Source organism: Nelumbo lutea, chromosome 2 (assembly GCF_056320005.1).
Source record: "Nelumbo lutea isolate HS-2025 chromosome 2, American lotus-T2T, whole genome shotgun sequence".
In the NCBI taxonomy this organism is placed as follows: Eukaryota; Viridiplantae; Streptophyta; class Magnoliopsida; order Proteales; family Nelumbonaceae; genus Nelumbo; species Nelumbo lutea.
Genome location: NC_142685.1, coordinates 14,591,422 through 14,652,369, shown reverse-complemented (window position 1 = coordinate 14,652,369; position 60,948 = coordinate 14,591,422). Strand labels below are relative to the sequence as shown.

Sequence of the window (60,948 nt, the reverse complement as noted above, 5' to 3'; positions counted from 1 at the left end):
GAAAACCGACCAACTCGGGTCGAGTTAATTGGGTTGGTTGGTTTCATCAGTTTGATAAATAAACCTAACTGAAATTAGTTAATATCATTTTTGTATTATAAAACATTTATTAAAAGTAGTATATAAAATATGAATAATTATTAATTATTTAAAAAGTTAAAAATATAAAACAATTATATACTCTTGTGTGTTTCTATTAGGGTCATTTATTAGAACACACTTTTAGGGATGACAATTTCCCCATCCCCGACGGGGACCTGACTTCCCTGACCCAATGGGGTAGGGGATGGGGATTGTTTTGGCAGGGCAGGGGCGGGGGCGGGGACGAGGATTAATAGGAATCCTCGATCGAGGTCAGGGTCGGGGATGGGGATTCAGGTCTGACTGAATGAAAATTTATTAAATATTTCAATCAACAATAATAGAAATTTACCATGTGATTGATACTCAATATATCATTTTGATCATTTCTATCATCAAATTGAATATTGGGTTGACGGGGACAATATTTTCAAAACTAGATCAAACCAGATGATTAGACCAAAAAAATTGGGTCGGACACCGTTTCACCTCAAAACCGCTTTTTGTCCAAAAATTGTTTACTTGGTTAGTGAACTGTTGACCTGGGCAGTCAAACCATCAACCTGGACAACAATTTTTGTCCTTGTTTTGTTTTTCTAATTTTTTTGTCAAAGCAAGTCATCCGTTCGGACCAAACAGTCGGACCATTCGACCCTAGAATGGATCCCTATCTAGTCCAATTTTAAATACCGTGGACGGGGAGTGGGTGCCTTGCCTTGAGCTTGGCTTGGTGTGCGGCATGGCTTAGCACAAGGCCCAAGGCCCAATTCATGGACCAGCCCAAACCACGGCACGACACGGGCTGTAGGCCGTGCCAAACCGACCCTCCAAATTATCCTAGAGGAGGGAGGCATGGCCCGGGATGCCTCGTGGGCCAGCATGGCACGACTAGCACTTTGAGCGGGCCACATGCGGTTCGTGTCGTGCCGACCCAGCACAACCCAATTTACACCTCAACTTGAACCCACCCAATACTGGGGACGGGATAGGGAAATTCGAGGATTCTCCATCTTTGATGAGAAGTGGGGTGCCTTGCCCCTAAACTCGCCCGACATTGAGTGGTTATCTTGCCCTGAACCCACGTGACACTGGGGACGGGACGGGGATGGAGTAAAGTGTCTTGACTATGGGGCAGGGAAATGGATGGGGTGCCCTGCCCTGAACCCACCCCGTTGTCATTCCTATATAATTGTTAATTACTAGTGGAATTAATAAAAATGTTAGATTTTATAATTATTATTATTTATTTAAAGTTAATCAAAATTTCATTTAAAAATAATAAAAAGAAAAAAAATTATTAAAATTACTATAAATTATTAATAAAACTAAATTTATTAAAAAATATTTGTTTATATTCAATTAACAAAAATTAATTTTATAAATCAACATTAAATAAAAAATAAAATTATTAAATCTTTTAGATTTTTCCGTGCATCCCTGCTAATTTAATTTATAAGTGGGGCACACACACCCAAACCATCATACTGAATCTAATGGGTGGGCTGCATTCAGTTGTTCGTGCTCGTTAAGCCCGACTAAGGTGTAATATTTACCTTATTCACAATCTTTTGAGTTGTGCATTTATGTAAATTAAAATTTTAGGTGTAGGGAATGGCCATTTCAAGGGAGGTGTAGGGAATGGCCATTTCCTCAAATGGGAATTAGAATAAAAAAGAATAAGATTTTTTATTTCATTCCAAGGGAGGGGTAGGGAATGGCCATTTCCTCAAATGGGGGAATGCCAGTTGGCCCATTCTGATTTTGAGAATATCTTCCCATGAAAAATATATTCAAGTACGGATATATTTCTAATACACGGCTGTAAAATACTGTAAACACAATGTAAATATGGTATTGTGGGGACTGAATCCGATCATTTGTAAAACATTTCAGGTAAACAATGCACTTGGAACTTTGGAGACCTAATAACTAGAGCCGAATGTGGGTAAATGGTTCAATTATTCGGTTGGCCAATTCACCCGAGAAACCGTGAAACCAACTAATTTTAGGCTGCATTTATTTGTTGTTTAAATGCTCAATCGGTACATGAATGCAAGGTTTTTAAAACTTATCCAGAGAACTAACCTGATGATGGCAGATTTGGCCCTCCAATGACATTGTGATACGTGGCATATCGGAACAACTAGGTGACATCCAGAATCATTTAGGCAACAACTTGTCTTAGCCAAGATGATGGTGTCCCAACTGGCGACCTGGCACAGGCGTCGACCTAGCGACCTGTGAGATGTACTCATCGAAAAATTCAGCATGCATATCCCAACACTCCCACGATCCTTGGAAGTTGGCTCACGTACCGAACGATCCGGAGGGTGGTCAACGTTCATGGCGGTTGCCTCCGAGAATCTCGGAACACTTAGGAAACCTCTCGAAAATTTCGGATATGGTGCGTTACGCCCACGCCAAACAATGCCTATATAAAGGCACCAACCCCAATGACATGATGGGGGCAAATAAGCATATTCCAACTCTCATACTTTTGTGATTTTTAGCTTGCAATCTACTATGAGAGTACTAATTTAATCATTGGAGCGAACTCGCCGGGTTAGCCACCTCGGGTCCTCTGACATTGATTCCTTGTAGGTCTCTAAAGAACTACGAACCTCAACAATCAATATAGTTCGCCACCAGTTAGCTCGACACTCTAATCAACTTGGCCCTCTGGTCGGCTCGTCACCTAATATGCAGCTTGGCCCAGTCAGTTTGGCACCTAACCTGCCCAGTTTGGCTCAGTCAGCATGGCACCTAATTTGTCCTTAGCTCGGCATCCAGGTCCTCATCCAGCAAAAGTTCTTCACTTCGGCCTCTAAGTCATCGACCACTTGGAAGTAGACCAAACGACGAGGTACTTAGCCCAAAAAATTGATTCATTAGAACTGGTCAGGGGTCCGGTTTCTGGGTTGAATAGTCTGATCGCTCAAACCGAATAATCGGTTCATTCTGACAAAAAATTAAAAAAAAAAACAAAAAAATATCAAAATCATTCAAATGGTTCGAACGACTACCCAGATCAGTGGTTTGCTGACCAAAATCAATAATTTTTGACAAAAATCCGATTTTGGGGAAAAACAGAACCGATCACCTAATCGGTCCCGGGTTTTTCGGTCCAGTTTTGAAAACCATGCATGAATGTACTCTAATTTAATTTTACAAGTGTTTGATGAATACACGTCTGTAATGGCACTATTACAACTTTTAAGACATGCTTATACTAATCATTGATACAAAATTTGTATCAATATTTTGGATATAAGTTTTGGATTCATAGTTGGTTAATGCAAAAAGGTGGATTTCGATCTTGGTAGGACTATTTGTAGTTTTGTACTAATTTGATTGGAATACAAAAGTTATTAGTAAAAAATTAAACCAGTTTGTATTTATGAACCAGTCACACGGAATGTTTGAACCGTACATATTTGTTTTTGCACGGAATCTTGGCCAGCCTGACCCACCCATCCACCCCACTCCACCCACTTTGTATCTTGTAGGTTGCTTGTTCAATCCAAAACTCACTTAAAAAACGAGTTGGGTATTTATTGTTAGGACATTGATTTGTCCCTTAATAAAATAAAGGAGTAATAGCATATAAGGGCAACTTTGAGGTTTAATATTAATAAAAGTAATATATTTAAAAAAATTTCAAGTTAAGTTTTTAAAAATAATATTAATAAAGGGCAAAAATATTATTCATTTTTTTCTTCTTGCCATTTGTTCTTTAGAGCCGCCGCCCGCTACTACCCGCCACCACCGTCCGCTATTGCCTGCCACCGCCTCCTCCCACCTTCGCTTTTGCCTCCGACAACATTGCTGGAGGTTTCCGGAGGCAAAGGTGGCGGCAGTGGCACTAGTGGTTTCTCTGTCCAATACCGCCACCTTTGCCTCTGACAACGTTGTCAAAGATGGGTGGAGACAGAGGTGGCGGTGACAGCGAGCAGAGGAATGACCACCAGTGCCACCGCCGCCACCTTTGCCTTTGGCCACCTTCGACAACATTGCCAGAGGCAGAGGAAGCAACGGGCGGCGGTGGTGGGTGGTGGCGGACGGAAGCTCTGGTGAACAAATGGTAAGAAGAAGAAGATGAACAATATTTTTGCCCTTTATTGATATTATTTTTAAAAGTTAACATATTTTTATTTTTTTAAATATATTACTTTTATTGATATTAAGCCCCAAAAGTTGACCTTATATGCTAGAAACCCTTAAATAAATCCTAGATGATGACTCAAAACCGTAGTTGACCTGGACGATCAGACTATTTGGATTGGGAATAGTCCAAACAATCGGTTCTGTTTCACATTTAATCCATTTTTTTTTCCAAAACTGTTTGACTTGATCAATGACCCATTATTCGTAACAGTTGAACTGCTGACCCATTTGACGTGGACAATAATTTTAGCCATTTTTTAATTAATATTTTAATTTTAAATTAAAACAGGCCATCCATTCAAACCGCTGACTCATAAACCGATGGTCAAGCACTTCTAATTCCACATTGATTTTTAAAACATTCTTATATAGAACTAACTCTATCCACCTTTATATTTATCTCCAGGTTCCAATATCTCCCAACCCGACCCAAAACATTTAAGGTCCTAATTTTATTTTACATGCAAATCAATCACACCTTATGGCTGTGTTTGGGTTGATAGAAAATAAATGAGAAATAAAAAGTTAAGAAAAATTTATTTAAGAGTTTTTATAATTTTTTAACTTTTTCTCAAATTTCTGTTACTTTTTTATTTTCTATCAAACCAAACAAAACATTAATCTGCAAAATTTATTAATTTCTGTTACTTTCTTATTTATGATCCTTTGCACTTTACCAACTACGTACTTCACAAGCCAAAAGTATCTCCACGGTAGAACTCGGAGGTTTAGTTAAATTAAACTGCCTTTGGAATGTTTTGTAGAAATCTTGTTATGATAAATTTTAAGATTTTAAGAATCACTTTTTAAATTTGAATTCATGAAAAGGGTTGGAATTAATTTATTTTGGCTCGTATTGAATCTTCAGAAAAGAATTTCATTCTTGAAGTAGTGGTTCTTTGGAATAGAGTTGTAACCAAACATAGCTAAGCTAGTCATAGAAGAGAAGTTTGTAGTGATTCTTTGGCGAAGAATTGTAGTGATTCATTAGAGATTAAATCCAATAGATTTGAGCTTCTCACATTGGAAAATTGCAAGTTTTGTTTTGGGTTTTTTATCAGGAGTTGACTTACACTCCTTAAATAAAGAGATGAGAGTATGGAGGCTTGTTACCCTGCAATGCACGTGTGTATGTGCAGGGCAATGAGGTGCTTTAAAGGCACACTTTGTTTGCACTTTACTCGCACCCGCGTGTGTGTGCAAATGTTTGATTTTCGCCCAAGGCTTTATTGTATCCTGTGAACGGATTTGCCTCTAACTCAATAGCAAATTCAATGAAACTGAGTGGGGAGCAAATAACATTATAAAAATAGCACACCTCAGAGCTTCTCCTTCAAGTTTTAGTGACCCCATTTCCTGACAGTTATGTCTTATTCAACTTCGTATTTTCACCACTTCTGGCAGAAAGTGAAAATCAGGTTGGACTTGGAATGACTTACGATTCTGCATGCACCTCTTCTTTTTGAAAGAAGTATATACTATATAATTCCTACTATTCAATTCATTATGCACTTGTAACACAAAGAACTATTCAATTCAGCACCAGTTGATTGATGGGCTTATGGGTGGTATTTATTATACAAGGAGAAGAGCGAGAGGGCTATCTTACGCCTAGACCAATTAAGTCATTTGTTATAATCCTATCCAGTTTTTGTTTGTTTAACTTGTTGATTTAGGGTCAATTTGGCAGATTTTTTTTTGGAGGATCTTCGGTTAGTTCTAATAGTCAAAAGACAAATTGAGCTTTTGCATGAAGATCTAAGCAGTCTGAAGCTAGTTTGACAGATACACATATTTTCATGCACCTTTCTATATCTTTCCGTGTGAGAATAAAATGCAAACTATGCAAAAAGCTTCATTTGGATTTTTCTCAAAATCAGCCCAAAATGGGCTTTTAGTGTCTTTTCGCGTTTCAACTTTTGGCAGTTAGATATTCCATGAATTAAATGGGAATAAACAAAAAATCAGTCTACCCTACTTGTAAACAGCCAAAAGACTGCCCGAAAAGACACATCAAATGGGCCCTTAATGACGCTAGATCATGGTTTCTGTTCCTTAATTATTACCTACCTACATATGGGTTTAAACTTCTAAGGCCATCCTTATAAAAAATCATATATTAGTATATTTGATGAACTGTAATTAGTAATTACTTCTACTTATTTTTCGCAGGAAAACTTTCAACTTTGTCTAGGACAACCTTGCATGAACTGAATGAAATATGCATTGGAGTGGGAGACAATCTTATGCTTACAAGGATGCATGACATAGTGGGACGCATATGATTGTATTCTTTAATTCATGATTTCTACCTTTTTCTCTTAGATGTTTAACCCACATGGCACATGCACTTTCTGTTGCATGAGCAGTTTCAAGAATTACTCTAAATTTCCTTGATTTCCCTTTTGATAAAATGAAGATGTTTTGTATGATGTGGTCACCATTTTTCATTCTTTCTTTTATTTTTCCCACCTAATTCCTTAGATTAACCGATAATCTCAAGACTTATCTCACTTCTCTCTATGTACAGTGATCACCTAGTGGCTAGAGCACCTTACCAGGAAAATTTCAGAGATTGGATTTTGCCCTGTCTCCAGATTTTTAAGCAACTGGGTTTAGCAGAGCAATTTTGGTATCCAAGGTCTCTATTATATGGTAAAACCCCAAATCCTTTTTTCTTAAATGATTTAATAATAATCTAGTTGATCACATGTATAAAGGGAAGGAACCTAACAACAGATGGTAAAAAGGTGCAGCATTGGCTTGTGATATCCCACCAGACAGGTTGAAATTTGCAGCCTAAAGCTAATATTAGTCTAATAAATGGAGGTCAATGAAAGTTTCCCCATAATAAATTAAGAAGATTGTTAACTGAAAGAAAGCCCCACCAATTAAAGCAAGGAATATATTCTTTTTGCAGTGTAAAAGTGAAGAGAGAGAGAGGAAAAGATGAAAAAGGAAAAATAATAAAATTAGGTAAATGAAAATAAAAGCACCGATTAGACCGGGAAGTGCTCCTCTTCTTCTCTTCATAAACCGTTCCACTTGCATTGCAAGTAACAATATTGCCATTGCGGTTGCCTAAACATTTCATGGTGGCGACTGGCGAAACGAAACAAAAGAGAACGCCGCTCTCTACCACTCTCTCCCCTCCTCTCTTTCATCTTTAATTTACTCGCATATATAGCCATAAATACTTGAACCAACTCCGCCACATTCAGATTTCAGAGAGAGAACTAAATGACTCCGACTCTCTCACGTCTCCTCTCCTTCCTTCTTTATCTTTCCATCTCCCTCTCCTTTGCAAGTACCGTCTCTCTTTCATTATCTCTCTCTCTGATCGATATTAAGTATTAGCAACAAACTGACATTGTTTTTATATTGGTGTTCGATTACAGATGGGATTCAACTCATAATTGTAAATAACTGCAATGAGAGCGTTTGGCCCGGGATCCTTGGTACTATAGGCCAGCCAACCCCCAACGACGGTGGCTTCCATCTCAACAGTGGCGAGGAGTCTGTAGTCGACGTACCTGATAAGTGGTCAGGGAGGATATGGGGTAGGCAGGGGTGTTGCTTTGACGAAAACGGCAAAGGGTCGTGCGAGACGGGAGACTGTGGAGGCCTTGTGAATTGCAGGGGAATAGGTGGAGTGCCTCCGGCAACAGTTGTGGAGATGACGCTCGGAACTTCCAGTTCGCCCCTACACTACTATGACGTGAGTTTGGTGGATGGATTCAACCTTCCAGTGTCAATGGTTCCAGTAGGGGGTGGGGGTGGTGGCATTGGGTGCGGCATTGCGGCGTGTGAGGCTGATTTGAATGTGTGCTGCCCGTCGGCGTTGGAAGTGAAGCGAGGAGACAGGATTGTGGGATGCAAGAGCGCTTGCGTGGCGATGAGATCGGCCAAGTACTGTTGCACTGGGGACTATGCCAATCCAAATGCTTGCAAGCCCACCATCTTCGCTCATGTCTTTAAGGCCATCTGCCCACGGGCCTACACCTTTGCCTTCGACGATTCAACCAGCCTTCACAAATGCAGGGCGCCTCGTTATCTTATTACCTTCTGCCCTCCCACTCCAAATCAGGCTTGACTTGACCACATCACATGTATGCATGAAATTAAGAAATTTATTTATTCTACTAGTTGTTTTTCTTTCAGGGCCGTTTCGTTTCTTTATTATGCCATCTCAAGTATGGGACGTTTTAGTTTATTAGCTTCTTATTGTTTGTCATTTGCGCGCTAAAGATGTTTTACACTTTGGGGTCTCCCTCGTCCCTCCCCCATTTTTACTAGAATTTATTTTTATCTTGTGCTGTAAAATTAAATTGGCCCAAGGGAATCTTTAATTCTGGTGTTAAAACTAAAACATCCGCTATTAACTCCTGTATAGACAGACCAATGGAGTATATACCAATACCGATACCATCTTTGAATCTCAACAACTCGATCACAAATACTCCCAAAGTTAAAAAAGATGTGCATATCCATTAAGTAAGCTATTGTAATAGCCCTGCTCTATTTCCTCCTCTCTAAAGTCTAACCTCATGTCACTCATTAAATCTTCCAATCAACAACATATTGCTCACAGTGCTGCTTCCTAGTTTCCGAGTCTTCTAGAAGTCAATTACCCTTTTTTGACCTGAAAAATGGTGCTGTGGGGGTGGGGTTGCTTAATCTCATCAATTCGCAGCTTACCTGCATTGCATCTACCTTTTCTCTCCATTTCCATGTCAATACTACCTACCAGTAACAAAAGATGAAGGCAAAATATTCAACCCAATACTCTTTTTCTATCTGAGACAATTACACTGACGATCAAAGACTCATTTTCTGCTCTTGAACAAAAAGCAATGTAATGCTGGATTATAGGCCACCACACCCCTTTACATTGATAGAAAGGGAACCACCCAAAAGAAGATTCCCACATATCTAACGCGAAAAATCACCAAATTAATAGCACTATAAGACAGTATGCTAATCTGTGCTTCAAGAAAAGGGAAATTTTGGGTAAATGAGAAAACTATAACTTTTTTTTTAACCAAATTTTGCCGCTTTTGAGATGTACAGTACAAATACATGCAAAATAATACAAAATATAAGGCTTTGCACTCTACATATTTATATTTGTACTCTTTCCAAACTAAGCCCAATGGGACAAATTCGACAGATTTGAAGTATTGAACTATTCATTACCAAAAAAAGTATTGAACCATTGATCAATCATGCCCAACAACTTCCTAACAGTTGAAAGAGACTGATAACGGAAAACTGGCCTTAGTCACATCGAGCAACCATTAAACCACTTGCTGTAACAACTGAGACCATTTGCTGTAACAACTGCTGATATAGTGAACTGTTCTATTCTGCTGTAACAACCGGCAATCAGAAAACCAGGGGTACTCATAAAATATTGCCGCTCTCATTATGCGGGAGAACGGATTTGCAGAAACAAGGGTGAGGTTGATATGCAAGCTACATCCTTCAATACATTAGCAGATACGGATAAAGAGTCCTTGTGATGACTCCATTGGCTGGAATGAAGAATGAAAATATTGGGGCAAAACAAAATGAAAGAAAATCAGAGGTATCATGAAAGAACAAATACTCTAAACAGTTGTGGTTACTTGAACAAATATCCTGGTGGTGCAAGTTTCAACGTTTAGAGGAGAAACCTGTTTGGTACCATTGCCATCCCAGTCTATAATTGAAAGGGTTTCTTGTGTCTAGGGGATGAGAGATTTTTTTTTGGATAGATAAGGGAGAGATGGTTCTTGAAAATAACATGAAGTATCCCAATCATAACATGCTCTTACAACATCCTGAAGATGATTCTTGAGAATAAACTGATTAGTCCTGTACAGTGGATGGGGTTGATAAAAAAAAACATATACAATAGGGGCAGAAACAGAGGATATCACTGGCATTTATCAATTTTCTATTTGATCCATCTGCAATATTACAAAAAGCGCCTCATTTTATAGTTCACATGCAAATAACGCATCCATATTGGACTCCAAATATTACCTGTAAAGTAAGAATGAATCTCAGAGTCTGTATGCACCAAGAAAAAAAAGGGAGCACTATGGCCTAAATCAATTTAAGTCCTCTTTCATCTACAGATTCACAAGTTTTTGAATTAATTTGTGTCACCTAAAAATAGGTAAAAAAAACAAGAAGCTCTATGAACCATACCTTCAAGCACTTCATTGCCATCATTCTCATTATAACATCGAGCACCTCCGTCACTTGTAACAAATAAAAGACACCTTCTTCCAGCATCAAACCCTGAAAAATATCTTAAAAAATTATACCAAACCCACAGAAAAAGGAAAAGATAAAAATCACTTCATAGAAGACAAGCAAGAAGCTGTGCACTTACTACTTTACTAGCTTCACCTGTACAGAAAGTATTGGTTAAGAATTACAAAATAACAAAACAGCATTCAAAAAAGAGTTGTATGGTATATCTGTGAAAACTCTATTCACTGCAACCCAAGATTGAATTCAACCCCACAATTCCTTTATAAATTTCCCTTCTTTTTTCTTTTTTTTCCAAATCTTGAAAGATTCTGGCATTTCTTTCCACACAGCCTAAAAAGTTGCCAAAAGTATCACTTTCCAAACTACTTTTCCTTTTTTGCTCAGATCCTACAGCTTCCAACTAGTTAAGAAATCCACCACAGATTTCAGAAAACAAATGTGGAGTCTAAAAATGTCCAACACTTTAGAGCACAGCCTTCTAGCAAAAGGGCAGCCCAGTCCATGAGGCTCCCAACAATGCGGGGTCTAGGGAGGGACAGATGTACGCAGTCTAACCCCTGTACAAGCCTTTAGCAAAAGAACAATTCAAAAATAAATGATCAACAGATTCCACTTCCTCATTACATAAAGTGCAGTTAGTGTAAACTCTGTACCATCTCATCAAAATTTCCAAGGTTTCTTCATTCCAAACAGAACTATACCCGTTTTGTACGGGCAATAGCATTTGTCAATTTTTTTTTTAGATATGTACTTGATACAATATTGGATACAGCAATGACACTTCTAGAATGTACTTTATAGCATCAATACTTTTAGAAGATGTAAAACGGTGTGTTTTAACAAATCATCATGTCATAAAGCATCTGAACAGAGCAGATTGGTGAAACAGGATTCATGCAGTCTGACCCCTTATGTTTGGGACAAGGCTTAGATGATGATGATATTATAAAGCATCTGTATATGTTAGAAGCTCAATTAAATTTGGCAAGATAGAAATAATGAGAAATGACACTTAGATTAAAAAATTAGATACAGAAGCATGATATAAACATATTAAATGTTATACTTGTACCCATTCCATGTCTGTGATATTAGGAAATATAGTTGTATCCTTATTTCCCATAACTGTATCTTGTCATTGTTCTCATCTGGACATCTTGGTTTTCAGTAAGTTGGTGAAGTTTCTTTAGAGATTATTGCTTTCATTGTTGAATGCAGAAAAGCTTTTGCAACTTCTACTAATTAAAGAAAGCAGATGTTCTGTTGTCTTTTCTTAAGCAGATTAATGGAATACCCTTTCACCTGTGCATATTGAGATGCTATATTCATGGCAGAATTTAGATCTTCTATTTGCTAACCCTTGATTTTTAGTACAAGGCTAGGCAGTATTCTTGTTTGCATATAGGGATAACTCCCCTTTCATTCAATAGTACACATTAACAAAATTTTAATGCACTTCCATTGTACTTGCACCATGAGTGTGAAATTCTTCACATAAAAAGGCTCCATTTGAGTTTGCAACTATGATATATATGATGTTTAGAGATAAACACTATACATTACTTGCAAATGGTATTTCAATTCTGGTACTCAGTACATAATTGCTGTTAACCAAATTGAAAAATTGTATTACTTACTAAATATTGTGAAATTCACATCTCCCAGGTGGTAGTTAACTCCTAAAGTGACTCAAAAATCCTCATATGTGACTCAAAAATAGAACCTTCTGGATATACAGCAATGAAAATTGTTAATTCCTAATTCAGTGTTAGGAACTCCTTTCTCCCAATGCTAGACGTTTCTCTTCACCGTCCATTACATTTTCTTAATTACCAAGGAAAAAAGTGAAGCAATGAGCTAAATATTATGATCATAAAAGGAACGAAACATATAACAAATTCAAAGAAGAAGGTGATGTAGCCGTTTTCGGCCACGTACCAATGTTTTGTGATGTAAAATTTTTTTGGCAAAGTACCTCGTTATTCGACCCGGTGGTGGCGTGCCTTAGTGACGAGCTACTTGGTGGCGAACTGCCTTGGTGGCGAACTGCCTGGGGGCGAACTGCCTGGTGGCGAACTCCCTGGTGGCGAACTGCCTTGGTGACGAACTCCCTGGGGGCGAACCGCCTAGGGCGAACTGCCTGGGGGCAAACTGTCTGGTGGCGAACTGCCTGGGGGCGAACTGCCTTGGTGACGAACTGCCTGGGGGCGAACTGCCTTAGTGGCGAACTCCCTACTAGGCGGCCGATGCCTTAAAGAATGTTGGAGCACCCTGGTGCGGCGCAATCCGACTGCCCTCAGCATGAGGTGGTCTTCTTTCCTTTGTAGGCTACAGGAGATGAGGGACCTGCGAGAACTTCATCTTTTCCTCCTCTTTGTAGGTGGCGGGAGCTGAGAGACTTGCGAGAACTCCATCTTTTCCTCCTCTTTGTAGGTGGCAGAAGCTGAGAGACCTGCGAGAACTCCATCTTTTCCTCCTCTTTGTAGGTGGCGGGAGATGAGGGACCTGCGAGAACTTCATCTTTTCCTCCTCTTTGTAGGTGGCGGGAGCTGAGAGACTTGCGAGAACTCCATCTTTTCCTCCTCTTTGTAGGTGGCGGGAGCTGAGAGACCTGCGAGAACTCCATCTTTTCCTCCTCTTTGTAGGTGGCGGGAGCTAGGGGACCTCCGAGAACTCCATCTCTTCCTCCTCCTTGTAGGCGGCGGGAGCTGAGGGACTTCCGAGAACTGCATCTCTCCCTCCTCTTCGTAGGCGGCGGGAGCTGAAGGACCTGCGAGAACTGAATCGGAGGTCCCGGGGGTATTTTCCCAGTGGGGGGCTCTCCAATGCTTAAGTTAGCACTCTTATTGTAGAGAGCTTTGAAGATAATATGAGAGAGCTAGAGAGTAGGGTTACTTCCCTTTCTTTTCCATCTCCTTCCCCTTTAGGGGGTGAGGTCTTTATATACCGGAGTCCTCGCGGGTTAGGTGGGTGAAAAGCCTCTAAACGGTAAGACTCGTCGCATCCTGTCAGAACCGGGGTACGGTGGTGAACTCCTCGAGGTCATCAAGCTGGCGCTTGTGTCAGGCGGCCAGGTCGGCGCCTGGGCTAGGTTGTCAGAGGGGTGCCTGCGTCAGTCGGCGGGTCAGTGTCTATGCCAGGTCGTCAGGTCGGCACCTGCGTCAGTCGGCGGGTCAGTGTCTATGCCAGGTCGTCAGGTCGGCGCCTGTGTCAGTCGGCGGGTCAGTGTCTAGATCAGGTCGTCAAGCTGGCGCCTTGGCCGGATCATGCGCTAGGCTGGTCCAGGTCGGCGCGGTCGCGCAGACCATGCGCAGGTCGCGCAGGCGCGCGTCAGGCCGCGCGCAGGTCGCGCCAGGCTGGCCAGGCTGGTGCCCGGGTGGGTCACCAACTTCGTAAGTTTGTTGGCTGGGTGTTTTCTTAGTTGTCACGAGGTGCCACGTGTCACAATTTTACTGGAGGGCCAAATCTGCCCTCATCAATAGCCCCCCACTCCCGAGCTGATAGTAACTCAGCGAAGGGAGTAGATTTCTTTTGGCTCGTAAGTCGATGAGCTAGTAAGTGCTGATCCAATTACTAGTATGGCCTGTAGGCTTTGGGAGCGACTCGTAGTCTTTTTTTTTTTTTACTTTGCCTGTTCCGGAGAGCCGACCGGGTCTTGAGCAGTAATGTGGCTCGTAGGCTTTTGGGAGCGACTCGTAGTCTACTCTTTTTTTGACTTTTGCCCGTGCCGGAGAGGTGACCGGGTTTTAAGCAGTAATGCGGCTCGTAGGCTTTTGGGAGCGACTCGTAGTCTACTCTTTTTTTGACTTTTGCCCGTGCCGGAGAGGCGACCGGGTCTTAAGCAGTAATGCGACCCGTAGGCTTTTGGGAGTGACTCGTAGTCTACTCTTTTGTTACTTTTGCTCGTGCCGGAGAGGCGACCGGGTCTTAAGCAGTAATGTGGCCTGTAGGCTTTTGGGAGCGACTCATACTCTACTCTTTTTTTACTTTTGCCCGTGCCAGAGAGGCGGCCGGGTCTTGAGCAGTGAGGTGGCCCGTAGGCTTGGCTTGCATCAGCTTCGTAATGCCGGTCACCTACTCCTACAAGAAACTACTAGAGGCTCGACCTTCGGGGGCAACACCACTAACTTTAGGTTGCCAGCTCACACGGGAGCCTTGGAAGGCTCGACCAGTAAGGGCACCTATGTAGCCAGTTGGCCGCCAACTCCCGCGGAAGCCACGAAGAGCTCATCTTTGTAGGGGGGACCTTGCGGAGAGGACTGATGTGGCATTATCTGAATTGAAAGTAAGGTTGGTAGAGCTACTTAGTCCGTTAGCTCCCTACATAGTCTCTGAGTTCATAAAAAATGTAAACTATAAAGCGATAGCTCCAATTTCTAAATAGTGAGGACTTAGTTTTGGCAAAATGAGAACTTAGCTTTGGTAGGATGAGAACTTAGCTTTTTGTAGCGGGTTCCCACAGATGGCGCCAATTGATGTAGCCATTTTCGGCCACGGTGGTGGCGTGCCTTAGTGACGAGCTACTTGGTGGCGAAATGCCTTGGTGGCGAACTGCCTGGTGGCGAACTCCCTGGAGGCGAACTGCCTTGGCGACGAACTGCCTGGGGGCGAACTGCCTTGGTGGCGAACCGCCTGGGGCGAACTGCCTGGGGGCGAACTGCTTGGTGGCGAACTGCCTGGTGGCGAACTCCCTAGTGACGAACTGCCTGGGGGCGAACTGCCTGGTGGCGAACTGCCTGGTGAAGAACTGCCTGGGGGCGAACTGCCTTGGTGGCGAACTGCCTGGGGGCAAACTGCCTTGGGGCGAACTGCCTTGGTGGCGAACTGCTTGGGGGCGAACTGCCTTGGGGCGAACTGCCTACTAGGCGGCCGATGCCTTAAAGAATGTTGGAGCTCCCTGGTGCGGCGCAATCCGACTGCCCTCAGCATGAGGTGGTCTTCTTTCCTTTGTAGGCTGCGGGAGATGAGGGACCTGCGAGAACTTCATCTTTTCCTCCTCTTTGTAGGTGGCAGGAGCTGAGAGACCTGCGAGAACTCCATCTTTTCCTCCTCTTTGTAGGTGGCGGGAGCTGAGAGACCTGCGAGAATTCCATCTTTTCCTCCTCTTTGTAGGTGGCGGGAGCTGAGAGACCTACGAGAACTCCATCTTTTCCTCCTCTTTGTAGGTGGCGGGAGCTAGGGGACCTCCGAGAACTCCATCTCTTCCTCCTCCTTGTAGGCGGCGGGAGCTGAGGGACTTCCGAGAATTGCATCTCTCCCTCCTCTTCGTAGGCGGCGGGAGCTGAAGGACCTGCGAGAACTGAATCGGAGGTCCCGGGGGTATTTTCCTAGTGGGGGGCTCTCCGATGCTTAAGTTAGCACTCTTATTGTAGAGAGCTTTGAAGATAATATGAGAGAGCTAGAGAGTAGGGTTACTTCCCTTTCTTTTTCATCCCCTTCCCCTTTGGGGGGTGAGGTCTTTATATACCGGAGTCCTCGCGGGTTAGGTGGGTGAAAAGCCTCCAAACGGTAAGACTCGTCGCATCTTGTCAGAACCGGGGTACGGTGGTGAACTCTTCGAGGTCGTCAAGTTGGCGCTTGTGTCAGGCGGCCAGGTCGGCGCCAGGGCTAGGTTGTCAGAGGGGTGCCTGCGTCAGTCGGCGGGTCAGTGTCTATGCCAGGTCGTCAGGTCGGCGCCTGTGTCAGTCGGCGGGACAGTGTCTAGATCAGGTCGTCAAACTGGCGCCTGTGTCAGTCGACGGGTCAGTGTCTAGATCAGGTCGTCAAGCTGGCGCCTTGGCCGGATCATGCGCTAGGCTGGTCCAGGTCGGCCAGGTCGTGCACAGTTCGTGCAGGCCGCGCGCGCGTCGCGTAGGTCGCGCAGGCGCGCGTCAGGGCGCGCGCAGGTCGCGCCAGGCCGGCCAGACTGGTGCCCGGGTGGGTCACCAACTTCGTAAGTTTGTTGGATGGGTGTTTTCCTAGTTGTCACAAGGTGCCACGTATCACAATTTTAATGGAGGGCCAAATCTGCCCTCATCAGAAGGTAAATGTTCTTTATTAGTAAAATCTGCGGTAATTGCCCAAGGAACTGAAAACACACAACTAAAACATTTAAAGAAAACAAATCTTTGTCAGGTCGTGTACTCGTAGATCACTTACCCTGGTGCTTGTTTCAAGGTAGAGGACTAATTTAGGACATCCTGCAACTATTCATTTAGTTTAAAATTATAGATAAAAACTGCATTTCTCAATTTATCAATTTATTGAAGAAGGAAAAATATATAGAATTGAACATGCAAGAAACAAGCAAAATTTTCTAAAACAGGGGGCTACCAAAATAGTAATATCGTAAAAGAAAACCATAGCTTTTGGCTCATTCCATCCACCATCAATTCGGTATTGTCATATGAAAATGCAGAATTACAAGGAATGGTAGAAATGAAAAATAAGAATAATAAAAGATGAAGAAGATTGAGAGATTCACCTCTCTGGTGTGAATGAAAATCTGAGAATTTTATTTATCATTAGGAGTGACATGAGGATATGATACAACAGAACCGAACTTATTACCAGACCAATCTCGCTGCTGCTCCCTGAACATGTTATAGGGATGCGACTCGAAACCGTGATAGGTTGTAGCACCCGGATTTCCGACTGGAACCCCCATATGGTCGTGACCATGGGCCATGCCAAGGACCGGCGTAGGCATCAGGGATGCTGGATAAGGAATGGGAAGTGGCATGTGCCCGTGGCCAGGCGGCTCGTGCAAGCTCTGGGGCACAGGCGTCGATGCAAAAAGATGGTCGGATGTGGATGGGCCTTCGTTGGACAACCCCTGCATCCTCTTCAGATAGAGGCGATACTTCTGGAGGTGGCTGGCGACGTTCTCCCGCGTGAGACCCTCTACGTTCATCAATTGCATGATCGTCTTGGGCACAGCGTTCTTGATACCCAGATGCGCCACGGCATCGACAAATCGCTTGTGAAGCTGAGGAGTCCAAACCAACCGGGGCCTCTTCAAGGTCCGGGCAGACGGATCTTCCATGGAATTCTCCGTCGGCAAGGTCGAATCCGCCTCTTCAGCGTTCTCAAGCCTCCTTACCTTACGGGAATCGGAACCGTCCTTGGTAGAACAACCGGCATCATTTTCTTCCCCTTCAACGACCATGGCATCACGGGTACTGTCCTCGATGAAAGAAGGCAACGACTTGAGGTGGTAGGAAGAGAAAGACAGGGACGACTGTAGATAGAGGATAGATATCGTGTTTTGCGACGCATGATTCACATCGAGCATGCTTGGACAAGGCACGGGGGTTATACTGAAGGCGGAAGCAATCTCCGGTGGGATCAAAGGCTGAGACAAGGGCGTAAGATCATCTGCGCTGGGCAAGCCAGCTTCCCATTCGAGCACTCGTTCCCCGTCTCCACCGTCAATACCGTTTTCGTATTCGTTCGTATGAACTTCGTCTCCCATTCCTTTGGTTGATTTTTTTGCAGGAATCAGAAAGAAGAATTGGGGCTTCGAAACAAATAAAGAAATGATATGGACGAACTTTGGATCAACCAAAACTATAGAGCCGGGAAGGAGAGAAGAAATTAGGGTTTATAGAAACCAGCAGGATTCATGGGAGAAGGAAAAACTTTACATTTTAATCTAAAAAATAAGAGAGTATATATACGTATATGTTGACGAGAAGAAAATGAAAATGGAGGTGTGTTTAGTTTTGGAGATGAAAGAGAAGATTTGGGAGGCGGACTCATGTCTCATGTTAATGTTTTAATGTTTTATATGTTTTATGGTATGTCATGGAATGGAATGGAATGGAATGGAAGAGAGAAGAGCGAAGAAGAAGAAGAAAACAGAAGATATTTTGCAAGATTCGCAGCAAATCATTTCTCTTTTTCTGAATGGAGCGAAAGAAGAAAACAGCAGATTAAAAAGTGCAAATCTGATTCCAACCCCACTGCCCACGTGGACGTCTTACGCCGATAGCCGGATTTTTTGGTAATTTTACACTGTCGTAAGTTGTAACTTTTATTTGTTTACATTTTCTCCTCACTTGTATTCTGCAGTTCTACCATGGCATCACCGCCATCACATCAGATCAGACTCTCTACTGTAGTGCCCGTACATAAATGATACAGTTCGGCTGTTGGAGGACAAGTCCAGTTCTCTCATGTCTGGCGCACATGCACATGCACTTCCAATTTCCCCTTTTACGTTTTTTTTTTTTTTGTTTTATCATTTTCTAATAACAACTTTAAAAGTTCTGTGCACTGGACGCGTGAACCCGCCAATCACAAATTCCCACGTCGGCGTATTTAAATTTTACTAATTTTAACAGACGTTTAAGCTGTTAGTTAAAAAGAATCCGGTTGACCCGAATATGGAAAGACAAAAAAACTTAAAAACGCACCTTGTACTATTCATCCTCCATACTTTCTTCCGCCAACCCCCAGCCCAGAAGCATCCACCTGCGACCGGCGATCTCACTGAACACAGAAGCCACCGACAGCGGCACGAAATCAAGTTGATGCGTTCTCCTCCTCTTCCTTCTTCTTCAATCACAGCAATCACACCAAAGACAATCATGATGGCAGCACCAATTGCAATTAGGTCAGAGATGCTGAGGATGATCTTCTTGTGACAGAGATTAGGAGAGAATGAACCCATGCCAGAGGAATCAGAAGATGAGTTAGGGTTAAGGACAATTGATTTGGGAAGGACGGCAAGGCATGAGCGGTTGACAGCAGAACCACAGAGGCATGAGCGGTTGCCCTCTAGTAGATTATCTAAAAGATCAAGTGATCGAAGGCCAGATATATAGCTTATTGGAGGAGAAGTGAAGAGTGGCGAGGGTTGAACACAAGCCCGAATTCTGTGGGATCTGTCCTGACAAGTTGTTCCTCGCAAAGGACATTTCTCTTAAAGAACCACATTGACCGGAAAAAAAAAAAAAGAATCATCTGGTATTGGTCCTGATATGCTGTTATCACTAAGATCAATGACCCGCAGGCCCTCAAGTCGTGCAAGACTTGGGTTTATGGTCCCGGTGAAACTGTTGTTTGAGAGGGATAGTTTGCGAAGGAATTGCAGTTGGAGAACTCCTCGGCCAATACGCCCAGATAGAGAGAATCCATCAGGAACAATCTCGGAGACCCGGTTGGTTTTGGGGTCGCGTTCATTCCCATTGCAGGGACTGCCATCGTCTTCATTCCAAGATATCAGTTTCGAGTCTGGATCTTGAGATCAGACTCATCCCCAGGCCCATCGTCGATATCAAAACACATGAAAGAATAAGAAGAGGAGGAGGAGGAACCGAGGAAGAGAACGAGTGTAATGTGCTTTAAGTATTTTGTCTTTTTGTATTCGGTTCAACCGGATTCTTTAATTAACAGCTTAAACGTCCGTTAAAGTTAATAAATTTTAAATATATTGACGTGGGCGTTTGTGATTGGCGGGTTCACGCGTCGAATGCACCCACGGGGCTTGTTCATAAATTATCTTAATTCAAATTAGAGAATTGAGCTTAAGCTCAAGCTCGAGTTGAAGCTCAAGTTAAAAATTTGGAAGTTCAAATTTAGCTACCTTTTATTGTAGGTCTTTCAAGCAACCAAAGTCTCCCTTAATTGTTGAGGTGCCAAATCGAGGTCTCCCTCAGCTATTGAAGTGTGTAGTTGAGGTTTTCCTAGCAGGTAAAGTGTCGAGATAAGGTCTCCCTTAGTTGACAAGGTGTTGAACCGAGACCTCCCTTAGTGGCCGAGGTGTCGAGTCGAGATGTCCCTTAGTGGTCGAGGTATTGTTTAGTTCGAATTCGATTCAAATTAGAGACTTGAACTTGAGGTCAAAAGTTCGAGCTCGGCTCAACCCGAACTCGACTACCTTTGATTGCAGGTCCCCTAGTAGTCGAGATGTCAAACTGAGGTCTCCCTTAGTTGGAGAGAAAGTGGCATTCTTATAATTTAAGAGGAGAGAGAGAGAGAGAGAGAGAGAGAGAGAGAGAGAGAGAGAGAAATGGCATTTTTATAATTTGTAAGGAAAAGAGAGAGAGTTGGTAGGGGAGAGAGAGAGTGGCATTCTTGTAATTTAAAAGAAAAGAGAGAGAGAGAGAGAGAGAGAGAGAAAGAGAATTGGTAGAAAAGAGTGATATTCTTATAATTTAAAAAAAAAACAAAAGAGAGAGTTCGTAAAGAATGGCATTCTTGTAATTTCTATGAAAAAATGTAAAAAATAATATTAGATTCCATTTTCCTCATGTCATGCCTTCTTACATACACAATTCAGCTTAATATATTTATATAGATTTCTTGTGAATGAGAGGGGAGTACATGAAAAGTGAGATTAGATAAAGCTATTTTTCCAAAATAGCCCTAATAATAAATACATGTTCATATTATTTTATTTATTTATTTTTAAATAAAACCAATTAGTGAAAGAAATAGAACGAGGCATTCAGCCACACCCAATTCTTCAGACTAATCAAACCGAGGTTCGGATCACCTGCCAACAAAACAGGTTCCAAACCTTCTACCAAGCTCATCTTATACCATATATGTCATACATGGCGGATCCTATTTTTATAGCGGGTATTAGTATCATGATCATATGTGGTGTATTAGATTAAGTTTTTCCTTTATTGATTTGTGTGTACCAAATATTATTATGGAAGCTTCATTCTAACGATTCTCTGGTTGGAGTGTTTATTCATTGTTCTCCTGATGCGGCACATAATGACGTCAATTTGTTAATATATGATTTATCAAATACTTTTTATCAGTTTTAAAGACAAATCAAATATAAACATTTTATTTAATAAAAGTAAGTTATACTAAATAGATAGAGGATTGAAACATGCTTTGCTTTGTTAGTAGAAGATCTCAACTCTATTAAGTATGTATTTGATATAGTTTTAATTTATTAAATAAATGTTTATATTTAACTTATTTTTTAAAATTAAGAAAAAATTATTTGATAAACTGACAATTCGGCACTACATTAGTGAATTCTCCAATACTTAATACGCACGTTAATTTCCTAAATAAAGAATTACCTAATCCCAATTTCCAAAAAACCCAAACCATACCAAAACTACGTACACAATGGGAGTGACGAGGGCAGCTTTAGTGGACCACATGCTCACATCGGTAAGATAGCCGACCACACGATGACTATTCAACAAGCTAGGGAACCAGAATCAGAACCTCCATCTCACACCGATGCGATGACCGACCTTATAGTATGTCTTGGCTCCATTATAAAGGTCCAGATGTCATGTATTTTATTATGAATAGCCATTGCGTTGAACAAATTGTTACTGTTGTTCCTTGGAAACATGGCTTATGGGCCTCATACATGAACTGCACAAGTTACTTTTGGTGAAAATCTGGAAAGCGTGACATTCTGGACATGAAAAATGTGGCTATAATATTAAAGTTATTGCGTTGACATAGCAATTCATTCACCTCTCATCTGCTCCCAATTAACGCTCCCAACACTGTTAAAATAAAATAAGCCATTATCGAGAACATCTTTTCCAAGATATTATCGAAGCACGGTTGCATTGGTCCGTGTTGGAACTCGGGAGCATTATGTTGAATACCGACGAATCATGATCGGGGAGGGGGGCCATGTCGGTGCAGGTACAGGCAGCTGATCAATCAAGTTGATAAGCTGGAGAGTGGAGACAGGTATATCGTTCGTTCTTCTAGCATTACCCTGCTGGCCTGTACATGTAAATGTAAAGCCCGGTTTCTTTGGAGTTTGGAGTATGGTGATGGAATTGGGAATTGATAATTGAAATGGAGAGTTTTGTTGGAGTGTAAAGACAACAAATCACAAACGTTATTTTTGGGTTTAAATAACTTATAAAGTATCAACTTTAGTGTTAAATTTAAGAAACCTTGGCAAAGGAGACTGGAGGTTGAGCTCGAGCTCTCATGGATTCTAGCTACAAGTTCAATTGACTAAAATTGAAACCAAATTAACCCAAAAACCAAAATTCCATTTTAACCAAATAAGGCTCACCCCTAGATTCTACCCAAGAAGCTCTTCTCACAGTAAGTCACTGCAATCCTCCTGTTCCCTCTTAAGTTTTAACAGACTTTCAGTTGTAGTTTTACCTCTTTTAAAACAAAAGAAAACTGTATGCTTTTTTTTTTTTTTTGTGCCATGGGCAGCAAAACAAAAATTAAAACAAGTCTCTTCGTAAGATGAGTGGTATAATAGCAGAAAATATTTCCATATACAAAAATTACATCACGAGTCCATGTCAAGGATATTTTTATACATGTGAACTGCTGAGAGTTGTATATATACAACTAATCCTACTCAAGGATTAGCATCCCCCTGCTAGAACACCAATTCGATCACCACCCAGATTTTGGAAAGGCCCTACTAGATCACTTTATAAACAAGTGAACGTGATGTGATTGATATACACGCTATTCCCCGCACACCTTGGCAGTAGAAATCCACAATCCAAAAACCTAGATCGAAACTTGCTTAGACCCACCATCTTAATCGGGGATTGGATTAGTTGAACCTAGACCTGGCAATTGGGTTGGGTCAACACTTTGGGTTGATTTGGGGTCAGGTTGAATTTTGGGTTAGGTTATCAAATGTAGACCCTAACCCTAATTCGGGTCATCCCAAAAAATAATTGTGATTAAAAAATAAAGAAAAACTACATGCATAAAAAATACCAAAATTCAAGGAATTAACCTTAAAATTCCAAATATAAAACAAAAAAACTTGAATATTTTAACAATTTAAAGAGTAAATAATAAAGAATAAACTGAATAGAAAAAAAAAGATTAAAGAGTGAAAACTCCTAACAATGCATAAATAGTCCCAATTAGACTCGACAGTTGAGTCAGCAGGTTGGCCCATGACCCAACCCAATTTTTTCCCGGTCGGGTCAGGTCATGCCATTCTCACATTTACGTAGTTAAATATGAGACCCTGACCCTGTTTTTTTGGGTTGGATTGGGTCAAATTTTTGCCTGGTCTAGTTGAACCCAGTGACTGTAGAACCAACGATAATGTCTCATGCCAGTGAAGCCCAAATTGGCATGGGCAGTTATTATTGGTTCCACAGCCTGCTAAACAGCCATTGGTCCCAACTCAGAATGGATCATCAGCACACCCACACCCAGGAGTAGAATGATCGACTGGCCTTTAACCAACCATCTGCTACATCAATATCTCATCTCTACAACCACACAAGAAGAATTCTCCAGTAAAATAAATAAATAAATACATTAAGCTCATATGGCAGCGTTGATGTTTGGCCAAGTCAAGCTTCTTAGGTCATGTTTGGAACTGATGCTGTTTCTCTGATACCAATTTCTACGAAAATGATGCTGCATTGGTTTGCCGTTTTTTTGAGAAAATGGCATTTTTTAATCGAACCCATTGTTGCCGCCTAGGCATTTTCCAACACCACATCAGCAAACCATTGCCGGGAAAGGTACAAAAACAAGAACGTCAACAAAGGGGGTTTTCTCAGACCACGATGGTTTGAGAAAATGTTTTTCCAAAAAGAAAAAAAAAAGAAAAAAACCGACCCAACACCATATTTCTTGCATGGTGCCAACATAGCATCCTTTTTTTTTTTTTGAGAAAATAGCATCGGTTCCAAACATGCCCTTAATGGATCCATCACCTATCCAATTTTCTATTCAAGTACATTTCTGCGGGGCAAACCATGGGTGAGAACATCCCAGCCACACCAAGGTAGCCCAAGCCAATCGGTTCAACTTGCCGTAAAAAGTCGAGAGATGAGGCAAAAAACCAATTGGCTCAGCACAGTAACATTGATCGGCCAGTAGAACAGCAGAGGTTCGGGGTCAAAATCTAACTATACTGGTTTGTGGTTTCAGACTAGTGAAGCTAAGAGAACTCGATCCCAAACCCAATAAAAATGTGTTTCTGCGAGAGTCGAGAGGCGAGGGGCAAACCAACCAGAAAGCCTTCACCGTTTACTCTGGGAACGTGGTGGCGTCATTGATCCAAGTGGTGAAAACCTCATGACAAGCCTCCTATAAGATATCCATGACAGGTTAAAAATCGATCACAGATGAAGAGAGCCTCGCTAAATAAACATTGCGGGTTGCAGCACAGAACAATCATCCGTCCTCCCCGTACGGTTGTTGAGAACTTCACAGTCAGTCATCCCTGATTTTTGGAACTGGATTCCAACCAGTCACCATCACCTTTTCCAAATATCCAAAGCGAAACGGGAGCATCTTCAGAGTCGAAAGGAAACCACCCATTTCGCTCGCTATTCTTCCAAATGGAGGGATCTCGTCATTCTAGTGTAAGATTCTGAATACCCATCACATAAAGAACAGACCAACTGGAATTTCCATATACGCCACCTCGTATTAGTGGGCAACCCCGATCCCCTCCAAGGCTGCAACCATATGCAGTTTCAAATTTTCAATGGGGCCATTCCAGAGGAGCTTCAACCTTGTTAATTTTAATAAGCTAAACCCATTTTGCTCACCGGCAAACTATTTAGGGCCAAAATTTTTCCCCTGAATACAGTTGAGGTAGAGAGAGGAACTTTGGGACTCCGTTAAGCCCAAAGTCCCAAAACTCAAACTTTCACCCGTAAGATTCATTAGCGATTTAAACCACTGATGACGGGACTCGCAAACCCATTTCCCTATTTAATTCTATGTTCATCCTGGAAGACGCGATTTCTGGAAGTTGATGTGCTGGAGAGATGGGAGACACCTGGTTAATAGAAACCTATCCCACCCACATGCCAGTGTTAACACTGAATATTATGAGAACTTCAGAACCCCTACAAGAAAAAATGTCTTACCACCCTCCACCAGGACCACCCCCAAAGGTCCAGACTCCAGAGATAGCAGCCAAACAACCTTATAAGGCCTACGATAGTTCAAAATCTGGACGGGTGAAAAATTCAATGAGATGAAATGGGATCCACCAAGACAATGCATACTGAACAGGTGCCTCAAAGTTCTAAGTTCTAACAACTTGTAACTATCACACCTCCATTAGTAGTTCAATCAGACAAGAAATCCAACAGTAACAATTTATTCTGCACAAGCACTATAATTGATGACTTGTTAAATAGCATCAAGACAATAGTAACTTAAGCAAAATGAGTGAAACTGTGAGCAGCATAAAGAATATCATACAAATGCACAAGAGAATATAAAATTAAAATGCAAGACCTGTCCTCGAAAATAGGACTTAGCCACAACAGAAAATTTGTGCTCAAGGAAAAATAATTAATCCCATAAATTAAAAGAAAATTCCCAGCCTCACCTAAAGACCAAAGGCTCTCCACAAGGTGACATTTGTACAGTCACGTTAACATATTCACTATTCCAGTTCTTTTACTTTTTACACCCTTAAAAACTTGTACAGTCAATTTATCTCCTCCGCAGGGGCATCAGGTGTATTCATCTGAGCCTCGAGCTTGCCTGATTCTAGGTATATTTGAAACTACACAATGTACAGTTTTTTTTTTTTCAGTACAAGCAACAATTTATTTCAATCAGCTCAATTCCTATCCAATAGATATGAGCGATGGCTAGACAAGAAGAAAGAGGGAGAGCTCATACTAGCCTCAGTTAGCTGTACAACAACTTTACTTTCTCGCTATGCCATCTAAGCAGCGTATGGAGTCTGAATACCGATTCTCCTCTCTGCAAGTAATAGATCCTTGTTAGAGATCTATAGATATGAAAGAATCATTTAACAATACAACATAATCACAATGTTCCACAAGGCCACAACAGCTCTCCCATGTCATCTTATTGCACATGCAACATAGGAGGCAAGAATTGATATTATTTGCATAAAAATGACAGTCACCATTTATTCTTCAATAGCTGAAGAAATAAAACAAACCAGACTCATCAAGAGTGCTCACAGTACACCACTTGTCTACCGCCCATCAGCACTCTCGATTGACATCCATCAGTTGCTGTATGTGCTGATTAATCATAACTTTTTCAATCAATGATCAACATTTTGGCCAAGATATACATCAACAAATGCAGAGACATAATAATGTTATTTCACCAATTGATTCGGAACTTAATTCCTTTTAAATGGTGATGATTAATAGTATTAATAGTCAAATTTTTCGATTCCTATAACAAAACTTAATTTATTATGGAAGAATAAATGAATGTGTAATGCCGAAGCAGCAAGCACCCCACAGAACAGGTAGCTTCTGTTCATTGTCACATTTTAACCAAAGCCCTGAAGTGATTCTCCAGATGGAAGTGCGTAATACAGTCCCCCATAATTTTTGGGCTGCAAGAACCCATTAAGATCCACCAAAACTATTCCACCAGGAGCTCACAAAACATTAATAGAGGATGTTTTTTTAAGAATGAAAGCAGAAAAGAGAGGAAAAAAAAAAAAAAGAAAACACAAACAAGGTAAAAGAGAAAGGAAATAGTACCGCCAGCAGCAACAAGCTTTTCTACACGTGCAACTATATGCTTCCCGTAAGTGTACTTCTTCAGAGCATTCAAGTGAACTTTTATTCGTGAAAGAATCAGTTCACGTTGCTGGTCATCACAAGTTTCCAGCACTTTCTGTACAACGTAGTTTGCAAACTGATCCTTCATCATTGCCTGGCAGAACAAACAAAAACAAGTGGAGATAAGGCTGTGTAACAATAAGATCTTCCAATAAACAAGAAATATAAAAGCATCAGTCAGATAGTTACTTCTTTGGGATGCAGGAACTGAACTTCAAACCTAAGATACAAAATTACTTTCATATCATATTGTACCAGTATCAAAGTTACTATGTTCGTCTCAAGGCATTATCTCAACATAAAGAAGGTAAGATTATCTTCCGTACAACAGACCCATATCATGGAGCTGAGCTCTAGCTTAACTCTCTTTGAAAGAGGATAAAATGGAATATCATCAAGAGCTATGACGTTGCAGTACATCAGTTTGAGAAAAGTGGAGAGCTTAACCAAAAATGTTATTCTAGATAGTTAACAGAGTAAAATTTTCATCAAGTATGTAGAAAAGATATAGCGCTACTATCTGAAAAGACAAGTAGAGAAATAAAACCAGAAAACTGCGAAGAGCTGATCAATAACGCATTCTTTCTTCCTGTTATATCCAATGATTAAAACAAATGGCAAGAAACAATTGAGAATACTAATTCTATTTATGGTTAATTTAATATCCCTTTCAATCAAATTAACATGTTCATAGATATTCTTAGACTCTCCAGTCAATAATTAGTTATATTTCTAAGCTAAAATGATCGCAGTCCATACTTGTGAGACATTTCTCTGGTTCATCTTTCTCTTGCTAATTGATGGATCTTTAGTGTTGACATTAAAGTCATTAGTAATATAATTAAGAAAATAAAACTATTAATTATTTGCAATAACCAATAAAATTTATAGATATGATGGAATCAATTGTGAGCATCTGCAAAATGAAATAAATTAAGTTACACATCAAATCCAAAAAAAAAAAATTGCTTTTGCAGTTTAAGAGAAAATACAAACAATAAATAATGACGACGTAACTTTCCTAAACCCAACAACCATAAAAAAATCAACCTCAGACAGGCAAAACATTTAAAGTTCTTAATAATAATTAAAAACAAAAGAAAAGGAAAAGGAAAATGGCAATTAATAGCACAAAATTTGTAGTACAAAGCATATTTGATCTAGCAATTGAAACCATAGAAAGTAGACAAACCTGCAAAGGCTCATTTTCGTCAGTTGTACCAAGCATCTCATTTACCAAGATCTGGCGTTCTGTAGGACCACCAAAAGTTAAACACTTCTCAACAACATTGGAGGCAAATTTCTGCTGGCTCATTTGAACAATTTGTCCAGCTAGTTTCTTGATTATGGCAGAACGTTCATGTGGCTTTCCATGTTCCAGCACATGCTGTCAAGTATATGTGACAAATTAAAAACCAAAATGAAATGTAAACATTTCAAGAAAGCTCATTATTTTAGTAGAAAATAGGGATCATGGACAAGAAAGCTCATTATTTTAGTAGAAAATAGGGAACATGGACATGAAATCACTGGTAATCATTGCAACTTTATATGAACACAGAGAGGAAATAGATTGGAAAGCTTAGCCAAAGAAAACAAACCTGAACAACATAATTCCCATACTGGTCTTGTGCTAACATGCAAACAGAATTCAGAATCTCATCCATCATGATACGCTGGGTTGTGGGGTCATCACAGTGCTCCAGTACCCTCTGGTGGTAATAAAGCCAAAGCATTTTAGCATTTAAAACTGTTGTTTGACGATCAATACTTACTACTTCAATAAGATTGAAATCCTTTAGTTAAACACAAGAAATAAGAAATTGAAGAGAAGATGTTATTTCTCAACCTGTATGACACGACAACCATATGGGTGGGTAGACAGTGTCACAACTTGATCATAGAATGATGAAACAATAAACTGAATGGCATCTTGAGGAATGCATTCAATGCATTTCTGGATAACATGGTTCCCATTCTGGTCACGTACACAACGCATCACATGACCATCAAGTTCTGCGACCATCTTAGTCTGTTGGTCCAAATCAACAACTTCTATTGCCTGAACCAATGAGTTTAAAAAATGTTTAACAGAAAGGCCATATCATGTTAGTCTCAGTTCAATTCAGAATAGAATATTTAATAAACAAAATGAAGAACATCTCCAAGACATTGGAAATCAGAAACTGTAATTTTATTTTACATGATTATATGAATTTAAGCAGAAGTTTGTTACAAAGGTTGTTAAATATAGAAAAAAAAATCCTATCCAAGACCAATATATGCAGCAGCAATGCACAAAATCAAAGTGCAAGGCTTTCACCAATAAAAAAAACAGCACTTTGACACCTCCCAGTTGATAAATTTGCAAAACCAATTGCTTTCCCCTAATGAGACAGAGTACACACCTATAAATTGCAAATGACTCAGTATTACTAGATGCTAGCCTTGTTTTGTAGTTTGAGTAGAACAAAAGTTTCCATACATATTGATTCATCATCTAGGAGTTCAGATCCTCCCCCTGAAGCTTCAGTAGGGCTTACCCTACTAAAAACCCAGAATGTAACATCACAGAGGAACTTAACTACTAAAATACCTTCATCAACCCGCATGTAGGCGCAATTCAGGCCAAAACAGTGATAACGAGCAGAAGAAAAACCAAACTCAGATGTCTGTAATTCTTGATTTATACATTAGAGTATGCATGTATGCTATATAGCCTAGTACTAGGTTATATTGCCTTAGATCACAACTAATTCCCAACCTGAGCATGAAATAACTAGCTAACATTTGTGTCAGACTAGTGAACCATGAGATTGACCATAGTTGCTACTCCTTGATCATGCCCAAATCTCCGGCATAAATGAAAGTTCCCAGACCTAAAAAGTATAGAGGTGAAGAGGGTGGCATTACTGAGGACAACATATAGTTGTAGACACCCAGATACAGATTAATAGATGTTCCCACAGGTAGAATATTGTTCCAAAAATACCAATCAAAGAATCTTTTCAAAATGAAGCAAGCTAGGCCACAAAAATTAAGTTTACCTTCTGAATCACTCGGCACCCATACATTTGAAGACTAAGTGTCAAGACATGCCCAGTGAGTTGATTTGCCAGTTCTCGTCTCTGGGATGCAGTTCCATGCTCAAAAAACTGAAGACAACTTTGATTTATTAGTCATGTTTATAACACTAAATAGCATAATGTATCATATAGTCATCAGGAAAAAGTAGATGGTATATTAACGAAGTGATAAAGTACCTTCTGGATCACATAATTACCAAATACATCAGTCATCAATGAAAGAGCTTGGGGAATAATTTCCTGAAAAACCATATTCTTCTCCTCTATTGTGGCCGTTTCAAGTTTCTGTTGAATGAACCGGCTCCCATACTGATCAGCACTGCTCATAGAAAATGTTGAAAGCTATAATCCAATTCCCAGATACTAAGATAAAAGTTCTGCATGCACGCACTTGCAGGAGGGGGGATTTATGAGCAAAGTGAATACCTGAATTCAACAACATGACCTGCAATTTCTGAAAGTTCAAAACACTTGGTTTTGTTGCTTTTAAATTCTTCCAGCAGGGAGGATGCAAAGCCTTCGTCCATATTACCACTAGCATCTGCATGCCAGGATCCCATGACACCCCCAGCTAAGTTTCTCAGTCCAGGAGGAAAGCGTAAACTCCGTTCATTGTGCCTAATTGGACTACCAGGCCCCACAGGAGAATTAGGAATAAGTGGACTTCCTAGTGGGCTTCCGGGATATGACATACCAAGACCAAATCCAGGGTTTCCATAATAACCAGGATTTAAACCACCAGATTTACCAAGGAATGGGACACCATACTGTGATTTCTGAGGTGAAAGCAATGCTCCAAGATAAGCTTTCTGGAGTTCAAGTAAATCCACATATGAGTTGCCCATGTAGTTCCTGTCCACAGAAGGGTCATTGAGAGCTGCAGCATATCCTGCAGTCCTCAAGTACTGAAGATACAAGGGATCAACAAGGGGCATCTGAAGAGTGCTCCCTGCTGTGTGATTCCCCATTCTATTGAGATTCTGCAATTCGGCCGCCCCTGTTAAATTTGTACCTGAAGGCAAACCTCCCCCTAGTGCTCTAGCATCCAAGCCAGAGGCTGCCATTGCAGATGCTGCAGCAACATTTTCAAACAAAGGAGGCAAATTACCAGTGCCAAGGTGGTTTGACATTAAGGAAGGCAATGCTGCATTAACAGAATACCCACCTAAACCATAGTTTGGAAATGCTGAGCTTGAGCTATCTACATTCTGATAGTGAGGAGAACCTCCTGCCCCAGTAAGAGTGGGTGTGGATGGCCCTTTCAAATATGAATTAGCAGATGAGACAGCAGGTTTGTGCAGTTCAACTTGCCCATCTATCACAGAAGAGGCATTCAGGTCCATCCTAGATCCATTGCTTTTACCCAAATCAGAATATGATCCTTTTGCAGATTGAGTAACAGAAGACATATGTAAATGCCCAGAATCAGATTTCTTTATGTACGGATGTTGCTTAATATGGTTCTGTCCACCTTGCAGATTGAAAAGGAAATTCTGCTGATCATCGATTTCTTGTTGAATCTGGGACCGCAAATGGTTTTCTTCATCAAGTCCGCCATTTGTTGGCAAGCTCATGCCTGATAAAGCAGCTACCAAATCAGCAGACTCACTCATACCAGACGAGACGCCACTATATGAGTTTGAGCCATTGATACTTCTCTTATCTCCTGCACCAACTCTCCCCCCTCCAACTGGTGGAAGGCAAGGACTAGGAGCCCTAGCAACAAGTTGAGGATCAGGAGTTGTGCTTCGTGACAAGGAGGCACCCAATGCAGATGCAAAAGTATGAGACGCTGATGCACCAACATTCTGGACCCCAGAAATGCCTTGTGCATTTGGAACAGATCGTAGAGCATCTACAGATGTCAATTCATGATGTAAATGAGCTAGTTGGGATTCAGCAGAACCTAAAGTCTCAACCCCATCATCAAAGGCATTGCGGCTAGCCGGACGAGAAGGGAGACCAGAGACAGGTGTTGTGCGTCCCAAATCATCCTGCATTGGGAGTAAGCTGTTACTCCACTGGATTAATGATAAAAATAGCAATTCATCAAGACGATTTCTTTTTCAAGGTTTTGCAATTGGACCAGTGGTCATTTCTTCATATTTGGTGAAGATGGGGTGTGGACCCAAGTCTATGCTACAAATCCCCACAATATACCAACTTAGCAAGTTGGCATCTTCGGAAAGCAAATTGTGCATCAATGCAGCAAATTATAAACCAAACTTGGAAAAACTGATAGAAAGATGATATCCTGTAAATGATAAACTAAGGCTAAGATGCAAAAAACTACAAATAGGTTTTACAATTGTATTTATCTGTATGGCTGAAAAGAGAGATTGAATAAGCAGACATGCATGAACCATGACTGCAGTCTAATTTGATTTAGATGTAGAAGAGCATTGGTTCAATCACATCGAAAGAGAGTTTGAAGATAAAGCAAAACAACAAAACATTCTGCTGTTCCATCCATTCAGTAAGCTTTGATTTCAGAAGAGAGGTTAAAATATAAACTTTAATTTCTAGAATGAAGAGTAAAAAGTCAAGTTATCCACATAAGCATGGCATTTTTGGAAAGTAGCCCGATTCACTTTCTAGATTAAAATTAATATAACATCTCACCTACTTTTGAGAAAAATGTTCCCCTTGTCTGCACTGAACAGAGTAGATGACAAAACAAGACTCATGTAGTCAACCCCATATAGTCGGGACAAGGCTTAGATGATGATGATGATTCTTCCCCTCATATATTGTTGTTGAAAAGTTCTAAATTAGATAATGTTCAGTTTTTTAGTTAATTCAAAATGTCACCTATTGAAGGTATCCTAACTCTGGTGCACAGTTAATGCCCTTATTACTGCACAAGATTTTCTAAATGCCCATTTATTTACTGCCCCTAGACAGATTAAGAAAAGTAAGTAACTTTTTATGGTATTAGGTATTTCCACCTGGGAGAACAAAATGATAAACGTGCCTTAAAGGTCCAAAATAAGACAGCGAAAATGAACATCAAGGGAAAACATGGCAAGTAAGAATACAAATTGAAAAAGAAGTCCAACACCCCTAGACATATTAAGAAAAAACAAGCAATTTTCAGAGTTACACTTAAGGTTCTGACTGAAGGTATTGGAACCTGGGAAAACAAAATTTGCCTTTAAGGTCCACAAAGGGACTGCAAAAATAAATGAAACAACAAGGACTAACATGGTGAGAATACAAATTCAGAAAGGAACCCAATAAAAGGCAGATAGGAGAATCAGCATTACAGATAGGCTTATCAGCATGAAAGCAAAAAGAGAGGACCAGAGGCAGAGCTATCAGAAATAAAAAAGGTCAACGAGTCTTAACATTTATATCAAGCATATTGGCAAGAAATGAATTCTTAGTTGTAGGATGATCAAGAAGGTGTTTTGATGCCTCACAGAATAAGATCCTTTCATTCAGGTTTCCTAAAGCATGTGAAGGCATAGTTGAGCATCTAAAACTGGTTTCATTATCGAAATGCAAAATTAATAAAACAAAAGCAGGCAGACCAACCTCTTGAAATCTTAAATGATCCTAATATGACCTAACTTTTATTTTTATCAACACCCCTTTGACTACACCAATTTATACATTGAATGTGTGTTTGCACATGCTACGGAAAAACTAATGAATTGGATTTTATTCCACATGGTTTCTAAATGCAGCATAACTGTATCATTCTACGCACTTAATTCTATGGGGTTATGGATAGCGCATATTATAGGATCATCAGTGCCTGCTAGAAATAGAACCTAGCAGGAAACAACAAGAATCGCTAATCTCAAATTATGATCATCCTAAAATGAAAACTGAAAGTGAAATGAACTTGAATACCTCCATGAAGAAAACAGAACCATTTTTACTATATAGATGTCCTATCCACCAAAGGAAAGAACAGGAAAAACTCTCTGAAAAGTAAGGATTGGAAAGAGAATGGATCAACAAAACCTTTAACAAAAATCACCTGAAAAATATCTGCGAAACTCTTCTGCCTGCTCCCAAGTCCTAACCCCGACAATCCGATCAGTCCATCCCCACCCCATTCCGCTGAAGCCTGTGATTTCCTTGATTCAACCTCATTTTCTTCCTTCTGCGAATTAAACCCAGGCTGCAGCGAGAACAACGATCGACTCCCTCCATCATCAACACGATTCACCTTTCTCCTATCACCAATCCCTCCCAGCGTGGAACCCCCGCCCTGAAACCGCTGCGCAACCCTCCAGTCTTCCTTCGATAGCAGCGGCGGTGGAAGTCGAGGGTTAAGGTTCACGTTAGAGTAGTAGTAAGATAGATAGGCTGGATCAGCGCGGAGTTCCTCCTCTGACAAAAATCCATTGCCATTATTACTACCGGCGAAGTCCGAAAGGGAGGCGTCGCCGCCATTTCCAAACAGACCTCCAAAGGCAGTCAAGGAACCTTCAACGGTTGGGGGAGCTGAACCACTCCTATAGAGGTTCAGCTCCCTCTCCCGATCGTTCGCCTCTTGCCGCCGCTGCTCCCGAAGCAACATCCCTAGCTCCTTCCCTAATTCCTCTCCATACGATCCTTCGTTGCTTCCGAGCATAGGTCGCATTCCCATCTCCGACAACATCTTCTACGGAAACTCAGTAAGCATGCCACAAAGAAGAGAGACAGTAGAAAACCAAAACAGTGTGTAAAAACTTGAGCTTGAACTTTACGTCAGCTGAAAAAATACGTTTCTGCAACCAAAATGTCCGCTTTAAGCTGAAAAAATCCGATCTTTAGCCATTAAAGCTTCTCACGAGCTCATTTCTCGATCAAAAACCTATAATCTAAAGTTGACAACCCGATCAATAAGTGATATAGACGTAAAAGGGCATCAAAGGAGAAATCCTTCCATTATAGTGTATAAATTTACTCAAAGAACAGGAGATCAGATAGAAAAGAAACATCTTTTGTGATTCTTATGTCGACTATGTCGACGATCGGCGATGATTTCCGCCATTACCTCCGACCCCTAAAAATCGCAACTAGGTAAGTGGTAACAAAAGAAATGGCTAACAGCAGCAACAAACAGTACGAGAAACGAAGGCAAGAAAAAGAAAACAGCGTGCTGAAAGTGGGCTGATAAGCACAAGCGAAGATGAGATCAGGACCGTTGGATTCAGGGGCTGACGGCAGTGGATTTGTTTTTGCCCGAACCCTTTAGGGTTTTATTTCATGAATTAAAATAGTAGTTGGAAATTTTTGCTTCTTCAGAGTTCAGAGTTCAGCCTTCAGGTGTCTGAATTTTTAATCAATTTCCCGAAGGTTAGGGGTAATTTTGGAGCGAGAATGATGACCGACTGGAGCTGATTAAGATGGATATAATTAAAAGTTTTCGCGTGTCCTTAATTAGATTGACACCAATTGCCACGTCATCATGTTAAGATTTTCTCTTACAAAAGTTTCAGTGTTTAAGAGATGACAGTGATGACTAAAAGAGTAAACACATCATTTAAGTTGGGATATTACTGAAATGACTATCATTTAACAATTCTCGTTGATTTTCTTTTTTTTTTCCTTTTTTTATGGAAAAAATATATTTTTGGAAGATGGTTTAAACGGTGGTGTGAGGGTAGTTTAGGAAGATACCAGGTATATCTGAGATAAATAGCAATATTTGATTTGTAGATTTTATCTGTTATTTTAACTATATATATATGTTGAGAGAGAGAGAGAGGAAAGGGGAAGAATTTGGAGTGAATGGACGTATCAGAATTCCAAGATTTCTACATTATTATTTTTACTTTTAATATTTTTCTCCGCCTCTTTATTTGCTGGAATTACTCCATTAATCTCAAATTTACAACATGTAATTTTTTTAAGTTTCGGGTGAAATATCACATCCATTATTTTATTATTTATAATGATTAAAGTTAATGTAATGGGCTATTTTTGTCTTTTTAAAAAACGTTAAACCTTTTATGGTTTCGAAAAAAAAAAATGAAACCTTTTTAGCTAAAGTTGGTGATGTGCCTATTTGTAAAAAATAGGGTGTAGATCGTATTCAAAAATTCAATTTCGACTTTGAAATAACTAATCGAATCTAATTTGGATAATTCAAATATCATAATTGGTTAAATTTGGATATGATTTTATTTGATTTGTTAAATATCTAAATTCGATCAAGTATTTATTTCTTACATGTAATATATAATTATAAACTATTTAAATATTTTATATATAATAATTGAATTACATAAAATAATTTATATATTAATACACTTTATACAAATAATATATTTATTAATTACTTAAAATAAATAATCGAATTTGAATTCAAACATTGATTTTCAATATATATTAGATGTTTACTCGAATTAAGATATTGGAATTTCTAATTGAATTTGAATTCAGATATTGCATCTTCCAATTCAAATTCGATCGATTTACACCCTTGGTAAAGACTGGGATATGTAAATAGCACATGCAAACAGGGGTGTTAATGGACCCATTTGGGGTCAAATCCCATCCAAATCAAATATCTATTTGGACGGATCAAAATAACATATTGAATTGGATCAGCCCAGACTTAAGGGTCCAAAGTATTTATTGAATTGAACTTCGTCCAAAATATTTGGGGTCAAATCCCATCCTTAATCCATTTACATTGGGTTGAGTCATATTGAGCCAATACCCAATTTATTGATAGGAGATAAGAATGAAGGTGCCGATGGATAAGGTTTGGATTGGAACAAATCTAAATTAAAACCAATTTGAATAGATCTGATGGTATGGACATTGAATTGAACCAGTCCAAAGTATGAAAGTATTAATCAAATTGAATTGGACCAGATCCATTTGTAATGGACTTATAGTTGACTAGATCGGATTGAACCAAATCAGTCCAATTTAATCCATACCCCCCTAGTTTTGTTTTCTAACTTATTACTTGAAGCAATAAGTAAATGATTTTTGCCCTACTTAAGAGTTAAGACCTTTGGGGTGAATGCAATTTTAGGGCCTATTTTGCCAGGTTAAGTTAAAAATTCAGTCAATTGCTTTGACATAAATTGAAGGGTAAAATATAAAAACCTCCCATGAGAACTTCGATAATCATAAAAACCTCCCCTTTAGTATTGAAAAACCTGTAGTTACCTCTCTTTTCTTATTTCTTATTGTTATGGATGGAAGACAGTGACCCAATGCATTAGTTTTTCAAAAGTACTCATTTTACCTTTATATATCAATCGACTTAGATGGAAATTTATTAAATATGCCCAATTTCTTTCACTATTGATTAAAATATCTCCAAGTTAGATGTAAAAGAATAAAGTAATTTTTCTTTATAAAAACGTTAGGTCTAGGGAAGTTTAGAAGAACAAATTTGGTATTTTGAATTATATTAAAAGATGCCCTAATAAGTTGCAGGGGTAATTTCATAAATTTGAAGTCTTCATTAATGAAACAAAGATGAAGGCTGAGTTTGGAAGGAGTAAAAATGCAAATATATAGAGTGCAAAACCTTATATTTTGTATTATTTTGTATGTATTTACACGGTACATATTTGCATTTATACTGCTTCCAAACTCAGCCAAAAGAGAGGTAACTGCAAGTTTTTGATAAACTACATGGGAATTTTTCATGAAAGTGAAAATTCAGAAGAGGTTTGTATATTTTACCCTAAATTCAAAGGGGCCAAAGTGGGTGGTCCTTCAATTGATTGATTGATAGTCAGTTTGGGCTCTACGAATTTTTCACCAAACATAACTTAGCATTCCTTGTTAGCTAACCACTTAACTAACTAATATACATCTAGCACAACTTTCTTAAAGAATTTCCTAAGGCTGAGTTTGGAAGGAGTACAAATGCCAAATATGTAGAGTGCAAAATCTTATATTTTGTATTATTTTATATGTATTTATGTTGTACATATTTGCATTTGTACTCTTTCCAAACTGAGCCTAAATGCATTTTTTTTTTCTTTACAACTAGAAGGATTTTCACTCTTCAAGCGGCAAATCCCACTAGGCACTAGGTAGCATGGTTTCAAAGCCGGACCGGACCGGAAAAACTGGTAACCAATCAGCCACCCGGGTCCGATTTTACTAGAAATTGGAAATTTGAAAAAATGTTAAAAGTAAAAAAGCCACTGACGCGGGCAGTCGAACTACTAAACCGTTTGACCCAGTTAGCGGTTCGCAGGTTAATATTTTAAATAAATAAAATAAAATAAAATACCAATTGTATCCCAATCAGCTTGATTTTCAAATCCCAATCCCTTATTCGGTTTAGCCTTTAGGGTTATTTTCCAGGTTCCCTCCTCACTCCTCAGTCCTCTCAAGTCTCAACCCTCACACTGTACCACCTGTGGTGGCCATCAACTCTGGCATCTGATAGTGACACACACCGATGGCGATCGGTGAACTTGCAGCAGCGAAAAAGAGTCACCCTCACCCAAGTACTTGCAGCGGCATTCGACGGCGAAAAGATTCATAGACACCAGCACTTGCAGCAGTGACTTGTAGCGGCGGACAACGAGCTTGCTGACTCAATACACAAGATATATGTAGTCTTATACCCTCGGAGGCTTCAAAACCTGAACTGGTAAGCAAGGAATATCTTAAATTTTATCAAATCAACAAATTCTTCTTCTATCCTTCTTATTCTTTGTTTCCTATGAAAAAAATAGGGTTTCATCCTATATTTTTCTGAAATTTCTTTCTTTTTTTCTTCTCAAAATATGTTTTAATATGAAATTTGTGCTTTCTTCTCAAAATATGTTCAGATAATTTTTTCTGAATTGATATGCTTTTTCCTTCTAAAAAAAGCAAGTGCTCATTACATATTCTTGCTTACATATTTTTTCTATATTTTTTGGAATTTTTCTGTATTTTCTGTATTTTATTATTTTTAAATTTAGATATTTTTATTTTTTTATATGTTGCTTTTTTTCCTGTATTTTTTGTATTTTATTTAAATTTCTATGGTATTTTTTATTATATATAAATATTTTTTTGTTTTTTATTTATTTATGACATCATAAATCAAACTGCTCGACCCATACGGTTGAACCGCCAAACCAGAAAACAGTGCCCTGACTGGTTCGATTTTAATAACCATGTTAGGTAGCCTTCTTGTCTTCTTGAGTTGTTGAAAACTTGAAAGACACTTTCCTAGATGGAAATATAGAGAGCTGCATCCATATTAACCATTTATTGAACAACTAAACTGGGTTGTATATCCAATTTTTATAGTTCTTTATTTTTTGAAAGCCCGATCTTATAGTTCAATTTTTGTGCACTTGTATTTTTGTGGTGTAAATGCAAATCGATGTAAAAGTCTACCACTAATTTGCATTTGTTTTCAATATAAATACGCAACCATATGTAAAATCCCCTCTAAGTTTCACGAAATCATCACACAAACAACTCCATTACCATTCCATCAAATCTGCCCCCACAAAATGCCCTCTAAAAACATTCCATTCCGATTCCGACCGTAAACCAAACGGAACCTTATCAGCCAAACCATCTTTATCCTTACAAGTATATCAAATCCAAGTCATGCAATTGATACACCAAATCAACCCCAAGGTCAAAGCCATGTCTTAAGATCAATGAATTAATTTCAACTATCTAAGTGATATATCAAGATTTCAATCAATTGACTCATCAAACTAAATCAACCCAAAAATATCAAAGTGGTCTCAATGAATTGCATGGAATTTTCTTAATTTTAGAATACGTTAGCTTGGAACTAGAATCTCGTTACATCGCTTGGATGGACGAAATTAATCCACTATCATAGTAGACTGTTTAAATAGTATTGATTTTGGATTGATTTGGTTCATTATTTGGCGTCTTACGTGGTTGAAGTTAATTTACTGATTTTAGGATATTAATTTGGTGGCTTAGATCTTTGGATTGATTTGGTACATTATTTGGCTGAGCTAGATTAGATGAAACATGGTATATCATTTAGATGGGTTAGATTAGATATAGTGTTGATACAACATTTGGATGTTAGAGGTTTTCATGCATTGTTTTTTTTTATCAAAATCATGTATTACTTGTATGGCTATGATTAATTGAAATATTTGTTACATAGTGTATGCCCTTAACTCATGTGATTATTGGTGTGTTTCTATGTAATACCCTTAAACTTTATACATATGAGACTCGTGTTAGTTTAGAATCTTCACAGCTGTTGTATATCTGTTGGATATATCTGGGGAGATTTATCTTGCTAAGGCTGACACTGATGTGCCGCCAAGTTGGTTGGGTGGCTTGTGTCAGCTGTTAGGGTGAGACATGAGGTATATGCATTGTGGGTCTTCTTGAAACCCTGAACCAGACTAGAATTCCAATATTGCCCTGGACTTTGAAAATTGATGGGCAAAATTGTAATGTTACACCTAACCCCTAAACTCGATTATGATACTACACTACATGTTGGATTGGGTTGTCTTTGATATGCCAATCAGTGAGATCCTTAGAGGGGGTCAAAACCTTGGTATGTTGGGACAGTCTGAGAATTCATCTGAGTGGGTGATCATAGTGATAGAATCAGCCCCTTTGTCGAACAAAGTGAATGATCAGATATGCACTCCCTCTAATGGAAACCAAAGCTGCCGACAGCCGATTTTTAATTGTTGAAATTTGTTTTGCAAAATATATTTATATATAGATATACATATATATTACGGTTTTCTACAATGAATTCGGTAAGGATCCATGTAAGTAGAGAGTGCAACACTGTTTTTCGTAGTTGAGGGAGATGTCCTCTCTTGTCGGGCAGTGTTTGATCATTATGAGCTGAGAGGTTAAGTGTAAGACTATTGAGGGTAATACCTGATGGGCTAATCTTGCATCTAGCTACAGTCATTGGGTTTTTATAAGGTGGCTTGACATAGGGACCACTTAGTGTAAGTATTGGGCCCATTAAGAGCCCATGGTGATGGGTTCAGGGGTTCATTGTTTTCTATAGTGAATTTGGCCAAGCCTTGTAATAGAGACTAGGCTGAACCCATGTGGCTGATGTGTAGATCAATGTTTAGGTCCCACGCCATACAAGGATACCCAACTGGGCAGCAGTTTGGAGGATTTGTGAGTACATAGACTTAATGGACCTAAAGCCCGATTCGAACTAGTATAATATGATTATTTAAATGGGCGGTTCTGAGATTTAGATCAACAGATAGGATAGGGAGTTGTCCCTATCCACTTAGAGAGTACAGATCCAAATAAAAATTTAGATTAGGAAACTCCTAATAAGATTAGGAGGGTTGATCTTTATTTGTAGATAAGATAAGGGTTTATCCTTATCTCTTAAAGAGAGTCCAAATCCAAATAAGATTTGGATTAGAAAACTCTTATTGGGATTATGATAAGCTATCTTTAAGGCTATAAATAGAGCAGGAGGGTAAACCCCAGTTCATCCTACAAAATTACAAATTCAAGAGAGAAGACAACTCCAATTAGACTGACGCCATATTCTGCTCTTGCCTCATTCTATTGCTATCTTCATAGCCAATTCGATCTCCACCTGTAGGAGCGATCAAGAAGCGTTCTCAATATTAGTTTTTGGTGAAAAATTGATATGAAGTCGTGCTCACTCACCCTCCATCGAATTCTTGCTAAAAAACCACCTGCTAATTCTGCTCCACCCTACGCTGTGTCATCTTCAGTGGGAGCAGTCTTTGGCGTTTTCCTTGGGCGTGAACACCTTCGTTTAGAGTTGCTGTTACTCCGTATCAGGTACATCCTTCTCCTACCTTTTGGTTTCAGATCTGATCCAATTTAAGTTCAAGATTGATCCTTAAAAATGTAGTTTTCTAAAATAGGGAATGTAATTCCCATATGGGAGTGAGAGAAATTTTTGAAATTTCACCCTACCTACCTGTAAGGTTCAGCTATCCATATGATAGATTTCTCATCCCTTCAATATCTATATATTACTTTGATGGTTGAGATTAATCCATTGATATTTGTACATTATTTTGATGGCATAGATGTTTGGGATGATTGGGTACAACGCTTAGACGTTAGATTAGGTAGAATATCTTAGTAAGCTATTTGGATGGTTGAAACCAATTAGTTGACTGCTAATGCTATTTTGATGACCTTCATACTTCATTTTATGTGGGTGGTGGCAAGTGGAGTTTATCCTAAAGTTGTGTTTGTTTTCAAAGGTATAATAAAACCCCGAGATCTAGACCATCAAAATTAAGAAATTACTAACTCCTAAACATGTTATGACATTCAGTTTCATGGCACAACCTCAATATGAGGATGACATTTTATCCAACTATTTGGAGGGAACACTTAAGGAAAAATCTCGATTAGTACTTGAGCCTAGTGCCACTTTGGTCCTTGTATTTTAAAATGCAACAATCCAGTATCCGAACTTTTAAAATTGTGTCAATTTAGTATTTATCAGTAGTAATCCATCAGTTATATGTATCACATTATGACATGTGCACATTAAAACTTTAAAATAGTAAAATTATCCTTAAAAACACTGTTTATCATCTTTTACCTTGAGATTGAAACAATGGTTTGTGACCCAAATCAGATCTTGAAGAGAGAGTGCTTGAGAGAGAGAGAGAGAGAGTGAAGGGTGTTTTCGAGTTGCGACCCATCCATTTTCACAAGCCCACCTCTCGCCATCGTCTACGTTCCATAGGCTGTGTACACCCTCATGGGTTGCTTGTTGGGAAAAGCAACGCTATAAATAAAACTGTTGAAGAAGATGATGATGAACAGTGTTTTAATTTTGAGAATGGCATTTGAATAGTTAATAAATAAAATAAAATAACACCGAAAGACATTTGTGTCCTTTTACATATCACTTAACGGTTGATTAATGAAAAATACTGGATTGACACATTAAATCCGAGTATTAAATTTATCACGTTTTAAAATTCAGGGACCAAAATAGCACTGGGCCCAGAATACAAGGTATTAATTGTGAATTTTCCCTTACTAAATCAAAAACTAAAATAAAGTATTAATGTTTAAAGCCAACCAAGGTTTTATTTTGACGACACTACCATCCTTGCTCGGTTAGTCGCAATTTAGTTAATCAAATGATCTAACGGACAGTTTATTATATTAACTAGGGAACAATGAACAATTGGAAGTTTGAAAAACTAAAGTACAGATCTGGATATAAGGATGGAATTTATTGGTTAACAAGAGTAGAGTAAATAGGGCAGAGAATGAAAATGCTAGCTCTATATATAAGAAAAAAACAAGACTGAAAATAATGGGCCAAGTTATGCTCATTGTTCAATTAACATGGCTTTAAAAATCAATTCGAAAATAAAACCACTTTGACCATCAGATTTTGGGTCAAATGGTCTGACTGTCCATTCCAAACCTTAATCAAATGGTTTGGGTGTCCAAAATCAGACCTAAAGTCATGACCGGTTCTCGAATCAACTGGTCAAACCATCCAGTGTTGAAAACCATGATTAGAAATCACGAATCAGCCTTCAGCATAAATAGTCCTCAAGCTTCTTACAGAAAAGTATATGCATGCTAAAACATAATTGGAGGGGGAGAACAAGCGTACGTATCAATTTAATTATAATAATCAAAAGAATAAATTTTTGGCCCCCGCATGAAATGTTAGTTAGCCCCATAACAGTATTCGCAAGACTATCAATGGATACACTCTATTATGTTATATTTTACTGAATCAATTACATCAGTTTTAGTTTTGAGATTTTGTGTCGATTAATAATTTAGTCGGTTGTGAATCTTATTTGTTTTGAATAAATAATTTTGTTAATAATCTATAAAGGTTTTTTAAATTTTTATAACTTTTTATTATATTTTATGTCTAAAAGGGCACATTTAAGAACTAATATTTTATTTTATGTATATATAAATACTTCATTTATTAACCTATAATTAACTTACAACTTTACTATAATGTTTACTAAGGGTCAGTTTGGTTTAAGGGAATAGGAATCGGAATGGTTTATTCCCATTCGGGATGTTTGATTAAACGGAGTGGGATTCCCTATATGGGGAATACCCATTCCCGACCCCACCCCAAGGAATGCCATTCCCATGTTGTGTTTCATGCTACAAAAGTGTCATATACACACAGCAATGAAACACGACATTCCCCCATATGGCTATATGTGGTAAGTATTAACTCTACGTGGTAAGTATTTGTAGTTGCAAAGAGCTGGTGGTATTGGACCCTGTATAGCCAACGGTTATTCTCCCCATTTGGAGTTAATACTTGCCACGTGGTACTTGCTACGAGACAAGATGGGCTCCACTTAATAGACACCTCTTAATAGAATTTCTTTATGCATTTTTCTTCAAGTGGTGTTTCTGCACTTTTCCTGCAAGATTTCTACATTTTTTTTTTTTTGCAATTCCTGCAAATCTTGAGTATTTTCATGCAAATTTCTGAATTTTTTTATAAAATTATTGTAATTTCTGCAATTTTTTGCATTTTCATGCATTTTTTGCTTTTTTAGTTTTATTAGGGGTAAAATTGAAAATCATGACTAATTCCGTTTCCAGCTTATTAAAGAACCAAACAGCATAAATCAAAATTCGATTCCGATTCCAATTTCGATCATGAACCAAACGGGGGCCCTAAGGTTATATCATGAAAAATCAAGTTTTAATTTGTTATTTATATGTTTATGTCTATTAGTATAATTATATAAGGCCGGATTATTAATCGAGACTATTCTGGATTGATAATTTTGTCGCAATTAATAATCGGTTGAAGACCCTGTTTTTGACCCAAACCCAACCCATTAACAGAACTCATTGCTAAATGAAGTCAGTAACGTGAGAACCCAGAGAGAACTCGGTTGACAGCCAAGGCTGTAAAACTCGAACAGGCCAAGTTTTATCCTTAATGAGGTATCTTCAGATAAAGAGGTGACAGTAATTGTCATAAATAAAGAGTTGACATTCAACGATGCTTGTTGGAGGAAAACTCTAAGAAGTGGTTGTCAATACCGTCAACAAGAAAGCTGTCTTGTGGGGTATGTGGGTGGACTCTTCTAAGGATAGTAGATGAATCTTCCTACTTTTAAATAACAGGCAAGGATGCTTGTTGCACCTATACCGAGGAAATTGTCGATTATTGGTTATATATGTAAATTGCTTTAAAGTTTTCCTGTGAGAATTTATTCGAAAATAATTGAAGGGTTTTGCAATTATATCCCTGTGTTTTATTAAATTTGCATTAATATCCTGATTACTTTGGCAAAAGATCAAATTTTGACATCACCACACCTGAAATATACAAAGCAATCCTAATCAAGTAATGCCATGGGCCCATTGGGGTTGGAAGGTAAAGGTGGCAACCAGGTTTAAAAAACTGGACCGGGTATGTAACCGTTTTGGTTGGGGAGTGGTTTCTGAGTTGAACGGTTTAATCACCCGGTTTAAATGGAAGTGGTTTCTGAGTTGAACGGTTTAATCACCCGGTTTAAATGGATGGTCCATTCTAATTTAAAAAATAATTAAAATAAAAATGATCAAAACTGTTGTTTAGATTGATGATTTAACTGCTCGAATCAGCAGGTTGTTTATCAAATCGAATATTTTTGGCCGAAGAATGATTTTAGGGTAAAACTGAACCGAATATCTAACTGGTTCCCGGGTCAACTGGTCCAACCATCCAATCCGTTCCGATTTTCAAAACCATGATTGACAAGCTTTGGGGGCCCGGAATGACTTGAAGAGGTTCGGCACATATGAGAGCATTTTGAATGAATCATTTTCATAACAAATTCATAGGCAAGGTGGAAAGGAATAAGTCTTGAGTGGGAATAAAAAAGTGACTTGATAATATTGCAAGTAGATAAGGCCATGAAAACGATATTTCTTTAATTGCTGAAAGACATCTACCATAGGGTTGTCATTTACCATCTAACCATCTACATCTTTACAGTGTATTTTAATGCAGAACACGGCCTTCACAACACACTCCTTGATCCTAATCTATGAAACGACTAATGGTGGATGGGTAGTCATAAGAAACATTCTAACCTAAATAGCTTAAGTTGTTAGGTGAGGCCCCTTGATCAATATGCTTTTATTCTCTAACACGTCTTTTCATGCGAAAGTTTTTCAGGATTGAAACGTAAACAAGTAAAGACTCACATACAGTCATACCTTGTGTTGAAATTAAACACCTGGTCGAATAGGCTCTGCTAACATCTCAAAAACCTATTTAACTTAAAACCTTGAACTGTAAGGTGTGATCTTTGAACATGTTTTTATTTTATTTTCTAATTGGTACTGGTTTTACTTTTAAAAACTACCGCTGCCCTTCTCCTCACCCTTTTGATTTTTTTTTTAATGTAATTAATTGCAACTCTGCAAGTGATTCGTTCCAACTTGTTATTTTTTCTATACTATAATGCTATGTTTGGTTTCTCTACCTTTTCCGACTTTTTCCTTCAAACCAAATATACCCTGAAGGTGTGCTTGTTGTGTAATTATTTTATCTTCAAATTCAGCCTATTCAGCTTTGGCATCTTGTAGTTGAGGAGTTGCTTGCTAAAAGAAGGAAATGAAATATAAAAAAAGGAGCACTAGGAATCAATTGGTTTAACTAATTTGATTCCAATGAAATAGCTAGTGTGACTCACGTGTCATGTTTCGGTAAGTATGTGGTGGAGAAAGAAAGAGCTTATACCCATGCGGTGAGAGTTACGCAGCTGAATGAGGTATAATATAAACACCTGAAAATTCAGTATGATGATAGAAAGGATTAAATTGAAATGAAAATTTGGCCTGCATCAGCCATCCCGGTGAGGAGATAAGGAAGACAACAAAAAGAATTTATCACTACTTAAAAATACAATAAAACCACAAACACCAAAGAAAATATAATTATAAAATTGGCAAAACCCCAAAATTTTCATTCCATGAGGTGAGAACAACCCTTTTTCCTTAAATAAAATTGTTAAAATGATACTGGACAGATCTATTAAGGCAAAATTGGAATTGTTGTAGTTGGTCAAAACAAACAATATAACAGGTCTTCTTTCAATATCTCTATTTGGGTTCTCCATTATGAAGTGTTAATTGCACATTAAAAATGATTAGGAGGAAACCACTTAGTACATCACATAGTAACCATTAAAATATTATCCAAAACCAATGAAAAGAAAGAAACCCATACATGCCCCCCCCCACCACCAAAAAAAAAAAAAAAAAAAAAAAGAATGAAAAGTGAGATAAATACGACTCAAAAGAATTTTATTGATATTTAAGAGAAAGTAAAGGATTACAAGCACACCAATAAGATTGTTAACCCCGATTAACAACAATATAATATGAGAATACAATAATGGACAATATTGCTGTAAATTACATCATTTAGCCCCAATACATTCTTTCCCTTACAGTCCCTTGTTCATGACAACATTGTAATTTCAACAATTCTCCGAAAAAGTGTTAAATTCCCTTGCAGCTCCAATACATTTTTTCCCTTACTTGAATAACTTCACTGATGAAATCAACCATCAGGAGTAAAATCAGCATCAATTCCTTGTACAAAAATATATAAAAGTGTTCATAATATAATACAAACTGTTAAAATTTTTAAGGATCCTTTAAACCTGAAAGAGAGAAAAGAAAAAAAACATATTCACAGCTTTTAGCCACTACGCAAAGACAAACAGATACAACACAATCATATATCCTACCAAACAATTACACAAATTCAAAGTCATGGCTATATGACAAAAAACGAAGAACACTAAAAAGATACCCAAAATAATGTGGCCTTTTGTCTATTTTTCAATTCATTTTCTGAAAATCACGACATAGCTCTCTCTCTCATCAATGGCCACTATGGGCTGAAACGATAATGAAATGGGCTTTAGTGGGCCAAATTGGAGAGGACAGGTTTACTAAGCAAAATGAATGGAATCGGTTTGACTGGTCTAAACTGAGTTAACTGGTTGAATCACTTTTGTTAACGTGAGTGTTCTTCAATACAGAACCAGTTATAGAGTGGATTTCTATAATCATGAACACAGAGACGATTATGATGCAGGATCTGGTGTGAGACAACCACTCAATTCAGAACTTCAAAAGGCCACAAGTTACGAGTCCGGATCTGCTACTCGCATATCGCTTCTCACACCGATTTCATAGCATATATCAATCATCAATGTTTTAAAAAATGACCCAGAACTAGAACCGTTCTGGCCACCAGTTTCTGGGTTGATGGCCATTGGCAGCCTTTCACATCTTTCTTATTCTCATACACTCAAACCTTTTTTCTATTGTATTTATATGCATCTTATCCTAATATTCCAATATAATTGGTAAGATAACATATCACCAGTTACAATATTTAAATCGTCTGAACCGTTTGACCCAAACGGTTGAACTGCTGAACCAAAAATCGATGGCCAAAACGATTATGTTTCCAGGTCAATTTTTAAAACCTTGCTCAAGGGCAAATGTTGGTGCACATCTCTACCTCTAGACGAAGTAGGAACACGTGGCAAACACTAGACAAAGTCAACCACACCACTATGGTCAACACCAACTCTTCAAGTTCCTCAGGTAGAACCATAGAATGTACAATGCACACCCCTCAACTTGAGTCCGGATTTCCTACACATCCCAATTTGCACATTTTCCTACACATCCTAGCTATCATAATGTGTCAGGTCAGCCTCATACTATTAAATTCTTATCCGTGTGAACTGATTAACCGATGTTGGGAGAACTTCCGTTTCTTTGCTTTTTTATTTTTTAAATATTAAAAAGATTAAAACAAGAAAAAACCTTTTCTCCTTCACTAATGGTTATGACTTATGAGGACAATTTCTCTATGCTCTCTTTCTATAGTAGAGGAGAAACAAAGTAAAATCTGTTTCTAATATGCAACAAAAGGCAAACAACAAAACTTGTTATTTATTTATTTACCTCTACAACAGGAGAAACAATGAGATTGCCAAGGATATCTTTCCATGCAAAACACATTGAAACATGGTGTCTCTTCTGGTGGAAACAAAATCTAGCTTGAACTTTCTAAGCAACCACAATAGTCGATTGCAGTGCTCTAGAACGATAGAGAAGATAAACTCCCAAACTTGTCTAAATCATCGTTGTTGTGTCTTGAATAGACTGTAAGCATCTCCTTCTTCCCATTCCATTTTTTTTTTTTTTTAACGCTTTCAACCAGTCCTCTTTGCAAAAAGCCTTCTCATGGCAAAAATAGAGAACATTGATTTGACTTCTTAAAAAGAAATGACGGTAAACCCCTTGAAGAAGAAGAGGGTTTTTTAATTTTTAAATGCATTTTAATATTTAAAAGTAAGGAAACAGTGCAAGCGGATGTTCTCTCACATCCTTAACTAGTTATAGGAATTTAATTGTGTGATGCTGATATGACACATTATGATAGGAAGTACAGGAAAATGTGCAGATTGGGATGTACAGGAGATCCGGACTCTTCAAACTTAACGGCAGCTAACCACATTCGAAGCTGATGTGTGCCCCACTCATGAGGGCCAAGGAGCACACAATCGCACTTCCCAACTAGTATTCATCAAGGCAATGATGCCCAAGGTGGCATTCTTCCTTAAACTCTCCCACTTTAGAACTCCTTGAGTCCTTGTGCCTTGTTGTTCACTTGCTTTTCTTCTTTCTCAACTATGACTATAGTTTGTCTTAACTGATTTGTTCTAGTATTGATGTGGAATGAATCCTACGGTACTTCGGAGAAGAAGGGGTTAAAGAGACGTTAATAATGGTGCATGGCACCAAATACCAAAAAAAAGTGTTTCTCACGTCAACCACCTCCGAGCCTCTGATCTTTGTGGTCGTTGGATAACTCAATTTGTGTAGCTCAACAACAAGTTAATTTGTTGCTTGTCCACCTCAACTCGGACAACATCATGAGGGATTCTGGCAAGTAGGACTTGATGGTTGTTGTTGTTGGTAAGCCAGTCCCAAAGTGCAATACATCCACCAACAACAACTCGGGGCAATCAACCAAATGCTCAATCACTTCTTGATGTCGGGAAAATTGGACAAGTGGGTGGAATCAATCTTGCCTTCATCAAGGCACTTGGAACTTGGTGTTAGAGAGACCGAATCAGCCACTCACAAGACTGCCTCCCATAATGTCCCACAGTATATCTCTGCCGTGTATTAGAAACATCTTCTGATGATGACATCATCATTCCTAGTATTATTATCGGAAGATGTTTCTAATACATGGTGGGAATGTGCTGTGGGACATTGTGCGGGGAAGTCTTGTGGGGGACTGATTTGAACTCGGTGTTAGATGATTGGAGTAGCTGGAATTTTGTTGTTGACGAATCCCCGACATTTTTTAATTAATAGTATATTTTGAAAAATAAATTTACTTAAAAATTATTTTTTAAATATACAACATTTTAAATATATTTTGATAAATATAATATACATATAATATGTATTTAATATGAATAATAATATTTTTAATTGGGGTTTTAGGTAGGGCAGGGCAGGAACTTCACACCCCATACCCGACCCGTCCCCATTTGGGGATTCCTATTAATCCCAATCCTGTCCCCACCCACCAAGGCAATCTCCATGCCAGGTAGCCGATGGGGATGAAAAAATTGCCATCTGTATCTATTGATGTTGTTACGAGTGAATAGTCATGTTTCTCTTTTTATCTTTGGTGGTAGCAATCTGATCTAATTAGAATGAAAGAAGTTGGTGCACTGCCACGAGTGTAGTATTAAGGCTGAGAGGATCTATCCATGGAGAGGCTATTGGGACTATTTCGCAAATCCAACTCAATCCAACTTGAAAAAACAGGGTTAGAGTCTCATATTTAGACTTTAGTTACTGAATGTGAGTTGGACAAAAGGAGGGTAGCATATCCCCCCAAAGGCCCATGACCCCCTCCCCCTCAACCCTGGTGGCAGTGGGGTTTGATCTTAAATTTCTACTATAAACAGTCACAGAATGAACCAACTGAGCCACCATCAATAGGTAATAAACCAGTAGTTGATATGGTTATCATCATGCCTCTAAATATGGTGGCATTGGATCATGATTGCAGGTTCGTGGTAAGGAGGAAGGCCAATAGACTCCATATACACTCTTCTCTGTCCCTCTAAATTTTCTAGTAACGCGTATTATGTAATATCAAATAAAAAAAACACTTGTTTAGGCTGCGTTTGGTTGCCGTATAAATCTATTTGACTTAATGCAAAATTATGGTAATGCAAATGACTTGGGTGTAGATTCTAATTTATTTTTGTTTCAAATTTTACTTTATTTTGTTTGACTACAGTACAAATGAAGTAAAATAAGATTTGAATCAGAATAAAATAAAACCCAAACCAAAATTAAACCAAAATTTGGATTCTTTTCATTTGCACTCTCATGCATTTGTACGAATGCAAATAAAATTACACTGTAACCAAACACAACCTTAGGTTCAAACAAGTACTGCAACATTACTCATAAAAAAAAAGCATTGCAATAGATTCGTACTCTTAGGCTATGTTTGGCTTGAAGGAAAAGGTTGAAAACATATGCAAAATTTGTAAAGGTTTCTCTTTCTTTTCTTACTTTTTCCATCAAATCAAAAACAGCCTTAGAGAAATTGAGAAAACATTTCAGCTCTCACCCGCATAATGGGTATGGGCTTGGACCCGAACAAGGCTAAGGAAGCGGGGAACATGGAATCCGGAGGTCTCCTAGCTTGACACAAAACCTTTCCATTCCAAGGAAGAAGCTTAATATAGCAATAGGACATTTACACACAGACACGTTAGATGAGTAGTCGCTAGTCAGAGTAGAGCCACTTTGCTGGATAGGCCCCACACAGAAAAGTTTTGTTTGGTGAAAAGCCTAGAAAGCCCAATTTTAATTCCCTATGTTTTGCAAAGCTAATTTTAATATGTTGTTCAAAGTGGTTTCGTCAATACAGTTCAATCAAAGCTGAATCCCTTATAAATGAAGATCGGCTTCCATCAGGGCAAAGCTGTGCCTATATCGATCTAACAACCTTTCCAAACTTTGCATTGGAAATATCTTCCTTTGAAATAAAGCACATCAGTATAAAGATATTCTCAATACAAGACAGTAAAAACTGTTGGAATGAACTTTACCTTGACTGAAGCTGAACTCGAATATATGAATGAATAGAGTGCACCCCATAGTATCCCAAATCCCAAGTTCCAACTGTCAATCAACCCATGTTAAATAGGCTGGTTGAGACTCCTCTGGGCTGAATATTGTCAATCCAGTATAAGGACTAATGGTTCCACCACCCACCATGACCAAGGTCCCCAATAAATTCAAGTTTTTCCTTTTTCTTTCTTATCATTCAATGTAGGCTGATTGGATTCGGGTATGCAATTCCTTACCCGATTTATCCTCACCCAACCCTAACCCAATTGACAGCTTGCCACCAGGTCACCATTACCTTATAATCCATTTTTGGCAGATCATAGCGAGACAATTATATTGTAATATTGTATGTACAATTAAACAAATGATGCCAAATTGCCAAGCAATATATATACTTTAAAAAGCACGAATGGCCTCGAACTTTTATCCCTCTATATTTAAATTTATTGATAAAAAGTGAGGGCAAATAGGATAAATGGTTATTGAAATTAAATGAGTTGAAAAGAGATAATTTTATGATATTCAATGCATTCAATTCTCTCTCAATAAATTCAATGTTTAATTATTAACTTGCATTCATGTCCAATGAATCTTATATTTAAGTCATTTTTGTTTCTTCTCATCAATAATTTCTATAATTAAATCTATACTTAATAAATTAATAATTCTAATAATATAAAAGCATATACTTTTAAAATCTATGTATAGAAAATAGAGTTTTAAACAAGGTGGTGGTAAGAAACTAAACCATTTTGGGTCAAATGGTTAATCCATGTTGCCACAATTAAATAATAAAATGAAAAATAGATAAAATGAAAAAATAGAAATTAAAAAAATTGAAAACATTTTTAACATACATATTAAACAATAATAAGTATGATAAATAAGACATGTTTTTATTAATGATGGAAATTGAATGTAAAATTTAAAACCAATTGGAAATAAAAATATTTTCTATTCTCTCTCATTAAATCCTATATTTAAGTTATCTTTTCTCATCATTAAATTCTTGTAGTTAAATCCACAATATCAATTTTAATAGTACAAAAATAAATATTTTGAAAAGTAATTTGAAAACAAAATCATTTTCTTCCCTCCCGGTGGTGGGCAAGCAATTTCATTATTTAGGGTCAAATGGATTAATAAATAATTCTATAATTAAATAATAAAAAAATTAAATAAATAAGTATGAAATGTAAAAAGTATTTTTGTTAATGATGTAAATGGAACGCCAAATTTGAAATCTACCTAGAAATAAAATCACGTCATAGTCAAATAATAAAATTTTTAAAAATTAAAATACAAAGAATCACAAAAGTAAAAAAAGATAGAGAAAATTTTGGGCACATATCTAATGTTATATATTTATAAAAAAATAAAATATTGGGTACATATATAATATTATTCATTCATTATATTCAACAAAAATAAGTATTATACATAAGAATTTTTTTTTCAATGATGGAAATGTAATACGAAATTTAATGTCAAACTAGAAATCGAACTATTTTTCTTTTAGGGTGGTGGGTTAGTGGTTTGAGTCAAATGATATCATAGACCAACAAAAATTAAGTGTGATAAGTAAAAATTATTTATATAATGTATATAAAATATATAATTTAAAGGGAAAACTATAGTCAAATCCGATTATGCATTTAAAATTAGGTTGTAGGCTGGTCCAGAAACCAACAAAACTCTAACAATTGGTTCTACATTTCAAATTATAAAAGCCCTCCACCATGTCATCAAAGGCTTATGTGGTTGTTGACAACATGGGACTCTTAATCCATGTAGGACACAAAAAAAGCCTATACCGAAAATAGGTTTTTAGTTTCTATCATGCTCCCTCTTTCTATCGATCTCCCTCCCTTCTCTCTCACTCTCGTAGTCATCTCTCGATCTCCTATTCTCTCAACTTTGGTATATAGCCAAACCAAAACTCAGTTTTTCCCCATTCTCTCTCTCTCTCTCTCTCTCTCTCTCTCTCTCTCTCTCTCTCTCTTTCTCTCTCTCTCTCTCTCTCAATCTCTCTCATTCTTCTTCCTCACTCTCCCTTTCAGTTAATATCTTCTCCCTCAATCTCTGTCGTTCTCTCTTAGTCTTTTTCCCGCTACATCTCTCATTATTTTTTTTAAATTTTTTTTACAAAATTTTATAATATTAATCAAACTATAAAGAAATAAAGGGACCAACCACTTGTACAATCAAGTTATAAATTTCTATCAAGTTGGTGTAAATTTCATAGCAAAGAGTTTCTTGTGAACTTTTATCAATTTGGTGTAATCATTTTTGAACTATACCAAGTTGGTCTCATGTTCTTTTATACAATTTGTTTAATACCATATAAGTGTGTAAGAAAAAAAAAGAAGAAGAACGAGAGGAATGTGTGAGAAACTGAAGAAAAATGATAAAAATTATGAGAGAATGAGAGATTGACCGAGAAAGAGAATAGAAGAGATTGAGGGAGAATGATAGGTAGAGAGAGAATGAGAGAAATTGATAGAGAAAACCTAAATCTAGAAACTGAAAATGATTTTTATTTATTTTCAAATCACACGGTCGTTGAAGAGAGAGAGAGAAAGAGAGAGAGAGAGAGAGAGAGAGGGAGGGAGGGAGGGAGAGAAACTAAAAACCATTTTCTTATTTTCCGATCACCCAACATTAAAGGGCAATTTGAGTATAAGCTTTTTGTTGTGTCCAATAAGAGTCCCATGTTGGCAATATCCACATAAGTCTTCAATGACATGACATGGGTTTTTTATAATTTGAAATGTAGAGCTAATCATCAGAGTTTTGTTGATTTCTAGACTAACTTCTTGTAGCCTAATTTTAAATGTATAGCCGGTTCTGACTATAATTTTCCCTAATTTAAAATTATCCAAAAGCAAAACTATTTTCTTATATATATGGTGGGTCAACGATCCAACTTTTCTAAAAAACCCATGATGTCATAATTGAATAATAAATATTTGAAAATGTACAGAATTTTGTCAAAACCATTTGAGAATATTTCTAATGTTATCTATTCATCGTATTAGATAAAAATAATTGTTAAAATAAATTTATTTTTATTTATGGTAGAAAGGGCACACATAATAATAATAATAATAATAATAATAATAATAATAATAATAATAATAATAATAATAATAATAATAATAATAATAATAAATGTTATTTGGTACAAGCATTTAAGTTTATTTTTAATCATATTGTTACTTTTGTTAAATTTCAATTTCTATCTTAACTATGATATATCTAAAATTCAAGTAATTAATATGAAGAAAAGTTGCTCACGTACAACACATGTGCTTAACTATGAAAAACTTTACAATAGTTAGTTGGCCTACCTCTTTTTCCTCCATAACTATGGTTAGGTCATACCTAGGCATCAGCTTTTGTAGAATTACTAATTACTCCTAATCAACTAGACATGTTCATGGGCCAGGCTGGGTTCTGGCCGGGCTTTGTATATGTATCAAGAGTATACACTCTGGCCCGAGCCCGAGCCCAAGCCCGGCCAAAAATTTGAAAACAAATTTATTTCTTTTTTTACTCAATAAAAAGTGTTTTATTTATATTAAAAACCTTAAGAACTCAAAAATAATAAACATCTTACTATTACTTGGAAAAAAAAGAGAAGAAGAAAAATGATAAAATATTGTATATATTTTTTTATTAAATAAATATATTTTTATTATTTAATATATTATATGAAGTCGGACTTGAACTCAGGCTCGGGCCAAGCTATTTTGAGAAAGCCCAAGCCCGATCCGAAAATAATCGGGCCCAATGCTTTAGGCCTGAACCCAAACCCGTGGGCCTAAAATTATAAACAAACCCGACTTAATAACAAACTGGCCAGCCCGGGCCAGCCCATCGGCTACCCGGTCCATAAACATGTCAATACTCAACTATGTTTCTTAAGTGGGAGAATGGAAACCGTACCCACATTTGGCTGAGGACTACAATATAATGCCATATATAAACACAAAACAAATAACCATGCTCATCTATACAATTAAGTTAATTTTCGCCCACTTGAATGAGAGATGTGGACATCTATCTATGGATGCGCCAAATAATTAATTCCCGGCCGGACTCTTTTGCTACAAGGATGTTGTCAAAATTTTAAATCCAAATAGTGGTGCCAAACTGCCAACTGGCAAAAGTTGTAATATTCTGCCTATCTAGCTAGATATGGCTGCCTATTGCCTAGCTAGTCCATAAAATATCTGTCTTAGCAGGCTTGCTTTGGATTTTGGGCATGACGATTGGGTTTTGGATCGGACCCCGTCCTGTTCAAAATCAATTTGGATGGATTGGATGGACCAACAAGACATATTGGATTGAATTAATTCAATCCAAAGTATTTATTAAATTGGATTGGACCTTCTCCCTCCTTAATGAATTTATATTAGATTGGGTTGAATTAAGCCAATATCTAATCTATTAATATAAGATAAAATATATGTATCAATGAACCGAATTTGGGTTAAAACCAATATAAATCAAAATGAATTTAAACAAATTGGATGATCCAGACATTAAATTGAACCGGTCCAAAATGATCCAAAACATTCATTGGATTGAATTGGACCTCATCCATATATAATGGACTCACATTGCACTGGATCGGATTGGATCAAATCCAGTACAATTGACACCCCTAATTGGGTTCATAGGTTCTTACACATCTAACCAAGAGAAGTTAGTTTGGTGGAGCTGTGACTTGGCACAAATTAATAAGCACAGCTATCTCCACAAAAGTCGTCTGGACCGGGGCAGAACTTGGAATTAATATTAAACGGGGCTTAAAGCATGAAACTAAGAGCGATTGACCTTCACTTTTACCTAAAAAAAAAGAAAGAGCAGAGAGGTTGGTCAAGATAAAATGCTCTCTTGAAATCTAGTCTCTCCATGGATCTGTATGCCCTGCAACAGGCTTTAATTTTATTGCCTAAACGTCCCTGCTAAACTGAATTATACCGAGAGAGAACGCAAGTCGATGACGATGACGACCCTGGTGAGGTGAAGAAAATTGTTGAGCAACCAGCCAACCACAAAACAAATTTCAATTTTCAAACCTACCTTTTAAGTCTTAAGAATATATTCCAAATATTCAAGCTTAGCTGTGAGTCGTGACCACCAATTTTCAGCTTTTAAATTACCACGAAAACCGTGCAAGCTACTTCAAATTTCCGACACGGAATCGGAAACACCGTGTCCAGGTTTATTACATACATTGAAAGAGCAACTACTGCACCTACTGTATCTGTAGGAAGCTTTTTTCTCATCTACCATGCTAATTATATTCTATTATCAATTGTTTTCCTATATATATCTTGACCATATTGTATCCTCCACCTTGCACTCAATCTAGCTCTCTTGTCCAAATTGTATGTAATTAACACGATGACCCGGCCTAGTCATTAATATAATCCACATTTGACAGACTTTATTAGGCATATTTGAACAGAGCAAATCTGGCTTCAGAAATAGATGAAGAACCATAGATGTGTCTTGAATCATTCAATTCAGTTATAGGCTACAGAGCATAGGAAGTACTACAGACAACAGACTTCACAATGAGAATCTGTCAGGTTGGGTTGGCTTGGCTATGCAAACATTCCATCCACTGAAAACCCATTTTAGATTTGGATGACCAACTAGCTAGTAACTACTCCATCAAAAAACTTTTATCAGGACAGGAAGAAGATGCACTGAAGATGAAGAGATATGGCGAGAGAGATTTGTTAGTTCATTGAACTGGCCGGCCGGGCCGGCCTATAGAAGATTGAAGTTTTAAGTGAAAATTATTTTCTTCCACTAGGTGTTTACAAGTTGTTAATAATGCCTTGACACTGCCTCGGGGCTTTCCTCTTTTGCTTGAAGGCAGTCAAGTTAAATGTGTGTAAAGCTAATTTCTTTTAACATATTTAAGGTCTATGATATGGAACTTTTCAAGTAGTGGATCCACTCATCCAGAGCATTTGGAGTCACAAGAGCTAAGCTTTAATTTTGTCTTGGCATATCCTGAATAAAATTCTATCTAAATTATCTATTAATTATATTCTGTGTTAATATATTATCAAACACGATCTGGTCATGTATTAATGAATGAATAAGCTCATGTGGTTATCAGATGCTTGATGGCATGGAAGAAAAGAAGCGACTAAGTTGTAGTTTGGACGGCCAGAGGTCGTCATGGACTACTGATCATCAATGTATAAGCCGAAGAAATCTGTTAAATCTTAACGTGAAATACAGTCGACAGTTGATGGAAAGCCCTCTGGGCTGCTGTTGTACACACCTAATTTGTGTTTCAACTTCCTACGCTTGTTTCTCAGAAAAAAAGAGAAAAAGAAAGGTCGATTTTCAGAATTATATAACTTCTTTCAACTGGCGGGGGATGGATTGGCTTGATGAACGATTGTTAATCTACTACTGATTACTGAAGCAGCTTCAGTAGAGTACTCGAATCAAAACAGTATATCTAGCTAGCCGGACAGCACGAAAGCACAGTAGCCGACGGAAGCTAGCTTTGAAGGGACGAACAATCCAGAAGAGTCCAGACTATGTGGACTGCTGCAAGAATAACGTGAATATGTCTGAGCTTCGTCTCGTGTGTGAGTCCCCCAGCTACTAGCTAGCGAGTAGCGTCGACGAAAACACACACAATAAAATATAAAACCCCATCTACATACATAGATATATACATACGAGTCGTCAGAAACCGAAGGCGGGGAGTTTAGTTTTAGGTGGACGACTGGAAACACACAAGTGCTGAGTTTGACTCATGACTCGTCTTCCGTGGCGTGTAATTCTTTCCATTTCATTTTGTGCTTACCTTTAGAAAAAAAAATGGAGGTAGTTGTGAACCGATCAACTGCCTATAACTCTTGCTCAGTTTCGCAGAACGAACCAAGCAAAAGCAACTTTTTACAACCTCTATAAGTCACTGTTCGATGAACAGGGAGCAGCAACAAACTCCAACGCAAGAGCCTGTCCTGACAATGGAAGACCAGGAGGAGCCTCGACGAACACCAATGGAGAGTTGTGTTGTATCAGAATTCGAAGGCACTCTCTTGAAGGACCCAGACCCCTTCTCCTACTTCATGCTAGTCGCCTTCGAGGCGTCCGGTGGCTTGATTCGTTTTACCCTTTTGCTCATGGTATGGCCTCTGCTTCGCTTGCTACACATGCTGGGGATGGGGGATGCGGCTCTCAAGCTCACCATCTTTGTGGCCGTCGCCGGTGCTCGGGCATCTGAGATAGAGTCTGTGGCACGTGCAGTGCTGCCCAAGTTTTACATGGATGATCTCGATACCGACGCTTGGAGGATCTTTAGCTCCTATGAAAAGAAGGTTGTAGTGACTAAGAGGCCGAGAGTGATGGTGGAGAGGTTTGTTAAAGAGCACTTACGTGCCACTGAAGTTCTCGGAAGTGAGCTCGAGGTAAATCGATTTGGATTTGCCACTGGATTTGTTAGAGATGACATGGGTTCAATCTCCAACCGTATTAAGGTGTTGTTCAACGGCGAACAGCCCACCGCTGGGTTAGGTCGATATGTGTCTAGTTTATCCATCCTTTCTCTCTGCAAGGTGAGTGATCATTTCCAACCCCAGCTAGCTAGCTAGAAATTAAACCCTAAATATGTACAGGTAGTTTAAGTTACCGCTAATTAAGCACTAGGTAAACACTGGCTTTGTGTGCAGGAACAAATCCACCCGCCATTCGCCATGAAGCAAATTAGCCAGCAGGATGAACGTCCGGAACCGGTCATATTCCACGACGGTCGGCTAATCAAGCGTCCAACGCCATTGGTGGCCCTTGTCATCCTTCTGTGGCTTCCATTAGGCATCGTACTTGCGTTCATAAGAATCGTAATCGGGTTGGTGCTTCCTCTGTGGGCTATCCCCTACGTTGCTCGACCACTTGGAGGCGACTTGATAGTAAGGGGCAGACCACCACCCCCGGTGTCGCGATCCAACAGTGGCGTTCTGTTTGTGTGCACACACCGCACCCTAATGGACCCGGTTGTTCTTGCCACGGCTCTTGGACGCAGGATCCCCGCAGTTACGTATTCCCTGTCGAGGGTATCGGAGATACTATCGCCGATACCGACCGTTCGTTTAACAAGAATCCGGGACGTGGACGCGGAGAAGATAAAGCGAGAGCTAGCCAAAGGGGACCTTGCAGTGTGCCCGGAGGGGACAACGTGCCGAGAACCATTCCTGTTGAGATTCAGTGCACTATTCGCAGAGTTGACGGACCGGATAGTCCCGGTTGCGTTGAACCATAGGGTTGGGTTGTTTCATGCAACCACGGCAAGGGGTTGGAAAGCGTTGGACCCCATATTTTTCTTCATGAACCCTCGCCCCATTTATGAGGTTACCTTTTTGGGGCAGTTACCGGTGGACGAGACGTGCTCGGCCGGTAAAAGCCCTCATGAAGTGGCAAATGAAGTGCAGAGGATGTTAGCCACGACGCTTGGATTTGAGTGCACCAATTTTACGAGGAAAGACAAGTACAGATTGCTTGCCGGGAACGATGGTACGGTATCTAATTACACGCCATTACTGGAGCGTGTGAAGAAGGTTGTGGGCACTTTTAAGCCTTTTCCACACTGATAACATGCATGGCACAGCATATACATAATATATCATCAGTAATTAATACTGCCTCTGCCACTATTATTGGGATTTTTAAATTTTTTT

The 60,948-nt window shown here is 38.6% G+C and overlaps 4 protein-coding genes across 5 annotated transcripts in view; 2 read left to right on the top strand and 2 right to left on the bottom strand.

Moving 5' to 3' along the window:
* Positions 1 to 7,279: 7,279 nt before the first annotated feature.
* On the top strand, positions 7,280 to 8,594 carry LOC148868729 (thaumatin-like protein). The gene is made up of 2 exons (XM_088968013.1): positions 7,280 to 7,552; positions 7,644 to 8,594. Exons 1-2 carry the CDS (start codon positions 7,486 to 7,488, stop codon positions 8,336 to 8,338), a joined length of 762 nt encoding a protein of 253 aa, XP_088824139.1. The 5' UTR covers positions 7,280 to 7,485; the 3' UTR covers positions 8,339 to 8,594.
* Positions 8,595 to 10,016: 1,422 nt separating this feature from the next.
* LOC148868728 (transcription factor PCL1-like) lies at positions 10,017 to 18,657 on the bottom strand. 2 transcript variants are annotated; one of them, XR_016107081.1, is made up of 3 exons: positions 16,973 to 18,657; positions 10,441 to 10,533; positions 10,017 to 10,272 (listed from the first exon to the last, which is right to left on the bottom strand). XR_016107081.1 is itself a non-coding variant. In XM_088968995.1 (3 exons), exons 1-3 carry the CDS (start codon positions 17,960 to 17,962, stop codon positions 10,205 to 10,207), a joined length of 1,065 nt encoding a protein of 354 aa, XP_088825121.1. In that variant the 5' UTR covers positions 17,963 to 18,657; the 3' UTR covers positions 10,017 to 10,204. The 2 variants fall into 2 exon arrangements, 1 of the variants encoding a protein (XP_088825121.1); XM_088968995.1 differs by having other exon boundaries at positions 17,059 to 18,657.
* Positions 18,658 to 25,731: 7,074 nt separating this feature from the next.
* LOC148868727 (pumilio homolog 2-like) lies at positions 25,732 to 35,197 on the bottom strand. The gene is made up of 9 exons (XM_088968994.1): positions 34,095 to 35,197; positions 30,533 to 32,100; positions 30,284 to 30,425; positions 30,068 to 30,175; positions 28,870 to 29,082; positions 28,622 to 28,732; positions 28,213 to 28,407; positions 26,940 to 27,114; positions 25,732 to 26,172 (listed from the first exon to the last, which is right to left on the bottom strand). The coding sequence occupies exons 1-9, from the start codon at positions 34,719 to 34,721 to the stop codon at positions 26,135 to 26,137; spliced, it is 3,177 nt and encodes a 1,058-aa protein (XP_088825120.1). The 5' UTR covers positions 34,722 to 35,197; the 3' UTR covers positions 25,732 to 26,134.
* A 23,952-nt stretch (positions 35,198 to 59,149) lies between these two features.
* The window catches only part of LOC148868726 (glycerol-3-phosphate acyltransferase 5-like), a 2,005-nt gene continuing 206 nt past the window's right edge, over positions 59,150 to 60,948 (top strand). The window contains exons 1-2 of the mRNA XM_088972518.1: positions 59,150 to 59,832; positions 59,947 to 60,948. The exon at positions 59,947 to 60,948 is cut by the window's right edge and continues 206 nt beyond it. Of these exons, the coding sequence (XP_088828644.1) occupies positions 59,197 to 59,832; positions 59,947 to 60,861 (1,551 nt within the window). The 5' untranslated portion in view covers positions 59,150 to 59,196 and the 3' untranslated portion in view covers positions 60,862 to 60,948. The remainder of the gene's footprint in view (positions 59,833 to 59,946) is intronic.

Bases quoted from the DNA above. Each gene is read 5' to 3' on its own strand.
- LOC148868729 (XM_088968013.1), top strand. From the start codon at position 7,486: ATGACTCCGACTCTCTCACGTCTCCTCTCCTTCCTTCTTTATCTTTCC. The intron at 7,553-7,643 runs GTACCGTCTCTC...GTTCGATTACAG, and splicing joins CATCTCCCTCTCCTTTGCAA to ATGGGATTCAACTCATAATT.
- LOC148868728 (XM_088968995.1), bottom strand. From the start codon at position 17,962: ATGGGAGACGAAGTTCATACGAACGAATACGAAAACGGTATTGACGGT. The intron at 10,534-17,058 runs GTAATAAGTTCG...GATATTTTTCAG, and splicing joins GCAGCAGCGAGATTGGTCTG to GGTTTGATGCTGGAAGAAGG. The intron at 10,273-10,440 runs GTATGGTTCATA...CTTACTTTACAG, and splicing joins TGGCAATGAAGTGCTTGAAG to GTAATATTTGGAGTCCAATA.
- LOC148868727 (XM_088968994.1), bottom strand. From the start codon at position 34,721: ATGTTGTCGGAGATGGGAATGCGACCTATGCTCGGAAGCAACGAAGGA. The intron at 30,426-30,532 runs GTATTCACTTTG...TTCTATGAGCAG, and splicing joins GGTCATGTTGTTGAATTCAG to TGCTGATCAGTATGGGAGCC. The intron at 28,408-28,621 runs GTTTGTTTTCTT...TATACTTGACAG, and splicing joins ATGGGAATTATGTTGTTCAG to CATGTGCTGGAACATGGAAA.